Genomic DNA, 72,089 nt, shown 5'->3' on the forward strand with positions numbered 1-72,089 from the left:
AGTGTACACACACAGTGTATACACACAGTGTACACACACAGTGTACACACACACACAGTGTACACACACAGTGTACACGCAGTATACACACACACACTGTGTGTACACACACACACAGTGTACACACAGTGTACACACACAGTGTACACACACACACACAGTGTACACACACTGTGCACACACACACACAGTGTACACACACTGTGCACACACAGTGCACACACACTGTGCACACACACACACAGTATACACACACACACAGTGTACACACACACACAGTGTACACACAGTGTACAAACACAGTGTACACACACACTGTACACACACAGTGTACACACACTGTGCACACACACTGTGCACACACACACAGTGTACACACACAGTGTACACACACAGTGCACACACACAGTGTATACACACAGTGTGTACACACACAGTGTGTACACACAGTGTACACACACAGTGTACACACACACAGTGTACACACACACAGTGTACACACACAGTGTACACACACAGTGTATACACACAGTGTATACACACACAGTATACACACACAGTGTACACACACAGTGTACACACACAGTGTACACACACACACAGTGTACACACACAGTGTACACACAGTATACACACACACACTGTGTGTACACACACACACAGTGTGTGTGTACACATACTGTGTACACACACACAGTGTACACACACAGTGTACACACAGTGTACACACACACACACAGTGTACACACACTGTGCACACACACACAGTGTACACACACTGTGCACACACAGTGCACACACACTGTGCACACACACACAGTATACACACACACAGTGTACACACACACACAGTGTACACACAGTGTACAAACACACACAGTGTACACACAGTGTACAAACACAGTGTACACACACACTGTACACACACAGTGTACACACACTGTGCACACACACAGTGTACACACACAGTGTACACACACACAGTGTACACACACAGTGTATACACACAGTGTATACACACACAGTGTACACACAAACTGTACACACACAGTGTACACACACACTGTACACACACAGTGTACACACACAGTGTACACACACACACTGTACACACACGCACTGTACACACACACAGTGTACACACACACACATTGTGTACACACACACATTGTGTACACACACACAAACAGTGTACACACTGTTTGTGTGTGTGTACACAATAATGTACACGTTGTTGCTGAGCTCACACACCCAAGGGGTCTCTGTTCAAGGGAGGGAGCAATGGAAAATGAATCTAAATCAACTTAAACTCCAACCACGTTCTGTGACGTCACCACTCAGCATTACCTCATCGGCGTGAAACGCCAGGGGGAGGTGTACCTCGCTATTGACGTAATGTCACCAAGGCGTTCACCCCACCCCATCCAACGTGCCCTTGAGCGTGACGTCACTCTTGCCTGGGTCACTTTCGTTATCTGTTTAAGTACAATCCTTATTTGGGCACAGCTACTCACGGTGACTGGCGGCTCATTAACATAATGTTTTCGTGAAAGCCGTTGCGAGTTTATTGCGACGAGATCGGCACCCACGCCCAATCCCTCCACTTATGGGCCAGGCTCATTAACATTAATTATTTAAGTCCCAGAGCCGCTGATTGTGGGAGGGGCGTGTCTTGTTCCCCGCAAGTGACGTCATGTCACCGCCTCCTGCCGCGTGACGTCACGAGGTAACCGGAATCTGCCGCTCCGCGCGTAAACTGAAATCCGAGGTGAGAAATTCTCATCGCGGTTGTGGTGGTTGTTGTGTTTGTGGTGGTGGTTGTTGTGGTGGTTGTGATGGTGGTGGTGTTTGTTGTTGTTTACCGAGGTAGAGCCTCGCTTTCTCTCTCGTAGGGATGTCAATTGAGTAGCAGCGAGCTTGGAAGCGATGTCCAGGTTGGAACGTTACAGCGCGGGGCCTAGCCACGTGGCGTCTTGCCTCCTGCCCTCACCTGATCGCGTTTGTTCAATTCTCTCGCTTAGTTGAGCAATCTTTGTAAGAAAGTAATCAACCAGGCTATGCGTTACTTGTGTGTTGACCGACTCTCTGTGTTGCATTACATTTCCTAATTGTACTCAGTTTTATTAAGTGTGCTTTCTCTCTCTCTGTGTGTGTGCTCGTTTTATTATTATTTACTGCAGTTACCAAAGCTCCAATCTCTCATTGACACAAGGCCGTAATTATAATATATTATAATTATAATTAATTATAATATATTATAATAATTATAATATATATTGGAGGGGACATCCCCCCCAATAATCAAATATGCTCAAAATGCCCCCCCCTCCCCAATATATTGCTATAGCAATATACAATATATAATATTGCTATAAAAATGTTTTCTAAATATTAATTGCGATGCTTTGTTAATAAATACAACGATTTGCTAAACCTTGGCCACAAAATCTGGACTTGTCTTCATATAACAATGCATAGATTTCTGTTTATATGATTGCGCTGTACTTTATGAATCCCTAATCTCTGCCATTACATACTATGAAACAAGAAAAGTAAAAAAAACTGAGCAATGTAATACAATACACTCTTTGACATTGTATCAAATAATGCAAAATCCATCCCATGTGTTAGTGAAATTTGTTAATATTTTATGCAGGAAATGGCAGGAAATGAGTTTTCAAATGTACATTTTTTTCTGGGGGGGATTCCCAGACCCCCTGGAAGATTTGGTCCCCCCCAATGTTGACTCCATGACTACGGCCTTGCATTGACTTGCTAATTTCTCTACCCCCGCTCTCTCTCTATTTAAGGCCTCATCACAGAGGCGTTGTATCTCTGTGTGCCTATGTGTGTATCTCTCTCTGTGTGTCTCTGTGTTATCTCCCTCTGTCTATGTGTCTCCGTGTCTGTGTTTTGTCTCTCTCTCAAATTGAGCAATCTTTGGAAGAACGTTATCAACCAGCTGGGGTGTTGTTGACTGTTACTTTAGAAACGTAATGCAATACAACACAGAGAGTCGGCTAAGTTTTACTAGGTTCTCTCTTTTTCACTTGTACCTGATGATGATTGCTTGTGTTGCAATCAAAACGTCGCATGCTATTTGCACACAGCGATGGTGTACGGTGCTTATTGTGGAATATTTTGCTGTTTTCCCCTGGATTTTCTGTTTGCACAGTCACATTGTCACTTTAAGATGTTTTTCTTGTTCATGTTTTTGTTTGTTGCGGTTGCACCCGATTCAAGAGCCGAATGGCTCACAGGGCTATACCAAATAAATGAAACTGAAATTATTATTTCACTTCTTTATTTGTTCTACGTGACTTTACCGAAAGAACCAAAGAGTATCTTGCTTAAGTTTTAATTTCTCTTCACCTGCCTCGCTACTCTGTAACTTTGTTTTGTTTTAAATATTCACAGTTTTTTTTATTTTTTTACCAGGCCACGCCCGCATTGAGCTGCTGTACCGCTCTTGTTTTCAGAAGCGACCTGCCCACAACAACAACAACAAGGTGGGACTTGTCAACAGCGTGGTGGTGTTCACTCTAGACGCGTGGCGGTGTTCACTCTAGACGCGTGGCGGTGTTCACTCTAGACGCGTGGCGGTGTTCACTCTAGACGCGTGGCGGTGTTCACTCTAGACGCGTGGCGGTGTTCACTCTAGACGCGTGGCGGTGTTCACTCTAGACGCGTGGCGGTGTTCACTCTAGACGCGTGGCGGTGTTCACTCTAGACGCGTGGCGGTGTTCACTCTAGACACGTGGCGGTGTTCACTCTAGACGCGTGGCGGTGTTCAATCTAGACGCGTGGTGGTGTTCACTCTAGACGCGTGGCGGTGTTCACTCTAGACGTGTGGCGGTGTTCACTCTGGATGCATGGCGGTGTTCACTTTGGGCGCGTGGCCGTGTTCACTCTCTACATGTGGAGAGGAAACCCGGGGATCGGGAAGGAAATCCATGCGACCACGGGGAGAGTGAGAGAGACAGGCAGCCTCGGCTGTGTTGATTTATCCTCAATGAATTACTTGGTGGAGTGAGGAAGCATTAATACTGAGCAGGTGAAGGTGGCCAGGCGTGGGTCTGGACACACCACCACCTGTGAATCATGCCAGTGTGTGACAGTGGTGGAGCCAGTGGGGGTGGGGTGGCACGTTCCTCCCCAACGATCCGATCGAAATCCCTAATTTCGATCGGATCCTTGGGGTTTATTAGTAACTAGCTTCACTACCCGGCTTCGCCCGGGACTTGGATTCTTGTCTTGGATACATTTCATATTCCTTTATATTTCAACTGAAAAACCCGGAAATGTTGATGCTCGCACGAAGGAAAAAAGCCGAAACAAATCAAGTAACCCTAATCGGATGTTTTCACTAATGGAAATTTAACCTTAATCCACTTCTACGTAAGGTCGATTTTGGCCACTCGGGAAGGGAATGACGTGGCGAGCTGAAAATAGTCGCGTTCACTTAGAAATTCCAGACAGCATGAGCTGTGAAAATTTCATGACGCCAGAGCACAGCGTTGGAAAGGTTTTGCTGCGTCACACAAACAGGTGTAATGTTCTGCTTTATATTTAAGATAGCCGTTGTACCCGTTCTTCGCACGGATATGTATTGAAACTCCGAGAAGCCAATGGCTTCATCAGCCAGGAGCGAAGCGCCACCTAAAATCTCCCTGCACGCTGTTAACACCTCCTAGAAGTACAGCGCACGAAGAGCCATATGGTAGGGGTAAACATTACAGAGCGCTTAACTCAGGTGTGTTGCGGGTTGACTCCACAAACTTCATGGTCATTCCCCCACCCTCCTCCCCCTCCCCAATACAATATGGAACTTACCGACATGCCAAGTCTCAAGTGTGTAGCATGTTGGGAAGTTTGCTAAACATTTCGACCAGACACACATATCCACACATTTCCCTTTCATATATATAGATAAATCAGCATTTTGCGACCCCCACTGCCACCGTGTGGCATATTATTACATGCCAGGGACTCTATGAGAGGACAGCAGTCCGAGTCCATAATTGGCAATAATTAACGGCAAAGCAGTTACAAGCGACTCACAGAATTGTGCGCAGTTGCGTATACAGTACACGACTTCCCTGATGGCAAACACCTTCAGCGAGCGTGATGCCTTTCACACGCATTGATTAAAAAGCAAGGGACAAGTCAAATTTTGATTTAAAGCTTTCGTGACTGCAGTAATTCATATTCTTAGTGCTTTCGGTAAAGTCACGTTGAAGGGAAACAATAAAATACTAATATATATAAAACAATAAAAATTCTCACGACGTTTCGACCATAACACAACCGTTTGTGTTATGGTCGAAACGTCGTGATAATTTTTATTGTTTTATATATATTTTATTATTTTATTGTTTCCCTTCAACGTGACTTTACCGAAAGAGCTAAGAATATAAGGGACAAGTCCTTAGTAACAACTCCTTACGAACAACTCCCTACTTACTAACAACTCCCTACTAACAACTCTTTACGTACTAACAACTCCCTACTTACTAACAACTCCTTACTTACTAACAACTCCTTACTTACTAACAACTCTTTACTTACTAACAACTCCTTACTGACAACTCTCTACTTACTAACAACTCCTCTCATTTTTCATTGCTGGAGGGGTTGCCCCCCCTACCTGAAAATCCTGGCTCCACCTCTGAGTGTGTGACAGTGTCAAGTTTGTATTTGCAGTAAAGTCTATTAACTCTATTAGAGTATGGCGGTTATCGCAAAACAGTAGTTTATTTAGTTTTTCTCCGGAACTCTTTGTAAGAATGGAGTCAGGAAGTTATCACATCAAACGTGCAGCTGAAGTCGGAACTGTTCATCCCAGCATTCAAGGACATCTGTGCCTGGCTTCACACCTCTAAGTTGCAATTGAACATTAATTTATGCATTTCTGCATAACACAAATAGTATTATTTTCAACACCCTTTGCTATGTCAGCTGAATTTAGCTTTCATAAATGTTCCTTTTGAAGCCAGAAAGCCGAAATTGTGTGCTCGGAGTTTTGGGTTAACATTCATTTTGAAGATACGAGGGCTTCCAGGCACGATTGTGACATTTGCCCACTCATTGTGTGCCATAACAGCCCGTGTGATGAATTTGGGACGCTTTTTCACTACAACATGAATATATGAATAAGTATAGACATGTAAGTCACGTGTGACTGTGTGTATGCATTCCTCTGTGCATCGATACTGACGTGTAGATGGTGTGGATATTTTTTTTTCTCTCTGCAGCTGTCGCTTCCTCTGCAGAATTTGTCTCATGGAGCAAAGGCACTCGGCGCGGCTCGGTGCAAAAAGGCAGAAATGCGTCCGGCGTGAAAACAACCCGGATCGTACTGGAGATTTGACACGGCACCAGATAACTCGCACAGGAGATGAACCCTTCAAGTGCAGTGTGTGTGGGAAGGCGTTTACACAGTCATCAAGTCTTGTAGCACACCAGAGAACACACACGGGAGAGAAACCCTTCAAGTGTAGTGTGTGTGGGAAGGCGTTTACACAGTCATCAAGTCTTGTAGCACACCAGAGAACACACACGGGAGAGAAACCCTTCAAGTGTAGTGTGTGTGGGAAGGCGTTTGCACAGTCATCTACTCTTAAAAAACACCAGAGAACACACACGGGAGAAAAACCCTTCAAGTGCAGTGTTTGTGGGAAGGCGTTTGCGCAGTCATCTGCTCTTGTAACACACCAGAGAACTCACACGGGAGAGAAACCCTTCAAGTGCAGTGTGTGTGGGAAGGCGTTTACAGATTCATCTGCTCTTGTAGCACACAAGAGAACACACACGGGAGAGAAACCCTTCAAGTGCAGTGTGTGTGGGAAGGCGTTTGCACAGTCATGTACTCTTGTAGAACACCAGAGAACACACACGGGAGAAAAACCCTTCAAGTGCAGTGTGTGTGGGAAGGCATTTGCACATTCATCAAATCTTCATGTACACCAGAGATCTCAAAAGCATCAGAAGATCCACAAGGAGTGGAGTCTGAAATCAGCTTGTGAAAGTCAAAGTGCCACAATGAGCCCATCCCTCATGAAACAAGAACTGGAAGAAAATCCCAGCTTGGACACTTTTAAAGGTATCGAGGTGAAACATGAAGAGGTGAAGGTGAAATATGAAGAAGTGTTGGTGAAGAGCGAAGAAGTGAAGGTGAAATGTGAAGAAGTGATGGTGAAGAGCGAAGAAGTGAAGGTAAAATGTGAAGATGAAGATTCAACTCCAAAATCGGACCTTCACATCGATGGAGGCAACGTGAAGCAGGAGGAGAATTCTGACTGTGAGGCAGAGCGAGGCCACTCCCAGCAGTTTGTGGAAGTGGAGGTGTGGGTGGACTTCCTCCGAGACAATACAAAGTCAAATGGAGACCCGGTAGATGTGTAAGCCAGAGACGATGTCGCTTCAATAGATGTACCTTTGTCACAGGCCTTTAATGACAAGAATGTGAAGTTGAACACTCAATTCCTAGGATCAACCAGCAGGGTAACAGTGGCCAGTCTTTGTGGACCTGTGGGTTGGGTAGATCTCTAACCAGGAGCGAATGCCAATAAGCTCCCAAGCGTTGACTATGTTATCATAATTGCATTTTTATTGTGCTTGCTTTATCGCCTCTGGCAATTCGGAGTTTTGCGTCGTATCTCGTCTCAAACACTCGAAGAGCATCCCCAAGTAGCAGCTGCCCCTGTGTGGCACAAGGTGGTGGCCCTGCACCGGCCTGCATGTGGACAAGAGCCTGTAAGTAGGGGGCGATTGTTGATGTGGCATCTCAGTTGTGGAGTTTGTAGGTAATGTTTAGAATTTGGTACATTTTGACCCAGATGCCAGCAGGCAATGGTCTACTCGTTTTGAATGACACAATAGAATGTTGTATATACATTGTTAAGCATACGGTGTGTATGTTTTAAAATAGCTTCTTGTTAGTACGATGTAACCTGATGCAGTATATTTCAGTGCAGTATTTCAATTTTGTTAATATTCCTGTCAATAATTTAGAATGAATACTTGTCTGATTGTGTGCGTACATGTAACATTTTGCCTATGAGGGTCAAACATTGAATAAGTGATGCTTGGACAAAGTGTGTGTTTTGGAAGTAACCTGTACAGATAACTCGGGTGAGACTCATTGTTCTTGTGATACAGGTCAAAGGGTGTTTTTGTGTTTTCAGGAAGCATCTCTCTCTGGATCAACTCATTGTCTTTGAAATAGGCAGCACACTCGGATCATTCATCAGTTACAAGGCATACCACTCAAAAGTTACACATAGAGGAGATACATTCTCTACAACACGAATTATAATTTTGTATTACGTGTTGACGTAGGTTTTGTCGAATTAGCACGAGAAATGGTCCTTGCTGATTAACGTCTGGATGTTCACAACCGAGGGTTGGAGCAAGCCTGACCGCCTGCGGCGCCCCTCACAACCGTTTACGGCCTGGGGCCAGGAAAGTCACGAAAAGAATTGCACACGAACGACGCCTCCACGCAAGCTCCCGATGCTCCGTTTTGAAGTTTGAAAATGAAACAACTTTGTACTTTATTATTTTTTTGAATTAGATAATTGTATTTCTTCATTAAAAGCTTATTCATTGAAAACGATATTTCGTGTGAATTTTCTCTCGTCGTTAAGTAGATGGCCTTGCCGGGGGTTCGGTTCGATGCGGACTTTCACCTGGTTGGGATCGCGGGATCGAGATGACGCGACACAGAGCTGGCCGTGCGACGAGACCGCCGTCCGCAGATCGAACGTCTGTCCCTGCGCCTCCGTCATTAATGCAGGGGGCGCATTGGTTTGCAACGCCTCCTGCATGAAAACTCTCTGCATGTGGAGTGGGATCCAGAGGGAAATCAACGCGACCACGGGGAGAGAGAGAGAGAGAGACACGCAAACTCCAAATATACAGCAAGCGTCAGGGTCGGGTTCGTACCCACGACTTCCTGTATGCCAGGAGAGGTAGTTAACATCTCACCACATGGAGAGAGAGACACGCAGCCTCAGCGATGTTGATTGATCTTCAATTAATTACTTGGTGGAGTAAGGAAGCATTAATACTGAGTGAATGAAGGTGGCCAGGCATGCGTCTGGACACACCACCAACTGTTTACCATGCCAGTGTGTGACAGTGTGAAGTTTGCATTTGCAGTAAAGTCTATTAACTGTATTGAGCACGGAGGTTGTATCACAACAGTTTATTTTAGTTTTCCTCTGGAACTCTTTGTAAGAATGGAGTCAGGAAGTTATCACAACACACGTGCAGCTGAAGTCGGAACTGTTCATCCCAGCATTCAAGGACATCTGTGCCTGGCTTCACACCTCTAAGTTGTGATTGAACATTCATTTATGCATTTCTGCATAACACAAATAGTATTATTTTCAACACCCTTTGCTATGTCACCTGAATTTAGCTTTCATAAATATTCCTTTTGAAGCCGGACAGCCGAAATTGTGTGCTTGGAGTTTTGGGTTAACATTCATTTTGAAGATACGAGGGCTTCCAGGCACGTTTATGACATTTGCCCTCTCATTGTGTGCCGTAACAGCCCGTGTGATGAAATTGGGACGCTTTTTCACTATATCATGAATATACGAATACGTATAGACGTGTAAGTCACGTGTGACTGTGTGTATGCATTCCTCTGTGCATCGATACTGACGTGTAGATGGTGTGGATATTCTTTTGTTTCTGTCTGCAGCTGACGCTTCCTCTGTTGCTTCCTCTGCAGAATTGGTCTGATGGAGCAAAGGCACTCGGCGCAGCTCGGTGCAAAAAGGCATCAATGTGACCGGTGTGCATACAGCACGGATCGTACTGAACATTTGACACGGCACCAGAGAACTCACACAGGAGAGAAACCCTTCAAGTGCAGTGTGTGTGGGAAGACATTTGCACGTTCATCTGCTCTTGTATCACACCAGAGAACACACACAGGAGAGATACCCTTCAAGTGCAGTGTGTGGGAAGGCTTTTGCACAGTTATCTACTCTTGTAAGACACCAGAGAACACACACAGGAGATAAACCCTTCAAGTGCAGTGTGTGTGGGAAGGCATTTGCATATTCATCAAATTTTCATGTACACCAGAGAACAGACAAGCATCAGAACATCCACAAGGAGTGGAGTCTGAAATCATCTTGTGAAAGTCAAAGTGCCGCAATGAGCCCATCCTTCATGAAACAAGAACTGGAAGAAAATCCCAGCCTGGACACTTTTAAAGGTATCGAGGTAAAATATGAAGAGGTGAAGGTGAAATGTGAAGAAGTGATGGTGAAGAGCGAAGAAGTGAAGGTAAAATGTGAAGATGAAGATTCAACTCCAAAATCGGACCTTCACATCGATGGAGCCAACGTGAAGCAGGAGGAGAATTCTGACTGTGAGGCAGAGCGAGGCAACTCCCAGCAGTTTGTGGAAGTGGAGGTGTGGGTGGACTTCCTCCGAGACAATACAAAGTCAAATGGAGACCCGGTAGATGTGTAAGCTGGAGACGATGTCGCTGCAATATATGCACCTTTGTCACAGGTCTTTAATGACAAGAATGTGAAGTTGAACACTCAATTCCTAGGATCAACCAGCAGGGTAACAGTGGCCAGTCTTTGTGGACCTGTGGGTTGGGTAGATCTCTAACCAGGAGCGAATGCCAATAAGCTCCCAAGCGTTGACTATGTTATCATAATTGCATTTATATGGTGCTTGCTTTATCGCCTCGGCAATTCGGAGTTTTGTGTCATATCTCGTCTCAAGCACTCGAAGAGCATCCCCAAGTAGCAGCTGCCCCTGTGTGGCACAAGGTGGTGGTCCTGCACCGGCCTGCATGTGGACAAGAGCCTGTCAGTAGGGGGTGATGGTTGATGTGGCATCTCAGTTGTGGAGTTTGTAGGTAATGTTTAGAATTTGATCAATTTTGACCGAGACGCCAGCAGGCAATGGTCTACTCGTTTTGCATGACACAATAGAATGTTGTTCATACACTGTTAAGCAGACAGTGCGTATTTTACACGCTTTTTATTTAACTCACTCCGTCTGTTGTCATATACAAAAAAAATATTGTAACTCAATTTTTAGAATGAACACTTGTCTGAGTGTGTGCATACATGCAACATTTTGTCTATAAGGGTCAAACATTGATTAAGTGATGTTTGGACAAAGTGTGTGTTTTGGAATAAACCTGTACAGATAACTCAGGTGAGACTCATTGTTCTTGTGATACAGGTCAAAGGGTATTTTTGTGTTTTCAGGAAGCATCTCCCTCTGGCGCAACTCATTGTTTTTTAAATAGGGAGCACACTCGGATCATTCATCAGTTACAAGGCATACCACTCAAAAGTTACGTGTAGAGGAGATACATTCTCGACAATACGAATTATAATTTTGTATTACGTGTTGACGTAGATTTTGTCTAACTAGGACAAGAAATGGTCCTTGCTGATTAACGTCTGGATGTCCGTAACGGTTGAAGCAAGCTCGGCTGCTGTTGAGATGCTGTGCACCAATAAGGGTCCACATGTGGCTTGCACTGAATCAATGATGCACTCCCAGAAGGCTGTGCTAGTTATAGGTTGTGTAAAACATTCCTTTGTTCCGTGGAGAGATCAATAAATGAAAGATGTCGTGTCTGTTGATCTGCTTCATAGCAAGGAGGTAATTTTAAGAGCACATTTGGAATGCATTTTTGGTACAGATTTGTATTCGGTTACAAGGCAGAGCACATCCAGTAGATACATTCTCCACAACAACACTCATTAGAATTAGATAATTGTATTTCTTCATTGAAAGCTTATTAATTGAAATGGACATTTCGTGTGAATTTCCTCTCGTCGTTAAGTAGATGGCCTTGCCGGGGGTTCGGTTCGATGCGGACTTTCACCTGGTTGGGATCGCGGGATCGAGATGAGGCGACACAGAGCTGGCCGTGTGAGAAGACCGCCGTCTGCAGATCGATTCCAGCACGATCGAACGTCTGTCCCTGCGCCTCCGTCATTCATGCAGGGGGAGCGTAGGTGTGCAGCGTTCGTCACGAAGTTGTGCGTAAGCGCCATAACAAGGCGCTGTAAGCTGACCTGCCACCACGTTCACGGGTCAACAGGGGGCAGCCGAGAGAGCGAGGTGCGTAGGGGTCGACCAAAGGTTAAACCCCCGCCCCCCCCCCCCCGTGACCGGAGACTAACACCCCTGACCCCCCACCCGTCCCTAAGGCCCCTTAAGACCTTCCAGAAGGTTCAGGGAGGGGGGGGGTGTCAGGAGGGGATGGGTGACCCCGACCTGGGGATAAAAGGCCGGCCCTTTGGACGGGCCGGGCAGTGTTCACCAACTCAAGCCTGAAGACATCCGAAGACCTGAAGACTGGACCAGCACCCGGGGACCCTCAACCGAGGCTCTTGTTAGAGCCGGGTTGTAGCGGACAAGAGGTGAGCTCCCGTACCCTGGCTGGGACGGGTCAGGACCCAACACTTATATAAAAGAGTATAGCCAGTGGGTTTTGAAAATACCTTCGTCTTAAAGAAATTAATTTCGCGTGATCCCACCGCATTAAAACAATGCTCAGCTGAGCGGGGCGAGCCACGGTGGGGGGGGTCACCTTCTTTGTCACGTGCCGTAGCTCACGTGACTTCTGCCGCGATAATGTCTGGATGTTTTCGCCTGAGGACGACCGCTCGTGTTACGATCAAAACGTCGCGATTTTTTATTATTATTTAATTTTTCCTACCTTCGTGACTTTACTGGCAGAACCAAAGAGTATGAAAGACGTCTTGTCTGCTGATCTTGTTCATATCTGTGTACATCGATATCCCACATTGCTTACACGTACACACCACACACAATGAAATAAATAGAAACTAGAACGACTTCTGGAGATGGGCAAAGATTCAGTTCAGTTCAGTTTATTTTGGTATAGTCCTGTGAGCCATTCGTCTCTTGAATCGGGTGCAACCACAACAAAAACACGAACAAGAAAAACATCTTAAAGTGACTATGTTACTGTGCAAACACAAAATCCATGGGAAAAAAACAGCAAAAATATTCCTGAAAAAAGCACCGTACACCAACGCTGTGTGCAAAAAATCCCAGTGGGATGCAACTCAAACAACAACAACAACATACTCTTTGGTTCTATTCGGTAAAGTCACGTAGGTAAAAATAAAACAACAAAAATCACGACGTTTCGGCCACAACACAAGCGGCCTTTATCAGGTGAAGGGACCAGACTGTCTCGAAGACTGCGCTGGAGTGAAACAGCGCCAAGCTCAGACCACGGCCTTTAAGCTGTGTGAGAGGGATTAAGGTGCCTTGACAAAAGATTTTTTTTTAATTCCAATTCCTTTGTCAAGGCACCTTAATCCCTCTCACACAGCTTAAAGGCCGTGGTCTGAGCTTGGCTCTGTTTCACTCCAGCGCAGTCTTCGAGACAGTCTGGTCCCTTCACCTGATGAAGGCCGCTTGTGTTGTGGCCGAAACGTCGTGATTTTTGTTGTTTTATTTTTTACCGACGTGACTTTACCGAATAGAACCAAAGAGTATGGATCCTTGCAGTCACGAAAGATTCAAATCTAGAATTGATAGCCTCTACGGGGAGGGTTTTCACCTATCTGTTAGAGCTTTTAACAGACAACGGGACAAGACGTCACAGCTCATCGAGACGCTCACCTTCCTCAAAAGATGTCGCGACCACAAGGTAATACCCATCGCCTTCACACTCACTTCTGCTGCTGTGTCCTCACCGAATTCTAAACAGATTCTGTTTAAGTCCAGCCTCTCTTTAATCTCAGAGAGGATAAGACTACTACGTTTTGAACTCGATACTTTAGACAGGACTCTCCTACAAGCTCATTTAACGTTAACACAAAAAATGTCACCTTCTGATTGGAACCACGTAGACAACACGACTGCTTTTTTTGCCGATTCACTTTCAATCAGATGCAAAGCTAAATTCAACCACCTGTCAAAGAAAAAACCCGGTTCCACATATCACCAAACTAAACGCTGACAAAATTGTTATCAATCAGAGTAGCACCCCGATTTCAGACAATCTGAAAACAGTATTGGCTAAAGGACTACATTTCGCTGTCACCCCAAAACATATACCGATAGATGATATCATTTCTCAGGTCCATGTAGCCCGCAAAGGTATAGCACACATCCAAGCAGACGTCGCAAGAGCTGAAATAGCTACTATTCTTAAGAATGCTAAGAAACCCGTGAGCAACATCAGCAAAGATGAACGCTCAGAACTCGCGAAATTAAAAGAGAGACATGATATAGTCATCCTCTCAGCCGACAAGGGCAATGCCACTGTAATTATGGATAAAAACTCATACAACAATCAAATTCAGGACCTACTCAATGATGGTAGTTACTCAAAAATTAAAAATGACCCTACTAATAGCCTAACTATGCAAACCAACAAGATCATCACAAGTTCGACCTCCCTAATCGAACCAACTAAACGTTTTTCCCTAAAACCTTCTGCTGCAAGACCCCCTAGATTATATGGTCTTCCAAAGATTCATAAAGAAGGCACTCCACTACGATCCATCGTATCCACGATCAACTCCCCTACCTCTAAGCTAGCACGTTTTCTGTCGGATACCTTGCTACCTTTCACTGGCAAGACCTCCTCAGCAGTACTTAACTTAGCCCAATTGGTTTCTATGGTTAAAGATGTTGTACTGTCCCCTGACGATATCCTTGTCAGCTTCGATGTGGTCTCCTTGTTCAAAATTTGGTACAACATGGACTAAACCCCGAGGTACCTACGCTGGTCAGACACTCCCTCACCAACACGTACTTTAGCTGGAATGGTTCCTTCTACAAGCAAAATGAGGGTACTCCCATGGGTTCCCCCTTGTCACCAGTGATAGCCAATGTTTTCATGGAGAAATTTGAATCGAACACCATCCAGATTTCCACCCTCAGTCCTTTCCTGTGGAAGAGATATGTGGATGACACTTTCGTCATTTGGCCACATGGCCTCCCAGCTCTGAACCTTTTCCTACACCACATCAATTCCAGACATCCCGCCATCAAATTCACCATGGAAGTGGAGAAAGATGGCAAGCTACCATTCTGAGATGTTCTGTTTGAGAGACCTGATGGCTCATTGGGGCATTCTGTCTACAGGAAACCCACCCACACAGATTCCTACTTGAAACCTGATTCCCACCACCACCCAGCCCAAAATAATTATCTCATCAAAACTTTATACCATAGGGCTTATTGCATTTCGGACCAACACCACCTGACCAGTGAATTGAAACATGTACACCTGGCCCTCAAAAAGGAATGGATACTCTGACCGTACCATCCGCCAAGCTGTTTCTCCCTCCATACAGAAACAACCACTTGATACTCTGGTCAAAACCATCACACTACCATATATAGCAGGCGTTACTAAAAAAGATTTCAAAAATTCTAAACAAACACAAGATCCAGGTCCGGTTCAATACAGTACACAAAATTCGTGATCTGATCCCATCCGTGAAGGATGTCATTCCTGACTTACAGTACCCCGGGGTTTACAAATTGAGTTGTACCTGCGGTGATTGCTATATCGGGGAGACGAAACGACATGTCTCTGACCGAATTCGTGAGCACAAATCAGATTTGAAACACGGCAAAACGAATTCTTCTGCCGTAGCTGATCATTGTTACAATGCTGTGGGTGATCACGATATAATTTTCACCGATACCAAGGTTCTTTGCAAACCCACGTTTTTTTTTTAATCAGAGATTTGTTCACGAGGCAATTCAGATCTACAAACACAGACACAATTTCAACCGAGAAGATGGTTTAAAATTAAGCAACCATTGGAAAGATGTTCTAAATCGAACCAAACATTAAACTAATTTCAATGGTACAGTATATTTTTTCAAGTAGTGGTACCCCAAACTTTCGCAGCACATGCGGACGCATGTGCACCCGCATGTTCACCCTCTCTACACCTTTCATCATGCTAAGTCCGCCAATTAAATGCGAATTTTTTTTGTTTATGCTAATTCCTTTGTCAAGGAACCTTGTTTCCTCGCACACAGCTTAAAGGTCGCGATCTGAGCGTGGCTGTGTTTCACTCCAGCGCTGTCCTCGAGACAGTCTGGTCCATTCACCTGATGAAGGCCGCTTGTGTTGTGGCCGAAACGTCGTGATTTTTTGTTATTATATTTTTACCTACGTGACTTTACCGAATAGAACCAAAAAGTATGGATCCTTGCAGTCACGAAAGCTTCAAATCTAGAACAACAACAACCACAAAAACTTAGATTAAGGCCATCAGTCTAACTGCGTACGACAACAAAACAAACATGTCCAAACCAAAAAACGTTTTCCAAATCACCAAAAAATAAAGCCATAATTGCAACGTAACAGTGATCACAAGGACTGTGACCGAATTTTTACAATAAACTACATAAATAACATGTAACACCAAATCCTAGGGCCATAGCTGGCTGCATGAGTTACTCCACAACAACAGAAGCATCGGTGGGAGTATCAAATTTTTTCAATGCACCTTTAAGATCAGCACGCTAAATCAAAAAACAGATAAACATTTTATTTTACGCCAATGAATAGCAGTGGCAGCTTGGGGTGTACAACTCCTCTAGAGCAGTTTTAAGAGAAGATCTCATTGGTAGCAATTCAAGTTGCAGTTTATTGGCAATAGCATTCAAGACTCTGGGGGCATCAATAGCAAAGGCCCTTCCACCAGTTTTTGTACGACAATAGGGAATGTGAAGCTGGTAAATGAGCGAAGACCTGAGGTCAAATTTGTTCTTTGAAACAGAGAGGAGACCCAGCAGGTAGTCTGCGGATTTTTTTGTAAGTACATCGTGAATAAATAAGATCTGGTGCACAAGCCGTCGATTGAGGAATCTCTTTCAATGGAGCGAGTTAAGTGTGTTCGATTCAACATCTCTCTGTCCGTCTGTGTCTCTGTGTGCCTCTGTGTGTCTCTCTCTGCCTGTCTCTCTGTCTCTGTCTATCTTTCTCTGTCTCTGTGTTCCTCTTGTCTGTGTCTGTCCGCCTGTCTTGTCTGTCTGTCTATCAGCGTCTGTCCAACCGAAGTCAACGACTGTCAGGAGCAGCAGGCGCCCGTTCAGCTCCCACGGCTACACGCCACTCAAACTTGCTCCCAACACACAAAGACAAAGATCCCCCGTATAGCCTGCACAGAATGTTGGGGCAAGTGCTGTTAGTGAGCACCTAATACAAAGATCCCCCGTGTAGCCTGCACAGAATGTAGCGGCAAGTGCTGTTAGCGAGCACCTATCACAAAGACAAAGATCCCCCGTATAGCCTGGACAGACTGTTGGGGCAAGTGCTGTTAGTGAGCACCTATCACAAAGACAAAGATCCCCCGTATAGCCTGGACAGAATGTTGTTGCAAGTGCAGTTAGTGAGCACCTAACACAAAGATACCCCGTATAGCCTGCACAGAATGTAGCGGCAAATGATGTTTGCGAGCACCTATTAAGGGTGGGACGGCACACGAGGGGGTGGGTGGCCAGCACCACGCCCGGCCGCCTTTGTCTCCCTAGTGGCGATGTTTACACACCGCACCGGGGTACTCGTTTGAGGCTGAGTCGACGTAGGGGAGGCTCAGGACCGGTTCAGAAAATCGTCACTGGCGGTGTTGGCCACGAGCGGGAATGGAACTCGGCTGGTCGGGAGCGGAGCGCTCACTACGTCACTGCAGCTCCCCTTCTGTCAACAAACTTGAACTCTAACCCCGCTCTCGGACGTCACTGCTCAGCGTGACCTCATCGGCGTCAAACGCGAGGGGGCGGTGGGCCTCGCTAGTGACGTCATGTCACCAAGGTATTCGCCTCACCCTCGACCACCGCGCTCTTGAGCGTGACGTCGCCTCCCGGTGTGGGCCGGTCCAATTAGAATAATTTATTCAAGTTGAGGAGCCCCTTGATGTGGGAGGGGTGTGACTTGTACTCCGGAAGTGACGTCACGGCACCTCCTGACGCGTGACGTCACGAGTTAACCGGAAGCTTCCGCTCCGCGCGTGAACTGAAATCCGAGGTGAGAAATTCTCATCGCGGTTGTGGTGGGTGTGGTGGTTATGGTGCTTGTTGTGGTGGTGGTTGTGGTTGTTGTTTCCCGAGGTAGAGCCTCGCTCTCTCTCTCGTAGGGATGTCAATTGAGTAGCAGCAAGCTTGGAAACGATGTCCAGGTTGGAACTTTACAGCGCAGGGCCTAGCCACGCGGGGCCTTGCCTCCTGCCCTCGCCTGATTGCATTCGCTTCCATTCTCTTAAGTTAAATTTGTCTTGACCTGGCTCACTACTTTGTCACTTTGCATATTCACACAGTGTTGTATTCTTTGTTTTTTACCAGGCCACTCCCGCGTTGAGCTGCTACACCGCTCTTGTTTTCAGAAGCGACCTGCCCACCACACAAGGTGAGGCTCGTCAACAGCGTGGCGGTGTTCACTCTAGACGCGGGGCGAGCCACGGTGTGGGGGAGGGGGGTCACCTTATCTTAGTCACGTGACGTAGCTCACGTGACTTCTGCTGCGACAATGTCTGGATGTTTTCGCCTGAGGACGACCGCTCGAAACGTCGTGATTTATTATTTTAATTTATTTTTTCTACCTTCCGTGACTTTACCAAAAGAACCAAAGTGTATGGAAGACGTCTTGTCCGCTGATCTTGTTCATATCTGTGTACATCGATATCCCACATTGCTTACACGTACACACCACACACAATGAAATAAATAGAAACTAGAACGACTTCCGGGGATGGGCAAAGATTGAGGAATCTCTTTTCTATGGAGCGAGTTAAGTTTGTTCGATTCAACATCTCTCTGTCCGTCTGTGTCTCTGTTCCCCTCTGTGTCTCTCTCTCGCTGACTGTGTCTCTGTCGTCTCTGTATCTTTCTTTCTGTGTTCCTCTTGTCTGTGTCTGTCCACCTCTCTCTTGTCAGTCTCTGTGTGTGTCTCTGTCAGCGTCTTTCCAACCGTGTTCAACTACTGTCAGTAGCAACATGCGCCCACAACTACACGCGACTCAAACTTGCTCCGAGTCTCTGTGTGTACATTGAACTTATTTCGCACAGTACGTAGCCAAACCTGCACAGTAGGAGCGGCTGGTAGCTGTGGAGCTGTGGGCTGGGTACATCTGTCAGCAGGAGCGAGAGACAATGAAGCTCCCAAGCATTCACTACGTTACCAACATCATATTTGCACTCATAAGTCGCTTGCCTAACTGCCTCGGCAACTCGGTGTCTCGTATCGAATCTCATCTCAAACAATCGAAGGACCCCTCCCTAAGTGGCAGCTGCCCCTGTGTGGCACAAGGTGGCCCTGCACCGGCCTGCACGTGGACATGAGTCTGTCGGTAGGGGGCGATCATTGACGCGCCATCTCCCTTGTGTAGTTTCTGGATAATGTTTGGAATTGCCACAATTTTGACCGTGACACCAACATGCAATGACCTGTGCGTTGTGAATGACACAGCGCTATGTTTTACAGCTGCCGTGAAGCAGACTGCGCATATCGTGGTGATTGTTACTGGGGTAGCCAGGTGTGCCTGTCGCATTTGAACCGTGAACCTCTGCAGTAAATAGCGAATGTGCTACAATATTCTTGGTTCTTTCGGTAAAGTCACGTAAATAGAAAACACAATTTTTTTATTTTTTATTTAAATTGTCATTTTGTTCTATTTAAGTGACTTTACCGAAAGAACCAAGAATATTAATTCCTGCAGTCACGAAAGTTTCAAGTCAAAATAGAATTCGCCTCCACTCGGCTCGCCTCAATCTGCGTGGAGGCGTTGGGGGGGTCAGCCTGAGAGAACTTCCTTCCAGACGGCTCCACGCAGCTTCGTGCGGAGCGACAGGCCAGGGAGCTCCCACACAGCGTGGCGCAGCTGATGAACATTTATATTGTTGGTTCTGTCGGTGAAGTCACGTAGGTAGAAAACAAAAAAAATTTGAAAATAATAAATTGATGAAAAGATGCCATTGGTCGACTGACTGAGATAACTGTGCCCACCACAGTATACACACACAGTGTACACACACAGTGTACACACACTGTGCACACACACACAGTGTACACACACACAGTGTACACACACACACAGTGTACACACACAGTGTACACACACTGTGTACACACACACAGTGTACACACACTGTGCACACACACACAGTGTACACACACACACACAGTATACACACACACACAGTGTACACACACAGTGTACACACACTGTGTACACACACACAGTGTACACACACTGTGCACACACACACAGTGTACACACACTGTGCACACACACACAGTGTACACACACACACAGTATACACACACACACACAGTGTACACACACAGTGTACACACACTGTGTACACACACACAGTGTACACACACTGTGCACACACACACAGTGTACACACACACAGTGTACACACACACAGTGTACACACAGTGTGTGTGTACACACACAGTGTACACACAGTGTACACACACACACAGTGTACACACACAGTGTACACACACTGTGTACAAACACAGTGTACACACACAGTGTACACACGGTGTACACACACACTGTGCACACACACTGTGCACACACACACACAGTGCACACACACAGTGTACACACACAGTGTACAAACACAGTGTACACACACAGTGTACACACGGTGTACACACACACTGTGCACACACACTGTGCACACACACAGTGTACACACACACTGTGTACACACACTGTGTACACACACACTGTGCACACACACAGTGTACACACACTGTACACATACACAGTGTACACACACACACAGTGTACACACAGTGTGTACACACACACATTGTGTACACACACACACAGTGTACACACACACAGTGTACACACACACAGTGTACACACTGTGTGTGTGTACACAATAATGTCCACGTTGTTGCTGAGCTCACACACCCAAGGGGTCTCTGTTCAAGGGAGGGAGCAATGGAAAATGAATCTAAATCAACTTAAACTCCAACCACGTTCTGTGACGTCACCACTCAGCATTACCTCATCGGCGTGAAACGCCAGGGGGAGGTGTACCTCGCTAGTGACGTAATGTCACCAAGGTGTTCACCCCACCCCGTCCACCGCGCCCTTGAGCGTGACGTCACTCATGCCTGGGTCGCTTTCGTTATCTGTTCAAGTACAATCCTGTTCAAGTACAATCCTCATTAACATAATGTATTCGTGAAAGCTGTCGCGAGTTTATTGCGACGAGTTTGGCACCCACGCCCCATCCCTCCACTTATGGGCCAGGCTCATTAACATAAATTATTTAATTTACAGAACCGCTCATTGTGGGTGGGGAGTGTCTTGTTCCCCGCAAGTGACGTCATGTCACCGCCTCCTGCCGCGTGACGTCACGAGGTAACTGGAATCTGCCGCTCCGCGCGTAAACTGAAATCCGAGGTGAGAAATTCTCATCGCGGTTGTGGTGGTTGTTGTGTTTGTGGTGGTTGTTGTGGTGGTTGTTGTGTTTGTGGTGGTGTTTGTTGTTGTTTACCGAGGTAGAGCCTCGCTCTCTCTCGTAGGGATGTCAATTGAGTAGCAGCGAGCTTGGAAGCGATGTCCAGGTTGGAACTTTACAGCGCTGGGCCTAAGCACGTGGCGTCTTGCCTCCTACTCTCGCCTGATCGCGTTTGCTTCAATTCTCTTGCTTATTTGAGCAATCTTCGTAAGAAAGTAATCAACCAGGCTATGCGTTACTTGTGTGTTGACCGACTCTCTGTGTTGCATTGCATTAGATTTCGTAATTGTACTCAGTTTCGATTTAAAGCTTTCGTGACTGCAATGATTCATCATCTTTGGTTCTTTCGGTAAAGTCACGTAGAATGAGAATAAAATAATAAATTGATAAAATAAAATAACACAATAATATTCTCACGACGTTTCGGCCACAACACAAGCGGCCTTCATCAGGTGAAGGGACGAGACTGTCTGGTAGGACAGCGCTGGAGTGAAAGAGCCACGTTCAGATCACGACCTTTAAGCTGTGTGAGAGGAAACAAAGCGCCTTGACAAAGGAATTAGCATATAATTTAGCATTGAAATGGCTGAGTGATTAGCTTGTGACTGCGGATGTGTATGCTTTAACTTTAACATAGCTATTTCTGTGACCAGTCACAAGCTAATCACTCAGCCATTTCAATGCTAAATTCTATGCTAATTCCTTTGTCAAGGTGCTTTGTTTCCTCTCACACAGCTTAAAGGTCGTGATCTGAACGTGGTTCTTTCACTCCAGCGCTGTCCTACCAGACAGTCTTGTCCCTTCACCTGATGAAGGCCGCTTGTGTTGTGGCCGAAACGTCGTGAAAATATTATTGTGTTATTTTATTTTTTCAATTTATTATTTTCTCATTCTACGTGACTTTACCGAAAGAACCAAAGAAGATGTACTCAGTTTGTTTGATTAAGTATGCTTTCTCTCTCTCTGTGTGTGTGTGTCCTCGTGTTATTATTATTTACTGCAGTTACCTGTTGTATATGAGCCTTTTTCAAAATTGATATTAACAATAATATTTGCCGTTATATATATCATATTTTTTTTAACAAACGAAACAAAATAATTAATAAACCCCATAAGCCAGGCACACAAAAAACCAGGTGTCGGTCATAAACAGGCCATTAATAAATAAAGAAATAATAAAACTCTCGAGGCGAGGGTGTTAGCAGCTATCTGCGAAGATCTCCAGATGAACAAGAGTTTGATGTGCCCTAAGGGAGGTCACGCAGAGGGAAGCCCTCCGCAAGCCAGAAATGAGGACGCCCACGGGTTAAACTATTTTTTTTAAAACAACAGTTCAAATTTAAAATGCAATAACAAGAATAAGCTAAAGTTAGCGGTCCTCGCGCTCACTCCAATCAAGACCAGGCCACCAGATACATCAGTGAATTATTATCCAATAATTAATTCGCTATCAAATGATTTTCACCTTTAATACTTTTACTGTTAAAACAAAGCTTGGAAACAAAATACCGAGTCACATCAAAGGTTATCGAGAAGGAATGAGGCGAACGGGCAAACTTACGAAAGAGTTTAAACAATATCCCAAGCAACCCCGACCACCTTTGTCTCTCTCACAGCGCGGAGAAGCAGGAATTAAACCTTATCACAAGGGGCCATCTGGAAAAGCCAGCCGGGTTTGATGAGGAGACACACCCCACCCCACACACGGCAACCAGACAAACAAGTTTTAAAGAAATTGCAAAATAACATTAATAATAATGTGTTAACCTTAAACGATATTCCATTATAGAACCTTACAGAACCAAGGGATATGGATTCCAACAATCTGGAAACGGACCTCTTAAACTCAGGATGAAAATTATTTTTCTTTTTAATAATTCCATCATGACATTTCGAACCTCGGTAAACCGAGAGGTGTCGGGAGGACGTAGTTACAAACACGAGTCGTGGCGAACATGGGACCAAATGGTATTTGAGAAATATAAGTCGAAAGTATAAAGAGATAGGTGCTCCCGACCACCTTTGTCTCTCCCGAAGAGCGCGAGAGAGGAATTTCACGCCAGGGCAAACAGATCGTTATCGCAGGAGCCATCTGTACACACACACACACGAACTCACACACACAGACCCCGCCCCCCCTTTTTTACTGCGCAGAGAGAATTGTCTTTGAATATAACGGTCAGCCGCATTTTTCAAGAGTCAAGTGAAGTTAAAGCGAGTCAAGACGTCCACAGGACGAGCAGTCGCATGGAGCGGCTGGCTCCGAGCCTCGCTGAGTAGCGAGGATCTCTGAGTCGCGATGTATCAACAAAATTGAGTCATACAGCAGTGGAGGAAACCTGCTGTCAGCGAACCAGCACGGGCGCGTTCGCGCACTTCAACAGAGAGAGCACGTGCGACTCAACTCACTCAACTGAAGAAAAAGCTTGGCCAGCCACCAACAAAGTATCAGCGAATCAGCGCTGAGAGCGCTCGAGCATCTCCACAAAGCAAGCACGCGCAACGTGGCTCAACCAGCAGCGGAAAAGCTTGGGCAGCCGCCAACAACTTCAGCAAACCAGTGACCAAGCGCGTGCGACTTGAGTCATACAGCAGTGGAGGAAACCTGCTGTCAGAGAGCCGCCAACAACCTCAACAAAGAGAGCGTGTGCGACTCGGCTCACTCAGCAGAAGAAAAACTTGACCTGTCGCTCGCGAGCGCAGCGTCAGATACTACAGCAGCGGAAAGAGCGCGCGCCGGCGCAGCTCATCCAGCAGTGGAGGAAACTGCTGTCAGCGAACCAGCACGGGCGCGTTCGCGCATCTTCAAGGAGAAAGAGCGCGGCCAGCAACGCCAAGCAAGAGCGTGCAGCAGCTCAGCCAGCAGTGGAGAGAAACTGCTGTCAGCGAACCAGCACGGGCGCGTTCGCGCATCTTCAAGGAGAGGGAGCGCGCGCCACCAGCGTGCCATCAGCACCAGCACCAGCGCGTGCCAACAGCGCGCCACCAGCGTGCCACCAGCACCAGCGTGTGCCAACAGCGTGCCACCAGCGTGCCACCAGCACCAGCGCGTGCCAACAGCGTGCCACCAGCGTGCTACAGCGCGCAACTTCGCGTCACCAGGGCTGAGAGGGCAGCGGCCCCGCACTCAACACCCATCGGCGCGATGACGGCGAGCGTCGTGCTGACTCATCCAGCCAGCGGTGGACAGAAACTGGCAGTCGTTCGTATGCCCCCCACACTCTCCCCCCTCCTCACTCCCCCACCGCTACACAACGAACAAACATTTTTTTTGACAAGGAAATCAACCTAGGCGTTTGCTCAACGCAAGAAATCAACAACCCTCCCATTAAACATACAAGACTCATGATAACTGCGTCAACTATTAGCTGATAACGAAAAACATCGCCACCCATTGAGTTACGTTGATGAGGCAATCAGAATTATTTCAGTCGAACGCTTTAATTGCATAATCGTTGATGAATCAATGAACGAACATCGCCGTGGTACTGTGCTGACGATTTCAAGCATAATAATTTCGCATATCAGAATGTGTTAAGGATTGGATACGAATCAAAGACCGAGTGCCGTGTTGTGTAATCATTCAAGAATACGAGTTTGCATATTATAAGGTTAAGGTTTTGATAGAATAGTTCGCATGTTTTTAATCTCTCTCTCAACAACCGATCGATTGCGTTACGCGTCGGGAATTAACCACAGGTGCCGCTATCGAGGTGAAACAACGTAATCGTGATGGTATCATGTTCACGCTGTGTTGAAATTCCAAAATCCCGAGATTGAGTTTTCATATTATCCAAAAATTAAAGTTAGCTAGAAATAAAATTGATTAAAGCAGAAGGTTTGTGTGTGATTCTTCCTGAAATTCTGCATAATATTGTTCTGCGTATGAGATCTGAATCCTGGGGACCTATCATAAGCACACTATCACCACACATAATCCATAACACGCATAATTCGTAATGTTCAATCGAGAGTAATCGTATCCTTATCGATAATACGGAATTAAAGAGCAGAGTCGAATCGACTCTCTCTCATTCACGATCACAACGCCTGCGTCACTGCATACGACTAATTGCGTCATTCCAATTCATAACACAATCCTAGTCACCGAGGCTCGACCTGATAATCCATAACGACCTGCATTATCCTAACCACGCCCACTCGCATAAATTAATACAATTATCTCTCGAATCAGCATAATTTATGCGCGTAATTACACTAATTAACATAATTTCGGATAAATTATGCAAATCTCAAATTTCATTTAATTTTCATTATTTTCATCAATTTTCATAACACCTATATATACAACATACCAAAGCTCCAAATCTCTCATTGACACAAGGCCATAATTATAATATATTATAATAATTATATATATTGGGGGACACAACCCTCCCAATGATCAAATATGCTCAAAATGTCCCCCCCCCCCAATATATTGCTATAGCAATATACAATATATAATATTGCTATAAAAATGTTTTCTAAATAATAATTGCTATGCTATGTTAATAAAAACAACAATTTGCTAAACCTTGGCCACAAAATCTGGACTTGTCTTCATATAACAATGCATAGATTTCTGTTTATATGATTGCGTTGTACTTTATGAATCCCTAATCTCTGCCATTACATACTATGAAAGAAGAAAAGGTGTAAAAAGTAAAAACAGAGCAATGTAATACAATACACTCTTGGACATTATTGTATCAAATAAAATAAATTCCATCCCATGTGTTGGTGAATTTTAAAAATATTTTATACAGGAAAATGGCAGGAAATTAATTTTCAAATTTTTATTTTTTTCTGGGGGGGGACCCCAGACCCCCTGGAAGATTTGGTCCCCCCCAATGTTGACTCCATGACTACGGCCTTGCATTGACTTGCTAATTTCTCTACCCTCCCCCTCTCTCTATTTAAGGCCTCGACACAGAGGCGTTGTTTCTCTGTGTGCCTATGTGTGTGTCTCTCTCTGTGTGTCTCTCTCTGTGTTATCTCTCTCTGTCTATGTGTCTCCGTGTCTGTGTTTTGTCTCTCTCTCAAATTGAGCAATCTTTGGAAGAACGTTATCAACCAGGTGGGGTGTTGACTGTTAGCCGACTCTCTGTGTTGTATTGCATTACGTTTCTAAGTTTACTAGGTTTGTTTTCTCTTTCACTTGTACCTGATGATGATTGCTTGTGTTGCAATCGAAACGTCGTATGCTATTTGCACACAGCGATGGTGTACGGTGATTTTTGTGGAATATTTTGCTGTTTTCCCCTGGATTTTCTGTTTGCACAGTCACAGTCACTTTAAGATGTTTTTCTTGTTCATGTTTTTGTTTGTTGCGGTTGCACCCGATTCAAGAGCCGAATGGCTCACAGGGCTATACCAAATAAATGAAACTGAAACTATTATTTCACTTCTTTATTTTTTCTACGTGACTTTACCGAAAGAACCGAAGAGTATCTTGCTTAAGTTTTAATTTCTCTTCACCTGCCTCGCTACTCTGTAACTTTGTTTTGTTTTAAATATTCACAGTCTTATTTTTATTTTTTTACCAGGCCACACCCGCGTTGAGCAGCTGTACAGCTCTTGTTTTCAGAAGCGACCTGCCCACAACAACAACAACAAGGTGGGACTTGTCAACAGCGTGGTGGTGTTCACTCTAGACGCGTGGCGGTGTTCACTCTAGACGTGTGGCGGTGTTCACTCTAGACGTGTGGTGGTATTCACTCTAGATGCATGGTGGTGTTCACACTCTACATGTGGAGGGGAAACCCGGGTATTGGGAAGGAAATCCACACAACCATGGGGAGAGAGAGAAAGATACGCAGCTTCGACTGTGTTGATTGATCCTCAATGAATTACTTGGTGGAGTGAGGAACCATTAATACTGAGCAGGTGAAGGTGGCCAGGCATGGGTCTGGACACACCACCACCTGTGAACCATGCCAGTGTGTGACAGTGGTGGAGCCAGTGGGGGTGGGGTGGCACGTGCCCCCCCAACAATCCGATTGAAATCCCTAATTTTGATAGGATCATTGGGGTTTATTAGTAACTAGCTTCACTCCCGGCTTCGCCCAGGACTCGGATTCTTGTCTTGGATAAATTTCAAATTTCATATTCCCTTATCTTTCACTGAAAAACCCTGAAAAAATCGATGCTTGCAAGAAAGAAAAAAGCAGAAACAAATCAGGTTTCCTAAATCGGATGTTTTCACTCAAGGAAATTCAACCTTAACCCACTTCTACGTGAGGTCGATTTTGGCCACTCAGGAAGGGAATGACGTAGCGAGCTGAAAATAGTCGCGTTCACTTAGAAATTCCAAACAGCAGAAGCTGTGAAAATTTCATGACGCCAGAGCTCAGCGTTGGATAGGTTTTGCTGCTTCACACAAACAAGCTGATGTAATTTCTGCTTCATATTTAAGATAGCAGTTCTACCCGTTCTTCGCACGGATTTGTATTGAGACTCCGAGAAACCAATGGCTTCATCGGCCAGGAGCGAAGCGCCACCTAAAATCTCCCGGCACGCTGTTAACAGCTCTAGAAGTACGGCGCACGAAGAGCCATATGGTAGGGGTAAGCATTGCAGAGCGCTTAACTCAGGTGTGTTGCGGGTTGACGTCACACACTCCATGGTCATTTCCCCCACCCCTCCCCCAAAATGCCAAAGTTTATTTTTATACTTTTTACATTGTGTACAGTATGGAACCTCGCCACATGCCAAATTTCAAGTGTGTAGCCTGTTGGGAAGTTTGCTAAACATTTCGAACAGGCACACGTATCCACACATTTCACTTTTATATATATAGATAAATCAGCATTTTGCGACCCCCACTGCCACCGTGTGACATATTATTACGTGCCAGGGACTCCATAATTGGCAATAATTAATAGCAAAGCAGTTACAAACGACTCACAGAATTGTGCGCAGTTGCGTATACAGTACACGACTTCCCTGATGACAAACACCTTCAGCGAGCGCGATGCCGATCACCCGCGTTGAATCAAAATCAAGGGACAAGTCCTTACTTACTAACAACTCCTTACTAACAACTCCTTACTTACTAACAACTCCCAACATTTTTCATTGCTGAAGGGGTTGCCCCATCTACCTGAAAATCCTGGCTCCACCTCTGAGTGTGTGACAGGGTCAAGTTTGTATTTGCATTAAAGTCTTTGTAAGAATGGAGTCAGGAAGTTATCACAGCACACGTGCAGCTGAAGTCGGAACTGTTCATCCCAGCATTCAAGGACATCTGTGCCTGGCTTCACACCTCTAAGTTGCGATTGAACATTAATTTATGCATTTCTGCAAAACACAAATAGTATTATTTTCAACACCCTTTGCTATGTCAGCTGAATTTAGCTTTCATAAATGTTCCTTTTGAAGCCAGAAAGCCGAAATTGTGTGCTCGGAGTTTTGGGTTAACATTCATTTTGAAGATACGAGGGCTTCCAGGCACGATTGTGACATTTGCCCACTCATTGTGTGCCATAACAGCCCGTGTGATGAATTTGGGATGCTTTTTCACTACAACATGAATATATGAATAAGTATAGACATGTAAGTCACATGTGACTGTGTGTATGCATTCCTCTGTGCATCGATACTGACGTGTAGATGGTGTGGATATATATTTTTTTCTCTCTGCAGCTGTCGCTTCCTCTGCAGAATTTGTCTAATGGAGCAAAGGCACTCGGCGCGGCTCTGTGCAAAAAGGCAGAAATGCGACCGGCGTGAAAACAATCCGGATCGTACTGGAGATTTGACACGGCACCAGAGAACTCGCACAGGAGATAAACCCTTCAAGTGCAGTGTGTGTGGGAAGGCGTTTACACAGTCATCAAATCTTGTAGCACACCGGAGAACACACACGGGAGATAAACCCTTCAAGTGCAGTGTGTGTGGGAAGGCGTTTACACAGTCATCAAATCTTGTAGCACACCGGAGAACACACACAGGAGATAAACCCTTCAAATGCAGTGTGTGTGGGGAGGCGTTTGCACATTCATCTAATCTTGTAGCACACCGGAGAACACACACAGGAGAGAAACCCTTCAAGTGCAGTGTGTGTGGGAAGGCGTTTGCACAGTCATCTACTCTTAAAAAACACCAGAGAACACACACGGGAGAAAAACCCTTCAAGTGCAGTGTGTGTGGGAAGGCGTTTGCACATTCATCAAATCTTCATGTACACCAGAGATCTCAAAAGCATCAGAAGATCCACAAGGAGTGGAGTCTGAAATCAGCTTGTGAAAGTCAAAGTGCCGCAATGAGCCCATCCCTCATGAAACAAGAACTGGAAGAAAATCCCAGCCTGGACACTTTTAAAGGGATCGAGGTGAAACATGAAGTAGTGAAGGTGGAATGTGAAGAAGTGATGGTGAAGAGCAAAGAAGTGAAGGTAAAATGTGAAGATGAAGATTCAACTCCAAAATCGGACCTTCACATCGATGGAGGCAACATGAAGCAGGAGGAGAATTCTGACTGTGAGGCAGAGCGAGGCAACTCCCAGCAGTTTGTGGAAGTGGAAGTGTGGGTGGACTTCCTCCGAGACAATGCAAAGTCAAATGGAGACCCTGTAGATGTGTAAGCTGGAAACGATGTCGCTCCAATAGATGCACCTTTGTCACAGCCCTTTAATGACAAGAATGTGAAGTTGAACACTCAATTCCTAGGTGCAACCTGCAGCGTAACAGTGGCCAGTCTTTGTGGACCTGTGGGTTGGGTAGATCTCTAACCAGGAGCGATAGCCAATAAGCTCCCAAGCATTCACTAGAGTCTATTAATTCCATTTATATGGTGCTTGCTTAATCGCCTCTGGCAATTCGGAGTTTTGTATCGTATCTCGTCTCAAACACTCGAAGAGCACCCCCAAGTAGCAGCTGCCCCTGTGTGGCACAAGGTGGTGGCCCTGCACCGGCCTGCATGTGGACAAGAGCCTGTCAGTAGGGGGCGATGTTTGATGTGGCATCTCGGTTGTGGAGTTTGTAGGTAATGTTTAGAATTTGATACATCTTGACCCAAACGCCAGCATACAATGGCCTAATCGTTTTGATTGACACAATAGTATCTTGTACATACACTGTTAAGCAGACGGTGTGTTTTTTTAAAAATATCTTAATGTTAATACGATGTAACCTGATACAGCATATTTCAGTGCAGTTATAACATTTAGTTAAAATGACTCAATAATTTAGAATGAATACTTGTCTGATTGCGTGCATACATGTTACATTTTGTCTATAAGGGTCAAACATTGAATAAGTGATGTTAGGACAAAGTGTATGTTTTGGAAGTAACCTGTACAGATAACTCAGGTGAGACTCATTGTTCTTGTGATACAGGGCAAAGGGTATTTTTGTGTTTTCAGGAAGCATCTCTCTCCGGATCAACTCATTGTCTTTGAAATAGGGAGCACACTCGGATCATTCATCAGTTACAAGGCATACCACTCAAAAGTTCCACGTAGAGCAGATACATTCTCGACAACACGAATTATAATTTTGTATTACATGTTGACGTAGATTTTTTTCTAACTAGGACAAGAAATGGTCCTTGCTGATTAACGTCTGGATGTCCGTAACGGTTGAAGCAAGCTCGGCTGCTGTTGAGACGCTGTGCACCAATAAGGGTCCACATGTGGCTTGCACTGAATCAATATTGCACTCCCAGAAGGCTGTGCTAGTTATAGTTTGTGTAAAACATTCCTTTGTTTCGTGGAGAGATCGATAAATGAAAGATGTCGTGTCTGCCGATCTGCTTCATAGCAAGGAGATAATTTTAAGAGACTACATTTGAAATTCATTTTTAGTACAGATTTGTAATCGGTTACAAGGCAGAGCACATCTAGTAGATACATTATCCACAACAACACTCATTAGAATTAGATAATTGTATTTCTTCATTAAAAGCTTATTCATTGAAAACGACATTTCGTGTGAATTTCCTCTCGTCGTTAAGTAGATGGCCTTGCCGGGGGTTCGGTTCGATGCGGACTTTCACCTGGTTGGGATCGCGGGATCGAGATGAGGCGACACAGAGCTGGACGTGCGACAAGACCGCCGTCTGCAGATCGAACGTCTGTCCCTGCGCCTCCGTCGTTCATGCAGGGGGTGTGTAGGTTTGCAGCGCCCCCTGCATGAAAACGACGGAACGTGCAGCGTTAGTCACGAAGTTGTGTGTAAGCGCCATAACAAGGCGCTGTAAGCTGACCTGCCACCACGTTCACGGGTCAACAGGGAGCAGCCGAGAGAGAGAGCGAGGTGCGTAGGGGTCGACCAAAGGTTAAACCCCTGCTCCCCCCCGCACCCCCCGTGACCGGAGACTAACACCCCTGACCCCCCACCCGTCCCTAAGGCCCCTTAAGATAAGACCTTCCAGAAGGTTCTGAGAGGGGGGGGGGGGGGTCAGGAGGGGATGGATGACCTTGACCTGGGGTTAAAAGCCCACCCCTTTGGACGGGCTGGGCAGTGTTCACCAACTCAAGCCTGAAGACATCCGAAGACCTGAAGACTGGACCAGCACCTGGGGACCCTCAACCGAGGCTCTTGTTAGAGCCGGGTTGTAGCGGACCAGAGGTGAGCTCCCGTACCCTGGCTGGAACGGGTCGTCCAGTCTTCCCTTAACGCCGGGCTAAGGGACCCGTGGGTAGCAGAGCCCGGAGTGTACAGGCTGCGATAGAAGGGAGGCTTCGATTTAAAGCTTTTGTGACTGCAAGGATTCATGTTCTTTCGGTAAAGTCACGTAGAATGAGAATAAAATAATTGATAAAATAAAATAGCACAATAAAAATTCTCACGACATTTCGGCCACAACACAAGCGGCCTTCAAAACGAACAAAATCATCTAATTCAACAGCATTAATTGATCAGACCAAAGAGTTATCGTTGAAACCCTCTGCTGCCAGACCACCAAGATTATATGGCCTTCCAAAGATACACAAAGAAGATACACCCCTTCGTCCCATCGTCTCTACTATCAACTCCCCCACCTATAAACTGGCACATTTTCTTACTGATATACTGCGACCTTTCACTGGAAAAACCACCTCTGCGGTACTAAATTCTACTCACCTGGTATCGACAATCAAAGGCATTTCCCTGTCCCCAGACGACCTGCTTGTCAGTTTTGATGTAGTTTCCTTATTCACCAAGGTTCCTGTACCTGACACCATTGCAATCATTGAAGACTTGGTTCATCAAGGACTAAACACTGAGGTACCCCCCCTGGTGAGACACTGTTTAACCAATACATACTTCACTTGGAATGGAACTTTCTACAAACAAACTGAGGGCACCCCAATGGGCTCCCCCCTTTCTCCAGTTATAGCTAACATTTTCATGGAGAAATTTCAGACTGACGCCATCCAGACTGCCACTCTGCGCCCAACCTTATGGAAGAGGTACGTGGATGACACTTTTGTCATCTGGCCACATGGCCGGCCTGCTCTAGACCAATTCTTCGACCACATCAATTCCATACACCCAGCCATCAGATTTACCATGGAAGTCGAAATAGATGGCAAGATACCTTTTTTGGATGTCCTAATTAAAAAGAGACCTGATGGTTCAATGAGCCACTCTGTCTACAGGAAAGCTACCCATACGGATGCTTATCTGAAACCGGATTCCCACCACCATCCATCACAGAAGAATTCTCTCATCAAGACTCTGTATCATAGAGCCCAATGCATATCCGACCAGGAACACATAAGCAGTGAACTCAAGCACGTACACCAAGCTCTTAGGGCTAATGGTTACTCCGACTATACAATCCGCAAAGCTATCACTCAAACCATGAAGAAGAACCCTCTTGAGGAGCCTTTCAAAACCATCACTTTACCCTACATTGCTGGGATCAGAAAAAAGATCTCCAAAATCTTGAATAAACACAAGATCCAGGTCCGTTTCAACACATTACATAAAATCCGTGATCTGGTTCCGTCTGTAAAAGATGTGATTCCGGACATACAATACCCGGTGTCTACAAACTAAGTTGCCTCTGTGGTAGTAGTTACATTGGAGAAACCAAACGCCATGTCTCGGACCGCATTCGTGAACACAAAGCAGACCTTAAACACGGTAGGACCAACACCTCGGCTGTAGCAGATCATTGTTCTAATTCAGTAGGCTCACATGCCATTGACTTTTCCAAGACAGAGGTTCTTTGTAAGCCATCTGGCTTCCATGAGAGATTCGTTCATGAGGCTATCCACATATACAAGCACAGAGACAATTTCAACCGAGAAGATGGATTCTATCTTAGCAATCATTGGAAAGATTTGATAAACCATTTCAGTTCTTAATTGATTGTTCACGCTTACAGTGGCTTTCAGACAGCATACATTATAAAAAATTTCGTCTCCCCCCTCCTCTTTTCAAAATATAGATGGACTAGTCCTGGGTAAACTGCCAATCGCTGCGCGTGACGCTAACGTTTTTTATAAATAAATAAATGCGCCGTTTAAAAATAAATGTATGCAAACCAACACACCTGAAGATGACCGTTTGAGTTATGGTCGAAACGTCGTGAGAATTTTTTATTGTTTTATATATATTTTATTATTTTGTTGTTTCTCTTCAACGTGACATTACCGAAAAAACTAAGAATATGCAATGACCTGTGCGTTGTGAATGACACAACGCTGTTTTACAGCTGCCGTGAAGCAGACTGCGCATATTGTGGTGAATGTTACTGGGGTAGCCAGATGTGTCTGTCGGATTTGAACCTTGAACCTCTGCCATAAATAGAGAATGTGCTACCATATTCTTGGTTCTTTCAGTAAAGTTACGCAAATAGAAAACAAAAAAGAAAAACATTTTTTGGGAAATAATAAATTGATGAAAGATGCCATTGGTCAACTGACTGAGATGACTGCGTCCCCCCACAGTGTACACACACACAGTGTACACACACACTGTGTACACACACACACAGTGTACACACACACTGTGTACACACACACACAGTGTACACACAGTGTACACACACAGTGTACACACAGTGTACACACACAGTGTGTACACACACAGTGTACACACACACAGTGTACACACACACAGTGTACACACACAGTGTACACACAGTGTACACACACACTGTGTACACACACACACAGTGTACACACAGTGTACACACACAGTGTACACACAGTGTACACACACACAGTGTGTACACACACAGTGTACACACACACAGTGTACACACACACAGTGTACACACACAGTGTACACACAGTGTACACACACACTGTGTACACACACACACAGTGTACACACAGTGTACACACACAGTGTACACACAGTGTACACACACACAGTGTGTACACACACAGTGTACACACACACAGTGTACACACACACAGTGTATACACACAGTGTACACACACAGTGTACACACACAGTACACACACACAGTGTACACACACAGTGTACACACACACAGTGTACACACACAGTGTACACACACACACAGTGTACACACACAGTGTGTACACACACACAGTACACACACAGTGTACACACACAGTGTGTACACACACACAGTGTACACACACAGTGTGTACACACACACAGTACACACACAGTGTACACACACAGTGTGTACACACACAGTGTACACACACACAGTGTGTACACACAGTACACACACAGTGTACACACACAGTACACACACACAGTGTACACACACAGTGTACACACACACAGTGTAAACACACACAGTGTACACACACACACACTGTACACACACACAGTGTACACACACACAGTACACACACAGTGTACACACACAGTACACACACACAGTGTACACACACAGTGTACACACACACAGTGTACACACACAGTGTACACACACACAGTGTACACACACACACAGTGAACACACACAGTATACACACACACAGTGTACACACACACAGTGTACACACACACACAGTGTACACACACAATGTACACACACACAGTGTACACACACACACACAGTGTACACACACACACAGTGTACACACACACAGTGTACACACACACACACAGTGTATACACACAGTGTACACACACACACAGTGTACACACACACACAGTGTACACACAGTGTACACACACACAGTGTACACACAGTGTACACACACAGCGTACCCACACACAGTGTACATACACACACAGTGTACACACACACACAGTGTACACACACACACTGTGTGTGTACACAATAATGCCCACGTTGTTGTTGCTGAGCTCACACACCCAAGGGGTCTCTGATCAAGGGAGGGAGCAATGGAAAATGAATCCTGCTCTGTGACGTCACCGTCACCACTCAGCATTACCTCATCGGCGTGAAACGCCAGGGGGAGGTGTACCTCGCTAGTGACGTCATGTCACCAAGGTGTTCACCCCACCCCGTCCACCGTGCCCTTGAGCATGACGTCCCCTCTGCCTGAGTCACTTCCGTTGTCTGTTCAAGTACAATCCTTATTTGGGCAAAGCTACTCCAACGTAATTTATTTAAATTAAGACCCGCTCGTTGCGAGAGGGGAGTGTCTTGTTCCCCGCAAGTGACGTCATGTCACCTCCTGCTGCCACGTGACGTCACGAAGTAACAGGAATCTGCCGCTCCGCGCGTGAACTGAAATCCGAGGTGAGAAATTCTCATCGCGGTTGTGGTGGTTGTGGTGGTTGTTGTGGTTGTTGTGTTTGTGGTGGTGGTTGTTGTGGTGGTGGTTGTGGTGGTTGTTGTTGTGGTGGTGGTTGTTGTGGTTGTTGTTGTTGTGGTGGTTGTTGTTGTGGTGGTTGTGGTTGTTGTTGTGGTGGTTGTGGTGGTGGTTGTTGTGGTTGTGGTGGTGGTTGTTTGAGTAGCAGCAAGCTTGGAAGCGATGTCCAGGTTGGAACTTTACAGCGCTGGGCCTAGCCACGTGGGATCTTGCCTCCTGCCCTCGCCTGATCGCGTTTGCTTCAATTCTCTCGCTTAGTTGAGCAATCTTTGTAAGAAAGTAATCAACCAGGCTATGCGTTACTTGTGTGTTGACCGACTCTCTGTGTTGCATTACATTTCCTAATTGTACTCAGTTTTATTAAGTGTACTTTCTCTCTGTGTGTGTGCTCGTTTTATTATTATTTACTGCAGTCACCAAAGTTCAAAATCTCTCATTGACACAAGGCCGTAATTATATATTATAATAATATATATTAGGGGACACAACCCTCCCAATTATCAAATATGCTCAAAATGTCCCCCCCCCCAATATATTTTTATAGCAATATATAATATATAATATTGCTATAAAAATGTTTTCTAAATAATAATTGCTATGCTATGTTAATAAAAACAACAATTTGCTAAACCTTGGCCACAAAATCTGGACTTGTCTTCATATAACAATGCATAGATTTCTGTTTATATGATTGCGTTGTACTTTATGAATCCCTAATCTCTGCCATTACATACTATGAAACAAGAAAAGTTAAAAAAGTAAAAACAGAGCAATGTAATACAATACAATATTAGACATGATTGTATCAAATAATACAAAATCCATCCCATGTGTTAGTGAAATTTGTTAATATTTTACGCAGGAAATGGCATGAAATAAGTTTTCAAATTTACATTTTTTTCTGGGGGGGGTTCCCAGACCCCCTGGAAGATTTGGTCCCCCCCAATGTTGACTCCATGGCTACGGCCTTGCATTGACTTGCTAATTTCTCTACCCCCCTCTCTCTATTTAAGGCCTCGACACAGAGGCGTTGTATTTCTGTGTGCCTATGTGTGTGTCTCTCTCTGTGTGTCTCTGTGTTATCTCTCTCTGTCTACGTGTCTCCGTGTCTGTGTTTTGCCTCTCTCTCAAATTGAGCAATCTTTAGAAGAACGTTATCAACCAGGTGGGGTGTTGACTGTTAGCCGACTCTCTGTGTTGTATTGCATTACGTTTCTAAGTTTACTAGGTTTGTTTTCTCTATCACTTGTACCTGATGATGATTGCTTGTGTTGCAATCGAAACGTTGTATGCTATTTGCATACAGCGATGGTGTACGGTGCTTTTTGTGGAATATTTTGCTGTTTTTCCCTGGATTTTCTGTTTGCAGAGTCACATTGTCACTTCAAGATGTTTTCTTGTTCATGTTTAAGTTTTTTGATTGTTGCAGTTGCACCCGATTCAAGAGCCGAATGGCTCACAGGGCTATACCAAATAAATGAAACTGAAACTATTATTTCACTTCTTTAATTTTTTCTACGTGACTTTACCGAAAGAACCAAAGAGTATATTGCTTAAGTTTTAATTTCTCTTCACCTGCCTTGCTACTCTGTAACTTTGTTTTGTTTTAAATATTCACAGTTTTTTTTATTTTTTTACCAGGCTACGCCCGCGTTGAGCTGCTGTACCGCTCTTGTTTTCAGAAGCGACCTGCCCACAACAACAATAACAACAAGGTGGGGCTTGTCAACAGCGTGGCGGTGTTCACTCTAGACGTGTGGCGGTGTTCACTCTGGACGCGTGGCGGTGTTCACTCTAGACGAGTGGCGGTGTTCACTCTAGATGCGTGGCGGTGTTCACTCTAGACACGTGGCGGTGTTCACTCTAGACGCGTGGCGGTGTTCAATCTAGACGCGTGGCAGTGTTCACTCTAGACGCGTGGCGGTGTTCACTCTGGATGCATGGCAGTGTTCACTTTGGGCGCGTGGCCGTGTTCACTCTCTACATGTGGAGAGGAAACCCCGGGGATCGGGAAGGAAATCCATGCGACCACGGGGAGAGTGAGAGAGACAGGCAGCCTCGGCTGTGTTGATTTATCCTCAATGAATTACTTGGTGGAGTGAGGAAGCATTAATACTGAGCAGGTGAAGGTGGCCAGGCGTGGGTCTGGACACACCACGACCTGTGAATCATGCCAGTGTGTGACAGTGGTGGAGCCAGTGGGGGTGGGGTGGCACGTTCCTCCCCAACGATCCGATCGAAATCCCTAATTTCGATCGGATCCTTGGGGTTTATTAGTAACTAGCTTCACTACCCGGCTTCGCCCGGGACTTGGATTCTTGTCTTGGATACATTTCATATGCCCTTATATTTCACTGAAAAACCCGGAAATGTTGATGCTCGCACGAAGGAAAAAAGCCGAAACAAATCAAGTAACCTAAATCGGATGTTTTCACTCAAGGAAATTTAACCTTAATCCACTTCTACACAAGGTCGATTTTGGCCACTCGGGAAGGGAATGACGTGGCGAGCTGAAAATAGTCGCGTTCACTTAGAAATTCCAGACAGCATGAGCTGTGAAAATTTCATGACGCCAGAGCACAGCGTTGGAGAGGTTTTGCTGCGTCACACAAACAGGTGTAATGTTCTGCTTTATATTTAAGATAGCCGTTGTACCCGTTCTTCGCACGGATATGTATTGAAACTCCGAGAAGCCAATGGCTTCATCGGCCAGGAGCGAAGCGCCACCTAAAATCTCCCGGCACGCTGTTAACACCTCCTAGAAGTACAGCGCACGAAGAGCCATATGGTAGGGGTAAACATTACAGAGCGCTTAACTCAGGTGTGTTGCGGGTTGACTCCACAAACTTCATGGTCATTCCCCCACCCAGAATTTAAAAGTCTATTTTTATTATTTTTACGTTGTGTACAATATGGAACTTACCGACATGCCAAGTCTCAAGTGTGTAGCATGTTGGGAAGTTTGCTAAACATTTCGAACAGACACACATATCCACATATTTCCCTTTCATATATATAGATAAATCAGCATTTTGCGACCCCCACTGCCACCGTGTGGCATTATTACGTGCCAGGGACTCTATGAGAGGACAACAGTCCGAGTCCATAATTGGCAATAATTAACGGCAAAGCAGTTACAAGCGACTCACAGAATTGTGCGCAGTTGCGTATACAGTGCACGACTTCCCTGATGGCAAACACCTTCAGCGAGCGTGATGCCTTTCACACGCATTGATTAAAAAGCAAGGGACAAGTCAAATTTTGATTTAAAGCTTTCGTGACTGCAGTCATTCATATTCTTAGTGCTTTCGGTAAAGTCACGTTGAAGGGAAACAATAAAATACTAATATATATAAAACAATAAAAATTCTCACGACGTTTCGACCATAACACAACCGTTTGTGTTATGGTCGAAACGTCGTGAGAATTTTTATTGTTTTATATATATATTTTATTATTTTATTGTTTCCCTTCAACGTGACTTTACCGAAAGAGCTAAGAATATAAGGGACAAGTCCTTAGTAACAACTCCTTACGAACAACTCCCTACTTACTAACAACTCCCTACTAACAACTCTTTACGTACTAACAACTCCCTACTTACTAACAACTCCTTACTAACAACTCCTTACTTACTAACAACTCTTTACTTACTAACAACTCCTTACTAACAACTCTCTACTTACTAACAACTCCTCTCATTTTTCATTGCTGGAGGGGTTGCCCCCCCTACCTGAAAATCCTGGCTCCACCTCTGAGTGCGTGACAGTGTCAAGTTTGTATTTGCAGTAAAGTCTATTAACTCTATTAGAGTATGGCGGTTATCGCAAAACAGTAGTTTATTTATTTTTTCTCCGGAACTCTTTGTAAGAATGGAGTCAGGAAGTTATCACATCAAACGTGCAGCTGAAGTCGGAACTGTTCATCCCAGCATTCAAGGACATCTGTGCCTGGCTTCACACCTCTAAGTTGCAATTGAACATTAATTTATGCATTTCTGCATAACACAAATAGTATTATTTTCAACACCCTTTGCTATGTCAGCTGAATTTAGCTTTCATAAATGTTCCTTTTGAAGCCAGAAAGCCGAAATTGTGTGCTCGGAGTTTTGGGTTAACATTCATTTTGAAGATACGAGGGCTTCCAGGCACGATTGTGACATTTGCCCACTCATTGTGTGCCATAACAGCCCGTGTGATGAATTTGGGACGCTTTTTCACTACAACATGAATATATGAATAAGTATAGACATGTAAGTCACGTGTGACTGTGTGTATGCATTCCTCTGTGCATCGATACTGACGTGTAGATGGTGTGGATATTTTTTTTTCTCTCTGCAGCTGTCGCTTCCTCTGCAGAATTTGTCTCATGGAGCAAAGGCACTCGGCGCGGCTCGGTGCAAAAAGGCAGAAATGCGTCCGGCGTGAAAACAACCCGGATCGTACTGGAGATTTGACACGGCACCAGATAACTCGCACAGGAGATGAACCCTTCAAGTGCAGTGTGTGTGGGAAGGCGTTTACACTGTCATCAAGTCTTGTAGCACACCAGAGAACACACACGGGAGACAAACCCTTCAAGTGTAGTGTGTGTTGGAAGGCGTTTGCACAGTCATCTACTCTTAAAAAACACCAGAGAACACACACGGGAGAAAAACCCTTCAAGTGCAGTGTTTGTGGGAAGGGGTTTGCGCAGTCATCTGTTCTTGTAACACACCAGAGAACTCACACGGGAGAGAAACCCTTTAAGTGCAGTGTGTGCGGGAAGGCGTTTGCACAGTCATCTGTTCTTGTAACACACAAGAGAACTCACACGGGAGAGAAACCCTTCAAGTGCAGTGTGTGTGGGAAGGCGTTTACAGATTCATCTGCTCTTGTAGCACACAAGAGAACACACACGGGAGAGAAACCCTTCAAGTGCAGTGTGTGTGGGAAGGCGTTTGCACAGTCATGTACTCTTGTAGAACACCAGAGAACACACACGGGAGAAAAACCCTTCAAGTGCAGTGTGTGTGGGAAGGCATTTGCACATTCATCAAATCTTCATGTACACCAGAGATCTCAAAAGCATCAGAAGATCCACAAGGAGTGGAGTCTGAAATCAGCTTGTGAAAGTCAAAGTGCCGCAATGAGCCCATCCCTCATGAAACAAGAACCGGAAGAAAATCCCAGCCTGGACACTTTTAAAGGTATCGAGGTAAAATATGAAGAGGTGAAGGTGAAATGTGAAGAAGTGATGATGAAGAGCGAAGTAGTGAAGGTGAAATGTGAAGAAGTGATGGTGAAGAGCGAAGAAGTGAAGGTCAAATGTGAAGAAGTGATGGTGAAGAGCGAAGAAGTGAAGGTCAAATGTGAAGATGAAGATTCAACTCCAAAATCGGACCTTCACATTGATGGAGGCAACGTGAAGCAGGAGGATAATTCTGACTGAGGCAGAGCGAGGCAACTCCCAGCAGTTCGTGGAAGTGGAAGTGTGGGTGGACTTCCTCCGAGACAATACAAAGTCAAATGGAGACCCGGTAGATGTGTAAGCTTGAGACGATGTCGCTGCAATAGATGCACCTTTGTCACAGGCCTTTAATGACAAGAATGTGAAGTTGAACACTCAATTCCTAGGATCAACCAGCAGGGTAACAGTGGCCAGTCTTTGTGGACCTGTGGGTTGGGTAGATCTCTAACCAGGAGCGAATGCCAATAAGCTCCCAAGCGTTGACTATGTTATCATAATTGCATTTATATGGTGCTTGCTTTATCGCCTCTGGCAATTCGGAGTTTTGCGTCGTATCTCGTCTCAAACACTCGAAGAGCATCCCCAAGTAGTAGCTGCCCCTGTGTGGCACAAGGTGGTGGCCCTGCACCGGCCTGCATGTGGACAAGAGCCTGTCAGTAGGGGGCGATGGTTGATGTGGCATCTCAGTTGTGGAGTTTGTAGGTAATGTTTAGAATTTGGTACATTTTGACCCAGATGCCAGCAGGCAATGGTCTACTCGTTTTGAATGACACAATAGAATGTTGTATATACATTGTTAAGCATACGGTGTGTATGTTTTAAAATAGCTTCTTGTTAGTACGATGTAACCTGATGCAGTATATTTCAGTGCAGTATTTCAATTTTGTTAATATTCCTGTCAATAATTTAGAATGAATACTTGTCTGATTGTGTGCGCACATATAACATTTTGCCTATGAGGGTCAAACATTGAATAAGTGATGCTTGGACAAAGTGTGTGTTTTGGAAGTAACCTGTACAGATAACTCGGGTGAGACTCATTGTTCTTGTGATACAGGTCAAAGGGTGTTTTTGTGTTTTCAGGAAGCATCTCCCTCTGGAGCAACTCATTGTTTTTTTAAATAGGCAGCACACTCGGATCATTTATCAGTTACAAGGCATACCACTCAAAAGTTACACATAGAGGAGATACATTCTCTACAACACGAATTATAATTTTGTATTACGTGTTGACGTAGGTTTTGTCGAATTAGCACGAGAAATGGTCCTTGCTGATTAACGTCTGGATGTTCACAACCGAGGGTTGGAGCAAGCCTGACCGCCTGCGGCGCCCCTCACAACCATTTACGGCCTGGGGCCAGGAAAGTCACGAAAAGAATTGCACACGAACGGCGCCTCCCCGCAAGCTCCCGATGCTCCGTTTTGAAGTTTGAAAATGAAACAACTTTGTACTGTATTATGTTTTTGAATTAGATAATTGTATTTCTTCATTAAAAGCTAATTCATTGAAAACGATATTTCGTGTGAATTTTCTCTCGTCGTTAAGTAGGTGGCCTTGCCGGGGGTTCGGTTCGATGCGGACTTTCACCTGGTTGGGATCGCGGGATCGAGATGACGCGACACAGAGCTGGCCGTGCGACGAGACCGCCGTCCGCAGATCGAACGTCTGTCCCTGCGCCTCCGTCATTAATGCAGGGGGCGCATTGGTTTGCAACGCCTCCTGCATGAAAACTCTCTGCATGTGGAGTGGGATCCAGAGGGAAGTCAACGCGACCACGGGGAGAGAGAGAGAGAGACACGCAAACTCCAAATATACAGCAAGCGTCAGGGTCGGGTTCGTACCCACGACTTCCTGTAAGCCAGGAGAGGTAGTTAACATCTCACCACATGGAGAGAGAGACACGCAGCCTCAGCGATGTTGATTGATCTTCAATTAATTACTTGGTGGAGTAAGGAAGCATTAATACTGAGTGGATGAAGGTGGCCAGGCATGCGTCTGGACACACCACCAACTGTTTACCATGCCAGTGTGTGACAGTGTGAAGTTTGCATTTTCAGTAAAGTCTATTAACTGTATTGAGCACGGAGGTTGTATCAAAACAGTTTATTTTAGTTTTCCTCTGGAACTCTTTGTAAGAATGGAGTCAGGAAGTTATCACAGCACACGTGCAGCTGAAGTCGGAACTGTTCATCCCAGCATTCAAGGACATCTGTGCCTGGCTTCACACCTCTAAGTTGTGATTGAACATTCATTTATGCACTTCTGCATAACACGTAGTATTATTTTCCACACCCTTTGCTATGTCACCTGAATTTAGCTTTTATACATATTCCTTTTGAAGCCAGACAGCCGAAATTGTGTTCTCGGAGTTTTGGGTTAACATTCATTTTGAAGATACGAGGGCTTCCAGGCACGTTTATGACCATGAGCCCTCTCGTGTGCCATAACAGCCCGTGTGATGAATTTGGGACACTTTTTCACTATATCATGAATATATAGACGTGTAAGTCATGTGTTACTGTGTGTATGCATTCCTCTGTGCATCGATACTGACGTGTAGATTGTGTGGATATTTTGTTTCTGTCTGCAGCTGACGCTTCCTCTGTTGCTTCCTCTGCAGAATTGGTCTGATGGAGCAAAGGCACTCGGCGCAGCTCGGTGCAAAAAGGCATCAATGCGACCGTTGTGCATACAGCACGGATCGTACTGGACATTTGACACGGCACAAGAGACTCACACAGGAGAGAAACCCTTCAAGTGCAGTGTGTGTGGGAAGGCGTTTGCACAATCATGTACTCTTAAAAAACACCAGAGAACACACATGGGAGAGAAACCCTTCTTGTGCTGTGTGTGTGGGAAGGTGTTTACACATTCATCTACTCTTGTAACACACCAGAGAACACACATGGGAGAGAAACCCTTCTTGTGCAGTGTGTGTGGGAAGGCGTTTGCACGTTCATCTACTCTTGTAGAACACCAGAGAACACACACGGGAGAGAAACCCTTCAAGTGCAGTGTGTGTGGGAAGGCGTTTACACATTCATTTACTCTTGTAACACACCAGAGAACACACATGGGAGAGAAACCCTTCTTGTGCAGTGTGTGTGGGAAGGCGTTTGCACGTTCATCTACTCTTAAAAAACACCAGAGAACACACACGGGAGAGAAACCCTTCAAGTGCAGTGTGTGTGGGAAGGCGTTTGAACAGTCATCTACTCTTAAAAAACACCAGAGAACACACACGGGAGAAAAACCCTTCAAGTGCAGTGTGTGTGGAAAGGCATTTGCACATTAATCAAATCTTCATGTACACCAGAGATCTCAAAAGCAGCAGAAGATCCACAAGGAGTGGAGTCTAAAATCATCTTGTGAAAGTCAAAGTGCCGCAATGAGCCCATCCCTCATGAAACAAGAACCGGAAGAAAATCCCAGCCTGGACACTTTTAAAGGGATCGAGATGAAACATGAAGAGGTGAAGGTGAAATGTGAAAAAGTAACGATGAAGAGCGAATTAGTGAAGGTGAAATGTGAAGAAGTGATGGTGAAGAGCGAAGAAGTGAAGGTAAAATGTGAAGATGAAAATTCTACTCCAAAATCGGACCTTCACATCGATGGAGGCAACGTGAAGCAGGAGGAGAATTCTGACTGTGAGGCAGAGCGAGGCAACTCCCAGCAGTTTGTGGAAGTGGAAGTGTGGGTGGACTTCCTGCGAGACAATACAAAATCAAATGGAGACCCGGTAGATGTGTAAGCTTGAGACGATGTCACTGCAATAGATGCACCTTTGTCACAGGCCTTTAATGACAAGAATGTGAAGTTGAACACTCAATTCCTAGGTGCAACCTGCAGCGTAACAGTGGCCAGTCTTTGTGGACCTGTGGGTTGGGTAGATCTCTAACCAGGAGCGATAGCCAATAAGCTCCCAAGCATTCACTAGAGTCTATTAATTCCATTTATATGGTGCTTGCTTAATCGCCTCTGGCAATTCGGAGTTTTGCGTCGTATCTCGTCTCAAACACTCGAAGAGCATCCCCAAGTAGCAGCTGCCCCTGTGTGGCACAAGGTGGTGGCCCTGCACCGGCCTGCATGTGGACAAGAGCCTGTCAGTAGGGGGCGATGGTTGATGTGGCATCTCAGTTGTGGAGTTTGTAGGTAATGTTTAGAATTTGGTACATTTTGACCCAGACGCCAGCAGGCAATGGTCTACTCGTTTTGAATGACACAATAGAATGTTGTATATACATTGTTAAGCATACGGTGTGTATGTTTTAAAATAGCTTCTTGTTAGTACGATGTAACCTGATGCAGTATATTTCAGTGCAGTATTTCAATTTTGTTAATATTCCTGTCAATAATTTAGAATGAATACTTGTCTGATTGTGTGCGTACATGTAACATTTTGCCTATGAGGATCAAACATTGAATAAGTGATGCTTGGACAAAGTGTGTGTTTTGGAAGTAACCTGTACAGATAACTCAGGTGAGACTCATTGTTCTGGTGATGCAGGTCAGAGGGTATTTTTCTGTTTTCAGGAAGCATCTCCCTCTGGAGCAACTCATTGTTTTATTAAATAGGCAGCACACTCGGATCATTTATCAGTTACAAGGCATACCACTCAAAAGTTACACATAGAGGAGATACATTCTCTACAACACGAATTATAATTTTGTATTACGTGTTGACGTAGGTTTTGTCGAATTAGCACGAGAAATGGTCCTTGCTGATTAACGTCTGGATGTTCACAACCGAGGGTTGGAGCAAGCCTGACCGCCTGCGGCGCCCCTCACAACCATTTACGGCCTGGGGCCAGGAAAGTCACGAAAAGAATTGCACACGAACGACGCCTCCACGCAAGCTCCCGATGCTCCGTTTTTGAAGTTTGAAAATGAAACAACTTTGTACTGTATTATTTTTTTGAATTAGATAATTGTATTTCTTCATTAAAAGCTAATTCATTGAAAACGATATTTCGTGTGAATTTCCTCTCGTCGTTAAGTAGGTGGCCTTGCCGGGGGTTCGGTTCGATGCGGACTTTCACCTGGTTGGGATCGCGGGATCGAGATGACGCGACACAGAGCTGGCCGTGCGACGAGACCGCCGTCCGCAGATCGAACGTCTGTCCCTGCGCCTCCGTCATTAATGCAGGGGGCGCATTGGTTTGCAACGCCTCCTGCATGAAAACTCTCTGCATGTGGAGTGGGATCCAGAGGGAAATCAACGCGACCACAGGGAGAGAGAGAGAGACACGCAAACTCCAAATATACAGCAAGCGTCAGGGTCGGGATCGTACCCACGACTTCCTGTATGCCAGGAGAGGTAGTTAACATCTCACCACATGGAGAGAGAGATACGCAGCCTCAGCGATGTTGATTGATCTTCAATTAATTACTTGGTGGAGTAAGGAAGCATTAATACTGAGTGGATGAAGGTGGCCAGGCATGCGTCTGGACACACCACCAACTGTTTACCATGCCAGTGTGTGACAGTGTGAAGTTTGCATTTGCAGTAAAGTCTATTAACTGTGTTGAGCACGGAGGTTGTATCAAAACAGTTTATTTTAGTTTTCCTCTGGAACTCTTTGTAAGAATGGAGTCAGGAAGTTATCACAGCAAACGTGCAGCTGAAGTCGGAACTGTTCATCCCAGCATTCAAGGACATCTGTGCCTGTCTTCACACCTCTAAGTTGTGATTGAACATTAATTTATGCATTTCTGCATAACACAAATAGTATTATTTTCCACACCCTTTGCTATGTCACCTGAATTTAGCTTTTATAAATATTCCTTTTGAAGCCAGACAGCCGAAATTGTGTGCTCGGAGTTTTGGGTTAACATTCATTTTGAAGATACGAGGGCTTCCAGGCACGTTTATGACCATTAGCCCTCTCATTGTATGCCATAACAGCCCGTGTGATGAATTTGGGACACTTTTTCACTATATCATGAATATATAGACGTGTAAGTCATGTGTTACTGTGTGTATGCATTCCTCTGTGCATCGATACTGACGTGTAGATTGTGTGGATATTTTTTTTCTGTCTGCAGCTGACGCTTCCTCTGCAGAATTGGTCTGATGGAGCAAAGGCACTCGGCGCAGCTCGGTGCAAAAAGGCATCAATGCGACCGTTGTGCATACAGCACGGATCGTACTGAACATTTGACACAGCACCAGAGAACTCACACGGGAGAGAAACCCTTCAAGTGCAGTGTGTGTGGGAAGGCGTTTGCCCAATCATCTACTCTTAAAAAACACCAGAGAACTCACACGGGAGATAAACCCTTCAAGTGCAGTGTGTGTGGGCAGGCGTTTACACAGTCATCTAATCTTGTAGCACACCGGAGAACACACACGGGAGATAAACCCTTCAAGTGCAGTGTGTGTGGGAAGGCGTTTGCACATTCATCTAATCTTGTAGCACACCAGAGAACACACACGGGAGAGAAACCCTTCAAGTGCAGCGTGTGTGGGAAGGCGTTTGCACAATCATTTGCTCTTAAAAAACACCAGAGAACACACACGGGAGAGAAACCCTTCTTGTGCAGTGTGTGTGGGAAGACATTTGCACAGTCATATACTCTTGTAACACACCAGAGAATACACACGGGAGAGAAACCCTTCAAGTGCAGTATGTGTGGGAAGGCGTTTGCACATTCATCTGCTCTTGTAAGACACCAGAGAACACACACGGTAGAGAAACAATTCTAGATTTAAAGCTTTCGTGACTGCTAGGATCCATACTCTTTGGTTCTATTGGGTAAAGTCACGTAGGTGAAAATAAAATAACAAAAAATCACGACGTTTCGGCCACAACACAAGCGGCCTTCATCAGGTGAAGGGACGAGACTGTCTGGAGGACAGCGCTGGAGTGGAAGAAGCCACACTTAGATCACGACCTTTAAGCTGTGTGAGAAGAAAAAGACCAGGCGCCTTGACAAAGGAATTAGCATATAATTTAGCATTGAAATGGCTCATTGAAATAGCTAAGTTAAAGTATACACATCCGCAGAGGTACCCCTTGACAAAGGAATTAGCGCTGGAGTGGAAGAAGCCACGCTTAGATCACGACCTTTAAGCTGTGTGAGAAGAAAAAGACCAAGCGCATTGACAAAGGAATTAGCATCGAATTTAGCATTAACTTTAACACAGATATTTCTGTGACAAGTTACAAGCTAATCACTCAGCTATTTCAATGCTAAATTCGATGCTAATTCCTTTGTCAAAGGGTACCTCTGCGGATGTGTATACTTTAACTTAGCTATTTCAATGAGCCATTTCAACGCTAAATTATATGCTAATTCCTTTGTCAAGGCGCTTGGTCTTTTCCTTCACACACAGCTTAAAGGTCGTGATCTAAGCGTGGCTTCTTCCACTCCAGTGCTGTCCTCCAGACAGTCTCGTCCCTTCACCTGATGAAGGCCGCTTGTGTTGTGGCCGAAACGTCGTGATTTTTGTTATTTTATTTTCACCTACGTGACTTTACCCAATAGAACCAAAGAGTAAGATAGAGAAACATTTCAGGTGCACTCCGTGCAGGATGGTGTTTGCACTTTCATCAAATCTTCATGTACACCAGAGAACACACACAGCAGATAAACCCTTCAAGTGCAGTGTGTGTGGGAAGGCATTTACATTTTCATCTGCTCTGATAACACACCAGAGAACACACACGGGAGAGAAACCCTTCAAGTGCAGTGTGTGTGGGAAGGCGTTTGCAAAGTCACCAAATCTTCATGTACACCAGAGAGCTCACAAACATCGGAAGATCCACAAGGAGTGGAGTCTGAAATCATCTTGTGAAAGTCAAAGTGCCGCAATGAGCCCATCATGAAACAAGAACCGGAAGAAAATCCCAGCCTGGACACTTTTAAAGGTATCGAGGTAAAATATGTGGAGGTGAAGGTGAAATGTGAAGAAGTGATGGTGAAGAGCGAAGAAGTGAAGGTGAAATGTGAAGAAGTGATGGTGAAGAGCGAAGAAGTGAAGGTCAAATGTGAAGATGAAAATTCTACTCCAAAATCGGACCTTCACATTGATGGAGGCAACGTGAAGCAGGAGGAGAATTCTCACTGTGAGGCAGAGCGAGGCAACTCCCAGCAGTTCGTGGAAGTGGAGGTGTGGGTGGACTTCCTCCGAGACAATACAAAGTCAAATGGAGACCCGGTAGATGTGTAAGCCAGAGACGATGTCGCTCCAATAGATGTACCTTTGTCACAGGCCTTTAATGACAAGAATGTGAAGTTGAACACTCAATTCCTAGAATCAACCTGCAGCGTAACAGTGGCCAGTCTTTGTGGACCTGTGGGTTGGGTAGATCTCTAACCAGGAGCGAATGCCAATAAGCTCCCAAGCGTTGACTATGTTATCATAATTGCATTTATATGGTGCTTGCTTTATCGCCTCTGGCAATTCGGAGTTTTGCGTCGTATCTCGTCTCAAACACTCGAAGAGCATCCCCAAGTAGCAGCTGCCCCTGTGTGGCACAAGGTGGTGGCCCTGCACCGGCCTGCATGTGGACAAGAGCCTGTCAGTAGGGGGTGATTGTTGATGTGGCATCTCAGTTGTGGAGTTTGTAGGTAATGTTTAGAATTTGGTACATTTTGACCCAGATGCCAGCAGGCAATGGTCTACTCGTTTTGAATGACACAATAGAATGTTGTATATACATTGTTAAGCATACGGTGTGTATGTTTTAAAATAGCTTCTTGTTAGTACGATGTAACCTGATGCAGTATATTTCAGTGCAGTATTTCAATTTTGTTAATATTCCTGTCAATAATTTAGAATGAATACTTGTCTGATTGTGTGCGTACATGTAACATTTTGCCTATGAGGGTCAAACATTGAATAAGTGATGCTTGGACAAAGTGTGTGTTTTGGAAGTAACCTGTACAGATAACTCGGGTGAGACTCATTGTTCTTGTGATACAGGTCAAAGGGTGTTTTTGTGTTTTCAGGAAGCATCTCCCTCTGGAGCAACTCATTGTTTTTTTTAAATAGGCAGCACACTCGGATCATTTATCAGTTACAAGGCATACCACTCAAAAGTTACACATAGAGGAGATACATTCTCTACAACACGAATTATAATTTTGTATTACGTGTTGACGTAGGTTTTGTCGAATTAGCACGAGAAATGGTCCTTGCTGATTAACGTCTGGATGTTCACAACCGAGGGTTGGAGCAAGCCTGACCGCCTGCGGCGCCCCTCACAACCGTTTACGGCCTTGGGCCAGGAAAGTCACAAAAAGAATTGCACACGAACGACGCCTCCACGCAAGCTCCCGATGCTCCGTTTTGAAGTTTGAAAATGAAACAACTTTGTACTGTATTATTTTTTTGAATTAGATAATTGTATTTCTTCATTAAAAGCTAATTCATTGAAAACGATATTTCGTGTGAATTTCCTCTCGTCGTTAAGTAGGTGGCCTTGCCGGGGGTTCGGTTCGATGCGGACTTTCACCTGGTTGGGATCGCGGGATCGAGATGACGCGACACAGAGCTGGCCGTGCGACGAGACCGCCGTCTGCAGATCGAACGTCTGTCCCTGCGCCTCCGTCATTAATGCAGGGGGCGCATTGGTTTGCAACGCCTCCTGCATGAAAACTCTCTGCATGTGGAGTGGGATCCAGAGGGAAATCAACGCGACCACGGGGAGAGAGAGAGAGAGACACGCAAACTCCAAATATACAGCAAGCGTCAGGGTCGGGTTCGTACCCACGACTTCCTGTAAGCCAGGAGAGGTAGTTAACATCTCACCACATGGAGAGAGAGACACGCAGCCTCAGCGATGTTGATTGATCTTTAATTACTTGGTTGAGTAAGGAAGCATTAATACTGAGTGGATGAAGGTGGCCAGGCATGCGTCTGGACACACCACCAACTGTTTACCATGCCAGTGTGTGACAGTGTGAAGTTTCCATTTTCAGTAAAGTCTATTAACTGTATTGAGCACGGAGGTTGTATCAAAACAGTTTATTTTAGTTTTCCTCTGGAACTCTTTGTAAGAATGGAGTCAGGAAGTTATCACAGCACACGTGCAGCTGAAGTCGGAACTGTTCATCCCAGCATTCAAGGACATCTGTGCCTGGCTTCACACCTCTAAGTTGTGATTGAACATTCATTTATGCACTTCTGCATAACACATAGTATTATTTTCCACACCCTTTGCTATGTCACCTGAATTTAGCTTTTATACATATTCCTTTTGAAGCCAGACAGCCGAAATTGTGTTCTCGGAGTTTTGGGTTAACATTCATTTTGAAGATACGAGGGCTTCCAGGCACGTTTATGACCATGAGCCCTCTCGTGTGCCATAACAGCCCGTGTGATGAATTTGGGACACTTTTTCACTATATCATGAATATATAGACGTGTAAGTCATGTGTTACTGTGTGTATGCATTCCTCTGTGCATCGATACTGACGTGTAGATTGTGTGGATATTTTGTTTCTGTCTGCAGCTGACGCTTCCTCTGTTGCTTCCTCTGCAGAATTGGTCTGATGGAGCAAAGGCACTCGGCGCAGCTCGGTGCAAAAAGGCATCAATGCGACCGTTGTGCATACAGCACTGATCGTACTGGACATTTGACACGGCACAAGAGACTCACACAGGAGAGAAACCCTTCAAGTTCAGTGTGTGTGGGAAGGCGTTTGCACAATCATGTACTCTTAAAAAACACCAGAGAACACACATGGGAGAGAAACCCTTCTTGTGCTGTGTGTGTGGGAAGGTGTTTACACATTCATCTACTCTTGTAACACACCAGAGAACACACATGGGAGAGAAACCCTTCTTGTGCAGTGTGTGTGGGAAGGCGTTTGCACGTTCATCTACTCTTGTAGAACACCAGAGAACACACACGGGAGAGAAACCCTTCAAGTGCAGTGTGTGTGGGAAGGCGTTTACACATTCATTTACTCTTGTAACACACCAGAGAACACACATGGGAGAGAAACCCTTCTTGTGCAGTGTGTGTGGGAAGGCGTTTGCACGTTCATCTACTCTTAAAAAAACACCAGAGAACACACACGGGAGAGAAACCCTTCAAGTGCAGTGTGTGTGGGAAGGTGTTTGAACAGTCATCTACTCTTAAAAAACACCAGAGAACACACACGGGAGAAAAACCCTTCAAGTGCAGTGTGTGTGGAAAGGCATTTGCACATTCATCAAATCTTCATGTACACCAGAGATCTCAAAAGCAGCAGAAGATCCACAAGGAGTGGAGTCTAAAATCATCTTGTGAAAGTCAAAGTGCCGCAATGAGCCCATCCCTCATGAAACAAGAACCGGAAGAAAATCCCAGCCTGGACACTTTTAAAGGGATCGAGGTGAAACATGAAGAGGTGAAGGTGAAATGTGAAAAAGTAACGATGAAGAGCGAATTAGTGAAGGTGAAATGTGAAGAAGTGATGGTGAAGAGCGAAGAAGTGAAGGTAAAATATGAAGATGAAAATTCAACTCCAAAATCGGACCTTCACATCGATGGAGGCAACGTGAAGCAGGAGGAGAATTCTGACTGTGAGGCAGAGCGAGGCAACTCCCAGCAGTTTGTGGAAGTGGAAGTGTGGGTGGACTTCCTGCGAGACAATACAAAATCAAATGGAGACCGGGTAGATGTGTAAGCTTGAGACGATGTCACTGCAATAGATGCACCTTTGTCACAGGCCTTTAATGACAAGAATGTGAAGTTGAACACTCAATTCCTATGTGCAACCTGCAGCGTAACAGTGGCCAGTCTTTGTGGACCTGTGGGTTGTGTAGATCTCTAACCAGGAGCGAATGCCAATAAGCTCCCAAGCGTTGACTATGTTATCATAATTGCATTTATATGGTGCTTGCTTTATCGCCTCTGGCAATTCGGAGTTTTGCGTCGTATCTCGTCTCAAACACTCGAAGAGCATCCCCAAGTAGCAGCTGCCCCTGTGTGGCACAAGGTGGTGGCCCTGCACCGGCGTGCATGTGGACAAGAGCCTGTCAGTAGGGGGTGATGGTTGATGTGGCATCTCAGTTGTGGAGTTTGTAGGTAATGTTTAGAATTTGCTCAATTTTGACCCAGATGCCAGCATGCAATGGCCTACTCGTTTTGAATGACACAATAATATGTTGTACATACACTGTTAAGCAGACGGTGTGTATTTTTTCAAATATCGTCTTGTTAATACGATGTAATCTGATGCAGTATATTTCAGTGCAGTAATATAATTTAGTTAAATTGATCGTCAATAATTTATAATGAATACTTGTCTGATTGTGTGCGTACATGAAACATTTTGTCTATAAGGGTCAAACATTGAATAAGTGATGTTAGGACAAAGTGTGTTTTGGAAGTAACCTGTACAGATAACTCGGGTGAGACTCATTGTTCTTTTGATACAGGTCAAAGGGTATTTTTGTGTTTTCAGGAAGCATTTCCCTCTGGAGCAACTCATTGTCTTGGAAATAGGGAGCACACTCGGATCATTAATCAGTTACAAGGCATACCACTCAAAAGTTACACGTAGAGGAGTTACATTCTCTACAACACGAATTCTAAGTCAGTATTATGTGTTGACGTAGATTTTGTCTAACTAGCTCTAGAAATGCTCCTAGCTGATTAACGTCTGGATGTTCGAAACTATCGGTTGAAGCAGCCCGGCTGCTTTTGAGACGCTGTGCACCAATAAGAGTCCACAGGTGGCTTGCACTGGATCAATGATGCACTCCCAGAAGGCTGTGCTAGTTATAGTTTGTGTAAAACATTCCTTTGTTTCGTGGAGAGATCGATAAATGAAAGATGTCGTGTCTGCTGATCTGCTTCACAGCAAGGAAGTAATTTAAGAGACTACATTTGAAATGCATTTTTGGTACAGATTTGTCTTCGGTTACAAGGCAGAGCACATCTAGTAGATACATTCTCCACAACAACACTCGTGAGAATTTTGCATGACGTCTTATATGTTGGTGAACTAGAACAAGAAATGGTCCTTGCTGATTAACGTCTGGATGTTCACAACCAAGGCTTGAAGCAAGCCTGACCACCTGCGGCGCCCTACACGACCATTTACGGCCTTGGGCCAGGAAAGTCACGAAAATAATTGCACACGAAAGACTCCTCCACGCAAGCACCCGATGCTCCGTTTTGAAGTTTAAAAATGAAACAACTTTGAATTGTATTATGTTTTGAATTGGATAATTGTATTTCTTCATTAAAAGCTTATTCATTTAAAACGATATTTCGTGTGAATTTTCTCTCATCGTTAAGTAGATGGCCTTGCCGGGGGATTCGGTTCGATGCCGACTTTCACCAGGTTGGGATCGCGGGATCGAGATGAGGCGACACAGAGCTGGCCGTGCGAGAAGGCCGCCGTCTGCAGATCGATTCCAACGCGATGGAATGACTGTCCCTGCGCCTCCGTGCGTAGGTTTGCAGCGCCCCCTGCATTAAAACGACGGAACGTGCAGCGTTAGTCACAAAGTTGTGCGTAAGCGCCATAACAAGGCGCTGTAAGCTGACCTGCCACCACGTTCACGGGTCAACAGGGGGCAGCCGAGAGAGAGAGCGAGGTGCGTAGGGGTCGACCAAAGGTTAAACCCCCGGTCCCCCCCCCGTGACCAGAGACTTACACCCCTGACCCCCCACCCATCCCTAAGGCCCCTTAAGATAAGACCTTCCAGAAGGTTCTAGGAGAGGGGGGTGGGGGTCACGAGTGGAGGGGTGACCCCGACCTGGGGTTAAAAGCCCGGCCCTCTGGACGGGCCGGGCAGTGTTCACCAACTCAAGCCTGAAGACATCCGAAGACCTGAAGACTGGACCAGCACCCGGGGACCCTCAACCAAGACGCTAGCCAGAGCCGGGTTATAGCGAACCAGAGGTGAGCTCCCGTACCCTGGCTGGGACGGGTCGTCCAGTCTTCCCCTAACGCCGGGCTAAGGGACCCGTGGGTAGCAGAGCCCGGAGTGTGCAGGCTGCGATAGAAGGGAGGCTGTCACTCCCGGAGGCTATCGGGTGGAAGGGGCCATACCCCTTCGTGTTACAGTAGTGTGTAGAGCCGAGTTCGAAAGAGTCGTTATAATAAACGCGTTGCCTCAACCCCATGTCTCCGTATGATTAGTTAAGGACACAACACTTGTATAAAAGAGAATAGCCAGTGGGTTTTCAAAGTACCTTCGTATTACAGAAATCAATTTCGCGTGAACCCACCGCATTAAAACGATGCTCAGCTGAGCGGGGCGAGCCAGGGGGGGGGGGGGGGGTCACCTTATCTTTGTCACGTGCCGTAGCTCACGTGACTTCTGACGCGACAATGTCTGGATGTATTCGCCTGAGGACGACCGCTCGTGTTGCGATCGAAACGTCGCGATTTATTTTTTTATTATTTTATTTTTTCTACCTGCGTGACTTTACCGAAAGAACCAAAGAGTACGAAAGACGTCTTGTTTGCTGATCTTGTTCATACATCGATATCCCTCATTGCTTATGTAGAGGTGTTAACTACGCGCTGTTGCGTAACCTGCGTTGCCACCAGGGCGGTGCAGCATTACCCCTGGGTACAACGGTTGGGGTCAGTCGAGGTGAAACGGATCGTGGCCAGGGTTTGGTGCGAACCAATCAGACGGTTCCACGTGGGAATGTATGATTGGTTCTACCTGGCCACGAAGGGGTATAAGACGGGTGACCCAACGGACCTCGTGGAGTTCTCTCCCTGCACGAAGACAGAAGACTGGGCTGAAGCCTAGCTAGGACCCTGGACCAGCCTTTCAGCCCTTCTAAGGGCTAAGGTTTGGCATACCCAGTGGTCAGGACCCACCGGGCCAGCGGTGGGTCAGATAGCCTCCCCTAGGTCCTAGCCGGAGGACTAGGATAGCGGTAGACGTGTGAGTCCCGCCAGGTCCGGAGGCTGTACCTCCCTAGGGTATCGGGTGAGGGGACCGAATATCCCTCTGTGTGTGTTAAGCGTTGTATAAGGAAATAATACAATAAACAGAGTGTGCCTCCATAAGAAGTCTGCTCGTCCTTACAACACTACAACTGGAGTCAGAAGTGGTTGGAAATGGAAACCAGAAGTTCAGCCCATGCGCGGAGCCAGAACGAAGAAAACGCTGTCTCACCTGCATGCACCCCCAGCTCCGCTGAAAACGCTGCCGCGTTGACGGCCGCCCAGCCACCGGTTGAGCAGCCGGTTGCTCCCCCTGCCATGGGGGACGGACTCAGGGCAGCACACGGCCGTCTCGCTCAACTCCTACACGCCGCGGCCTCCATTCTCGAAGAGATCAACTTGGAGGTTGCGGGCAGGCCGAGTCAACCGCCGGCAGACGTTCCCGCCACCGGCCAGGGCAGACATTTTGATTTTCCCGCCGGGGAACCACGTGATTCCGCCGGAAGCGGAAGCCAGGGGCATCCTGGGAACGCGGGGGGCCCATCACAACCCGCAACGTCATCAGCACGCGACGCTGCGAATTCCAGTTTCTCAGCAGACGCCGCGTCATCACTGTACCGACACGGTACAGTAGACTCTATCGGCCGGGAAATCGCCGATCTCCGGCTCGAGACGGTACAAGCTGAGGGGGAGACGACGTCCGCCCTCCAACAATGCCTGCCCATCTTCCGAGAATTCACATCTGAAGGAGGCGACTGGGCGGCGTTCCAGCGTCGCTTCCTGAGCCACCAGGAGATGGTGGGCTGGTCGGACGCACAGGCGCTCCGAGCACTACCGGCCACTTTGGATGACGACGCTCTCGCCTCGCTCCTCACCATCCCCAGGCAACAAAGGGCGACTCTTCAATCGGCCCTTCGACGGATGTCCGACGTGTACGGGCCTCCATCTGACGTCCGCAGCCGATTTTACGACAGGCGACGCCGCCCTAAAGAGTCTCCGTTGGCATTCCGGACCGCTCTACTGGCGATGGCAAGAGCGGGTTACCCTCGCATGGACGACGAGGCCATCGATGCCATCGTTCTCCAGAAGATGCTGGAGCTGGCGCGCGAGCTGCGCATCGTCATCCAAGCGGTGGACGACGACGGTATGTGCTCGCTACGAGCCGCTCGGTGCATCCACGCACATCTGCTGCTCCACACGGAATCGACCATCGCCGCCTCGGCTTCGACGTCGGAGCCTGCCAGCAGGGATGCCGAGTTCTCCCCCGACCGGGCCTTCATGGCGACCAGGTCAACAGGCCGGCGATCGTCCGACCACGCTGGTCGCCGCAACGACCAGCAGCGGGGACGGCCTGCTCCACGCGGCGACGTGACGTGCTTCAACTGTGGCCGACGAGGCCACATCTCCTCTGACTGCCGTGCGCCTCGACGACGCCCCTCCGCATCCCGGGGCCAGGACTACAGGACGTCCACGGCATCGCGGCAAAACCAGGCAAGTCGCGACGCCTCTCACGCTCGGCCCTCATTCACACCATACACACTGCAACGCACCATAAGTAGGGCTCGCGATTCGGCGTGTGATGGGGGGTATTCTGGCGTTTGTTCGCGGCCACTCGGACCTGGGCAGTGGTCTGAGTTGGCCCATAGGGTAGTCGCGGCGACGGCAGGTTCGTCCGTGGTTGTAGGATCAATCGAGGGTGTGGAATTTCGCGTGTTGGTCGATACTGGTGCGTCGGCTACGATCATTTCGGATCTGATTTACAATATACTGCCCGTACGATGCCGCCCCTTGGAACGGGTTTCTATCCCGTGTTTCGCCGCTAATGGCAGTTCACTTGGCATTATTGGGCAAATTCGGGCGCAAATTTCGATTGGAGACATTAAATTGGCAGGGCCTATTTTGGTCTCTTCTTCCCTCGCCGTGCCGTGTTTGTTAGGCAGTGATTTTCTCGCGAAAATGCCTATTAAGATCCTTGTAGATCAAGGCTGCATCGAACTCCCGTCGGGTCGACGGATGGCGTTCTTGCCCACACCCTCACATCCGCGCATGGCTAGTGCCTCGGTGCAGGCATTTGTTGCGAGCACAGTCCGCATTCCACCAGGGACACAAATGCTCGTGCCCTTGCAACTTAAAAAACCGCTAGCCCCGGAGGCCTCGGCACATGGCATTTTGCTGGGGCCTTCAAACGCAGCTGCTAAGGGGTTAGATTTGGTGGCTGCACAGACCCTCGTAGCAGCCGACAGGGAGCCGTTCTTGCAGGTTTTCAATGTCGGATTGTCCACAACCGTCATTCCGCAAGGAACTGTGCTCGCTCACGCGACCCCAGTGCCGTTGGGGACCGGAGTCGCGGGACACGTGCGTGACACGCCGCAGGTCCCACCTCCTTCCGAATCGGATGAGAGATGGTTGGACGCGCTCTGCACAGACACGGGTGATCTGTCTCATTCGCAGCGAATTAAATTGCGCGCTCTTCTGCGAGAATTTTCCGATGTCTTTAGTAAATCTAAATTTGATATTGGCTGCACCAAGCTGCTGCGTCACCACATTGATACTGGTGACGCTGCCCCGATTCGACAAAACCCGTTTCGGCTTAGCCCGGCGGAGAAACAGCATGTTAAATCGGCTGTGGATGACATGCTGAAGGCCGATATAATTTCTCCCTCCACTAGTCCCTGGGGTGCTCCAATAGTGCTGGTCAAAAAGCACGATGGCAGTCTCCGTTTTTGCGTTGATTTTCGGTGCCTAAATAAAATCTCGGTAGCGGACGCCTACCCTCTCCCTCGTATGGATGAGTCATTGGATGCCCTGGCAGGGGCGAACTATTTCTCCACCTTGGACCTTCTGTCGGGGTTTTGGCAACTCCCCCTCGACGAATCGTCAAAACCTAAGACTGCTTTTCGGACACCACAGGGCCTTTTCGAGTTTAATAGATTGCCCATGGGTCTCCACTCGGCCCCAGCGACGTTCCAGAGGCTCATGGAGCTGGTCCTCGCTGGGCTCCAGTGGGACTCATGTCTCATTTATCTTGACGACGTCATCGTCTTTAGCCGCACGTTCGGCGAACACATCGAACGGTTGCGTGCTGTCTTCTTGAAAATGCGGGCCGCTAACTTGAAATTCAAGCCGCAGAAGTGTCACCTTCTGCGTGAGTCTGTGCGCTATCTGGGCCACATAGTTAGCCGCTCGGGCATTTCTACCGACCCTGAAAAAACCAAATGTGTTCAACATTGGCCGACCCCTACATCTGCGGGCGATGTTCGTAGTTTTATTGGTTTTGCGTCGTACTACCGCCGGTTTGTTGCTGGGTTCGCGACAATTGCCAAGCCGCTCCACGCCCTTACGTCAAAAGGGGTGGCGTTTCATTGGGGGGACGCAGAACAGGCTGCGTTCGACTCCTTGCGGAACGCGCTCGTGACGGCACCGTCCCTTGCGTACCCCGATTTTTCCGTGCCATTCGTGTTGGACACCGACGCTAGCAATACGGGGATTGGGGGTGTTCTGTCACAAAAAGTTGATGGCATTGAAAGGGTTGTTGCCTATGGTAGCAGAGTCTTGTCTCTTGCTGAACAAAGATACTGTGTGACCAGACGTGAGCTGCTGGCCATTGTTTTTTTTATTCAGCAATACAGGCCGTACCTGTATGGTCAGCATTTTACCGTGCGATCTGATCATTCGGCTTTACAGTACGCTCTGCGGGTTGACCAACCGTCCGGGCAGCTTTCTCGGTGGCTCGAAGTCCTTCAGGACTACGATTTCAATGTCACTTACCGTAGGGGTGCACAACACACGAATGCCGATGCGTTGTCTCGCCTTCCGCCGGCTCAAAAATGTGCGTGTTTTTTGGGCTCGGGCCGTTGTAAGCCGGGTTGTTGCGGTTGCAATTTTTCTGGCCGGGCATGCTGCGCGACGTCACTGACATTTTGCTGGGATGCACCCATTGTGCGCAACGTAAACCGCCGGCTAAACCGGCATGTCCACCCCTGCAACCCATTTCGGTCTCTCGTATAAATGAGTTGGTGGCTCTCGATATTTTGGGCCCTTTTCCTACTACGCCACGGGGTAATAAGTACCTTCTGGTTGGGGTAGAGTATTTTACACGGTGGCCTATGGCCTGGGCCCTCCCCAACCAGTCGGCGGCGGCCGTTGTGGACGCCTTTGTTCAAGGCTATGTCCTGGACAAGGGCGCACCAGAACGGTTGCTGACCGATCAGGGAAGAAATTTTTCAGGAGCCTTGCTGACTGATGTGTGCCGCCTGTTGGGCACTAAGAAAGTGCGCACTTCGCCCTACCATCCCCAGACCGACGGCATGGTGGAGCGCCTTCATAGAACTCTCACCGCTATGTTATGCCATCAGGTCGATGAATCCCACCTCGATTGGGACTTGCAGGTTCCGGGGGTCCTCGCCGCATACCGTATGGCACCTCACGCGGCGACGGGATTTTCCCCGTTCTTTCTAATGTACGGCAGGGATGCCTTTCCTCCCGCCGACGTTCGGCTGGAAATCGAACAGTCATCGCAAAAGTCAAAGCTCGTTGACCACTTGCGATTCAACCTCCGTAAGTTGGCCGAGGCACGGGAGGCCGCCATTGAATATTCGGCTTCCCGCCAAAGGGCGAATTTGCGACTGCGGGACCCTTGGTCGTACACGCATCGGTGGGCACCGGGAGACAGGGCATGGCTCCACTGCCCCCAGGTGCCGGTGTCCACGTCGGCCAAACTCCTCAGACCATGGCGAGGCCCGGTTGAGGTAGTGGAAGTCCTGCGTCCCCAATGTGTTAAAATTAGCTGGGGACGGCGTCGCTGGTGCGTTCACCCCTCTCGGTTAAAACCCTTCGTCACGCCACGCGTCCCTCCACAACACACACGACATGGGGGCCGAGTGTGCGACGCGTCCGACGAGCCGGATGTTGCCCCGTTGGTGCCTAACCCACAGCGCAGGCGTGTCATTCCTCCTGCAGATGGCGCGGGAGTGACGGCTCCATGCAGGCCACGTTCGGCCTCAATGGACCGTGGAGCAGCAGGTGTCCCCGTGGAGATGCATAAAGGCCCACCGGATGCTCTGGCTCATCCTCCTCCTTCCCTTGTGCCGCCGACAAAGCCTGCCATCCCCTACGATGGTCCCGCGAAACGCACGCGCGCGAAATCTCGCCGGTTGTTATGTTTTTTTTGGCATGTCTAGTGCCTTGTACATACGTTATGTTGTTAAGGGGGGTATTTATAGGGGTTTATTTGTTCTTGTTGTTCGTGAGGCACACTCACAATTCTTCTACCATTGGTAATTTCGGAGTTTCCCATTGTTGCAGCCGGGACGGCTGGAGCTTCCGAAGGAGGGGGTGATGTAGAGGTGTTAACTACGCGCCGTTGCGTAACCCGCGTTGCCACCAGGGCGGTGCAGCATTACCCCTGGGTACAACGGTTGGGGTCAGTCGAGGTGAAACGGATCGTGGCCAGGGTTTGGTGCGAACCAATCAGACGGTTCCACGTGGGAATGTATGATTGGTTCTACCTGGCCACGAAGGGGTATAAGACGGGTGACCCAACGGACCTCGAGGAGTTCTCTCCCTGCACGAAGACAGAAGACTGGGCTGAAGCCTAGCTAGGACCCTGGACCAGCCTTTCAGCCCTTCTAAGGGCTAAGGCTCGGCATACCCAGTGGTCAGGACCCACCGGGCCAGCGGTGGGTCAGAGAGCCTCCCCTAGGTCCTAGCCGGAGGACTAGGATAGCGGTAGACGTGTGAGTCCCGCCAAGTCCGGAGGTTGTACCTCCTTAGGTATCAAGGAGGTTAGCGGTAGACGTGTGAGTCCCGCCAGGTCCGGAGGCTGTACCTCCCTAGGGTATCGGGTGAGGGGACCGAATATCCCTCTGTGTGTGTTAAGCGTTGTATAAGGAAATAATACAATAAACAGAGTGTGCCTCCATAAGAAGTCTGCTCGTCCTTACAACACTACACACGTACACACCACACACAATTAAATAAATAAAAACTAGAACGACTTCCGGGATGGGCAAAGATTCAGTTCAGTTCAGTTTATTTTTGTATAGCCCTGTGAGCCATTCGGCTCTTGAATCGGGTGCAACCACAACAAAAACAAAAACACGAACAAGAAAAACATCTTAAAGTGACTATGTGACTGTGCAAACAGAAAATCCATGGAAAAAAAAGAGCAAAAATGTTCCTGAAAAACTCACCGTACACCAACGCTGTGTGCAAAAAATCCCAGTGGGATGCAAGTCAAACAACAACAACAACATACTCTTTGATTCTATTCGGTAAAGTCACGTAGGTAAAAAAATAAAACAACAAAAATCACGACGTTTCGGCCACAACACAAGCGGCCTTCATCAGGTGAAGGGACCAGACTGTCTCGAAGACTGCGCTGGAGTGAAACAGAGCCAAGCTCAGACCACGGCCTTTAAGCTGTGTGAGAGGGATTAAGGTGCCTTGACAAAGGATGTTTTTCATGCCAATTCCTTTGTCAAGGCACCTTAATCCCTCTCACACAGCTTAAAGGCCGTGGTCTGAGCTTGGCTCTGTTTCACTCCAGCGCAGTCTTCGAGACAGTCTGGTCCCTTCACCTGATGAAGGCCGCTTGTGTTGTGGCCGAAACGTCGTGATTTTTGTTGTTTTATTTTTTACCTACGTGACTTTACCGAATACAACCAAAGAGTATGGATCCTTGCAGTCACGAAAGCTTCAAATCTAGAATTGATAGCCTCTACAGGGAGGGTTTTCACCTATCTGTTAGAGCTTTTAACAGACACGGGACAAGAAGTCACAGCTCATCGAGACGCTCACCTTCCTCAAAAGATGTCGCGACCACAAGGTAATACCCATCGCCTTCACACTCACTTCTGCTGCTGTGTCCTCACCGAATTCTAAACAGATTCTGTTTAAGGCCAGCCTCTCTTTAATCTCAGAGAGGCTAAGACTACTCCATTTTGAACTCGATACTTTAGACGGGACTCTCCTAAAAGCTCATTTAACGTTAACACAAAAAATGTTACCTTCTGATTGGAACCACGTAGACAACACGACTGCTTCTTCTGCCGATTCACTTTCAATCAAATGCAAAGCTAACCTAATTGCTAAATTCAACCACCTATCAAAGAAAAAACCCGGTTCCACATATCACCAAACTAGACGCTGACAAAATTGTTATCAATCAGAGTAGCACCCCGATTTCGGATAATCTGAAAACAGTATTGGCTAAAGGACTAAATTTCGCTGTCACCCCAAAACATATACCGATAGATGATATCATTTCTCAGGTCGATGTAGCCCTCAAAGGTATAGGACACATCCAAGCAGACGTCGCGAGAGCGGAAATATCTACTATTCTAGATTTAAAGCTTTCGTGACTGCAAGGATCCATACTCTTTGGTTCTATTGGGTAAAGTTACGTAGGTAAAAAATAAAGAAACGTCGTGATTTTTGTTATTTTATTTTTTACCTACGTGACTTTACCCAATAGAACCAAAGAGTATAGCTACTATTCTTAAGAATGCTAAGAAAACCGTGAGCAACATCAGCAAAGTTGAACGCTCTGAACTCGCGAAATTAAAAGAGAGACATGATATAGTCATCCTCTCAGCCGACAAGGGCAATTCCACTGTAATTATGGATAAAAACTCATACAACAATAAAATTCAGGACCTACTCAATGATGGTAGTTACTCAAAAATTAAAAATGACCCTACTAATAGCCTACCTATTAAAATCAACAAGATCATCACAAGTTCGACCTCCCTAATCGAACCAACTAAACGTCCCTCCCTAAAACCTTCTGCTGCAAGACCCCCTAGATTCTATGGTCTTCCAAAGATTCATAAAGAAGGCACTCCACTACGACCCATCGTATCCACGATCAACTCCCCTACCTATAAGCTAGCATGTTTTCTGTCGGATACCTTGCTACCTTTCACTGGCAAGACCTCCTCAGCAGTACTTAACTTAGCCCAATTGGTTTCTATGGTCAAAGACGTTGTACTGTCCCCTGACGATATCCTTATCAGCTTCGATGTGGTCTCTTTGTTCACCAAGGTCCCGGTACCTGATACCATTGATATAATTGAAAATTTGGTACAACATGGACTAAACCCCGAGGTACCTACGCTGGTCAGACACTGCCTCACCAACACCTACTTTACCAGGAATGATTCCTTCTACAAGCACAATGAGGGTACTCCCATGGGTTCCCCCTTGTCACCAGTGATAGCCAATGTTTTCATGGAGAAATTTGAATCAGACGCCATCCAGACTTCCACCCTCAGACCTTCCCTGTGGAAGAGATATGTGGATGGCACTTTCGTTATTTGGCCACATGGCCTCCCAGCTCTGAACCTTTTCCTACACCACATCAATTCCAGACATCCCGCCATCAAATTCACCATGGAAGTGGAGAAAGATGGCAAGCTACCATGCTTAGATGTTCTGTTTGAGAGGAGACCTGATGGCTCATTGGGCATTCTGTCTACACAAAACCCACCCATACAGATTCCTACTTGAAACTTGATTCCCACCACCACCCAGCCCAAAATAATTATCTCATCAAAACTTTATACCATAGGGCTCATTGCATTTCGGACCAACACCACCTGACCAGTTAATTAAAACATGTACACCTGGCCCTCAAAAAGGAATGGATACTCTGCCCGTACCATCCGCCAAGCTGTTTCTCCCTCCATACAGAAACAACCACATGATACTCTGGTCAAAACCATCACACTACCATATATAGCAGGCGTTACTAAAAAGATTTCCAAAATTCTAAACAAACACAAGATCCAGGTCCGGTTCAATACAGTACACAAAATTCGTGATCTGATCCCATCCGTGAAGGATGTCATTCCTGACTTACAGTACCCCGGGGTTTACAAATTGAGTTGTATCTGCGGTGATTGCTATATCGGGGAGACGAAACGACATGTCTCTGTCCGAATTCGCGACCACAAATCAGATTTGAAACACGGCAAAACGAATTCTTCTGCCGTAGCTGATCATTGTTACAACGCTGTGGGTGATCACGATATAATTTTCTCCGATACCAAGGTTCTTTGCAAACCCACGTTTTTTTAAATCAGAGATTTGTTCACGAGGCAATTCAGATCTACAAACACAGACACAATTTCAACCGAGAAGATGGTTTCAAATTAGGCAACCATTGGAAAGATGTTCTAAATCGAACCAAACATTAAACTAATTTCAATGGTACAGTATATTTTTTCAAGTAGTGGTACCCCAATCTTTCGCAGCACATGCGGGTGCATGTGCACCCGCATGTTCACCCTCTCTACACCTTTCATTATGCTAAGTCCGCCAATTAAATGCTATTTTTTTGTTTATGCTAATTCCTTTGTCAAGGAACCTTGTTTCCTCGCACACAGCTTAAAGGTCGCGGTCTGAGCGTGGCTGTGTTTCACTCCAGCGCTGTCCTCGAGACAGTCTGGTCCCTTCACCTGATGAAGGCCGCTTGTGTTGTGGCCGAAACGTCGTGATTTTTTGTTATTTTATTTTTACCTACGTGACTTTACCGAATAGAACCAAAGAGTATGGATCCTTGCAGTCACGAAAGCTTCAAATCTAGAACAACAACAACCACAAAAACTTAGATTAAGGCCATCAGTCTAACTCCGTACTACAACAAAACAAACATGTCCAAACCAAAAACGTTTTCCAAATCACCAAAAAATAAAGACATAATTGCAACGTAACAGTGATCACAAGGACTGTGACCGAATTTTTACAATAAACTGCATAAATAACATGTAACACCAAACCCTAGGGCCATAGCTGGCTGCATGAGTTACTCCACAACAATAGAAGCATCGGTCGGAGTATCAAATTTTTCAATGCACCTTTAAGATCAGCACGCTAAATCAAAATACAGATAAACATTTTATTTTACGCCAATGAATAGCAGTGGCAGCTTGGGGTGTACAACTCCTCTAGAGCAGTTTTGAGAGACGATCTCATTGGTAGCGATTCAAGTTGCAGTTTATTGGCAATAGCATTCCAGACTCTGGGGGCATCAATAGCAAAGGCCCTTCCACCAGTTTTTGTACGGCAATAGGGAATGTGAAGCTGGTAAATGAGCGAAGACCTGAGGTCAAATTTGTTCTTTGAAACAGAGAGGGGATCCAGCAGGTAGTCTGCGGATTTATTTGTAAGTACATCGTGAATAAATAAGATCTGGTGCACAAGCCATCGATTGAGGAATCTTTTTCAATGGAGCGAGTTAAGTGTGTTCGATTCAACATCTCTCTGTCCGTCTGTGTCTCTGTGCGCCTCTGTGTCTCTCTCTGCCTGTCTCTCTGTCTATCTTTCTCTGTCTCTGTGTTCCTCTTGTCTGTGTCTGTCCGCCTGTCTTGTCTGTCTGTCTGCGTCTGTCTATCAAAGATCCCCCGTATAGCCTGCACAGAATGTTGGGGCAAGTGCAGTTAGCGAGCACCTATTAAGGGTGGGACGGCACACGAGGGGGTGGGTGGCAAGCACCACGCCCGGCCGCCTTTGTCTTCCTAGTGGCAATGTTTACACACCGCACCGGGTTCTCATTTGAGGCTGAGTCGACGTAGGGGAGGCTCAGGACCGGTTCAGAAAATCGTCACTGGCGGTGTTGGCCACGAGCGGGAATGGAACTCGGCTGGTCGGGAGTGGAGCGCAGCGCTCAGCACGACACTGCCGCTCCCCTTCTGTCAACTCTGACCCTGCTCTCTGACGTCACCGCTCAGCGTGACCTCATCGGCGTCAAGCGCAAGGGGTCGGTGGCCCTCGCTAGTGACGTCATGTCACCAAGATATTCGCCTCACCCCCGACCACCGCGCTCTTGAGCGTGACGTCGCCTCTGCTCGGCCGCTGCCAATATCTGTTCCAGTGCCAATCCTTATTTTGGCAAAGCTACGAACGGTGACTGGCGGCTCATTAACATAATGTATTCGTGAAAGCCGTCGCGAGTTTTTTGCGACAGGTTCGACACCCACGCCCCATCCATCCAGGATTGTGCCGGGTTAATTAGCATAATTTATTTCAGATACAGAGCCCCTCGATGTGGGAGGGGAGTGTCTTGTACTCCGGAAGTGACGTCACGTCACCTCCTGACGCGTGACGTCACGAGGTAACAGGAAGTTGCCGCTCCGCGCGTGAACTGAAATCCGAGGTGAGAAATTCTCATCGCGGTTGTGGTTGTTGTGGTGGTTGTTGTGGTGGTTGTTGTGGTGGTTGTGGTGGTGGTTGTGGTTGTGGTGGTTGTTGTGGTGGTGGATGTGGTGGTTGTTGTGGTTGTTGTTTCCCGAGGTAGAGCCTCGCTCTCTCTCTCGTAGGGATGTCAATTGAGTATCAGCAATCATGGAAGCGATGTCCAGGTTGGAACTTTACAGCGCAGGGCCTAGCCACGCGGGGCCTTGCCTCCTGCCCTCGCCTGATTGCATTCGCTTCCATTCTCTTAAGTTAAATTTGTCTTGACCTGGCTCACTACTTTGTCACTTTGTTTCACTTTGCATATTCACACAGTGTTGTATTCTTTGTTTTTTACCAGGCCACTCCCGCGTTGAGCTGCTACACCGCTCTTGTTTTCAGAAGCGACCTGCCCACCACACAAGGTGAGGCTCGTCAACAGCGTGGCGGTGTTCACTCTAGACGCGTGGCGGTGTCCACTCTAGACGCGTGGCGGTGGTCACTCTAGACGTGTGGTGGTGTTCACTCTAGACGCGTGGCGGTGTTCACTCTAGACGCGTGGCGGTGTTCACTCTAGACGCGTGGCGGTGTTCACTCTAGACGCGTGGCGGTGTTCACTCTAGACGCGTGGCGGTGTTCACTCTAGACGCGTGGAGGTGTTCACTCTAGACGCGTGGCGGTGTTCACTCTAGACGCGTGGCGGTGTTCACTCTAGACGTGTGGTGGTGTTCACTCTAGACGCGTGGTGGTATTCACTCTAGACGTGTGGTGGTGTTCACTCTAGACGTGTGGTGGTGTTCACTCTAGACACGTGGTGGTATTCACTCTAGACGCGTGGCGGTGTTCACTCTAGACGTGTGGTGGTGTTCACTCTAGACGCGTGGTGGTGTTCACTCTAGATGTGTGGAGGTGTTCACTCTAGACGTGTGGTGGTGTTCACTCTAGACGTGTGGTGGTGTTCACTCTAGACGTGTGGTGGTGTTCACTCTAGACGTGTGGTGGTGTTCACTCTAGATGTGTGGTGGTGTTCAGTCTAGACGTGTGGTGGTGTTCACTCTAGACGTGTGGTGGTGTTCACTCTAGACGTGTGGTGGTGTTCACTCTAGACGTGTGGAGGTGTTCACTCTAGACGTGTGGTGGTGTTCACTCTAGATGTGTGGCGGTGTTCACTCTAGACGTGTGGTGGTGTTCAATCTAGACGCGTGGTGGTGTTCACTCTAGATGTGTGGAGGTGTTCACTCTAGACGTGTGGTGGTGTTCACTCTAGACGTGTGGTGGTGTTCACTCTAGATGTGTGGCGGTGTTCACTCTAGACGTGTGGCGGCGTTCACTCTAGACGTGTGGTGGTGTTCACTCTAGATGTGTGGTGGTGTTCACTCTAGATGCGTGGTGGTGTTCACTCTAGATGCGTGGTGGTGTTCACTCTAGACGCGTGGCAGTGTTCACTCTAGACGCGTGGCGGTGTTCACTCTAGACGCGTGGCGGTGTTCACTCTAGACGCGTGGCGGTGTTCACTCTAGACGCGTGGAGGTGTTCACTCTAGACGCGTGGCGGTGTTCACTCTAGACGCGTGGCGGTGTTCACTCTAGACGTGTGGTGGTGTTCACTCTAGACGCGTGGTGGTATTCACTCTAGACGTGTGGTGGTGTTCACTCTAGATGTGTGGTGGTGTTCACTCTAGACAAGTGGTGGTATTCACTCTAGACGCGTGGCGGTGTTCACTCTAGACGTGTGGTGGTGTTCACTCTAGACGCGTGGTGGTGTTCACTCTAGATGTGTGGAGGTGTTCACTCTAGACGTGTGGTGGTGTTCACTCTAGACGTGTGGTGGTGTTCACTCTAGACGTGTGGTGGTGTTCACTCTAGACGTGTGGTGGTGTTCACTCTAGACGTGTGGTGGTGTTCAGTCTAGACGTGTGGTGGTGTTCACTCTAGACGTGTGGTGGTGTTCACTCTAGACGTGTGGTGGTGTTCACTCTAGACGTGTGGAGGTGTTCACTCTAGACGTGTGGTGGTGTTCACTCTAGATGTGTGGCGGTGTTCACTCTAGACGTGTGGTGGTGTTCACTCTAGACGCGTGGTGGTGTTCACTCTAGATGTGTGGAGGTGTTCACTCTAGACGTGTGGTGGTGTTCACTCTAGACGTGTGGTGGTGTTCACTCTAGATGTGTGGCGGTGTTCACTCTAGACGTGTGGCGGCGTTCACTCTAGACGTGTGGTGGTGTTCACTCTAGATGTGTGGTGGTGTTCACTCTAGATGCGTGGTGGTGTTCACTCTAGATGCGTGGTGGTGTTCACACTCTACATGTGGAGGGGAAACCCAGGTATCGGGAAGGAAATCCACGCGATCAGGGGGAAAGAGAGAGACACGCAGCCTCGGCTGTGTTGATTGATCCTCAATGAATTACTTGGTGGAGTGAGGAAGCATTAATACTGAGCAGGTGAAGGTGGCCAGGCGTGGGTCTGGACACACCACCACCTGTGAACCATGCCAGTGTGTGACAGTGGTGGAGCCAGTGGGGGTGGGGTGGCACGTGCCCCTTCAACGATCCGATCGAAATCCCTAATTTTGATAGGATCATTGGGGTTTATTTGTAACTAGCTTCACTACCCGCCTTCGCCCGGGACTTGGATTCTTGTCTTGGATAAATTTCAAATTTCATATTCCCTTATCTTTCACTGAAAAACCCTGAAAAAATTGATGCTTGCAAGAAAGAAAAAAGCAGAAACAAATCAAGTTACCTAAATCGGATGTTTTCACTCAAGGATATTCAACCTTAACCCACTTCTACGTGAGGTCGATTTTGGCCACTCGGGAAGGGAATGACGTGGCGAGCTGAAAATAGTCGCGTTCACTTAGAAATTCCAAACAGCATGAGCTGTGAAAATTTCATGACGCCAGAGCTCAGCGTTGGAGAGGTTTTTGCTGCTTCACGCAAACAAGCTGATGTAATTTCTGCTTCATATTTAAGATAGCAGTTCTACCCGTTCTTCGCACGGATTTGTATTGAAACTCCGAGAAACCAATGGCTTTATCGGCCAGGAGCGAAGCGCCACCTAAAATCTCCCGGCACGCTGTTAACAGCTCTAGAAGTACGGCGCGCGAAGAGGCATATGGAAGGGGTAAGCATTGCAGAGCGCTTAACTCAGGTGTGTTGCGGGTTGACGTCACACACTCTATGGTCATTTCGCCCACACCCCCCCCCCCCAAATGCCAAAGTTTATTTTTATAATTTTAACATTGTGTACAGTATGGAACCTAGCCACATTCCAAGTCTCAAGTGTGTAGCCTCTTGGGAAGTATGCTAAACATTTCGAACCGACACACGTATCCACACATTTCCCTTTTATATATATAGATAAATCAGCATTTTGCGACCCCCACTGCCACCGTGTGGCATATTATTACGTGCCAGGGACTCCATAATTGGCATTAATTAACGGCAAAGCAGTTACAAACGACTCACAGAATTGTGCGCAGTTGCGTATACAGTACACGACTTCCCTGATGACAAACACCTTCAGCGAGCGCGATGCCTTTCACACGCGTTGATTAAAAAGCAAGGGACAAGTCCTTACTTACTAACAACTCCTTACTTACTAACAACTCCTTACTTACTAACAACTCCTAACATTTTTCATTGCTGAAGGGGTTGCCCCATCTACCTGAAAATCCTGGCTCCACCTCTGAGTGTGTGACATGGTCAAGTTTGTATTTGCGTTAAAGTCTTTGTAAGAATGGAGTTAGGAAGTTATCACAGTACACGTGCAGCTGAAGTCAGAACTGTTCATCCCAGCATTCAAGGACATCTGTGCCTGGCTTCACACCTCTAAGTTGCGATTGAACGTTAATTTATGCATTTCTGCATAACACAAATAGTATTATTTTCAACACTCTTTGCTATGTCAGCTGAATTTAGCTTTCATAAATATTCCTTTTGAAGCCAGAAAGCCGAAATTGTGTGCTCGGATTTTTGGGTTAACATTCATTTTGAAGATGCGAGGGCTTCCAGGCACGATTGTGACATTTGCCCACTCATTGTGTGCCATAACAGCCCATGTGATGAATTTGGGACGCTTTTTCACTATATCATGAATATATGAATAAGTATAGACATGTAAGTCACGTGTGACTGTATATATGCATTCCTCTGTGCATCGATACTGACGTGTAGATGGTTTGGATATTATTTTTTTCTGTCTGCAGCTGTCGCTTCCTCTGCAGAATTTGTCTCATGGAGCAAAGGCACTCGGCGCGGCTCGGTGCAAAAAGGCAAAAATGCGACCGGCATGAAAACAACCCGGATCGTACTGGAGATTTGACACGGCACCAGAGAACTCGCACAGGAGATAAACCCTTCAAGTGCAGTGTCTGTGGGCAGGCGTTTACACAGTCATCTAATCTTGTTGCACACCGGAGAACACACACGGGAGATAAACCCTTCAAGTGCAGTGTGTGTGGGAAGGCGTTTGCACATTCATCTAATCTTGTAGCACACCAGAGAACACACACGGGAGAGAAACCCTTCAAGTGCAGTGTGTGTGGGAAGGCGTTTGCACAGTCATGTACTCTTGTAGAACACCAGAGAACACACACGGGAGAAAAACCCTTCAAGTGCAGTGTGTA

General features: G+C 46.6%; 4 protein-coding genes across 15 annotated transcripts in view; all 4 read left to right on the top strand.

Moving 5' to 3' along the window:
• Positions 1 to 1,196: 1,196 nt before the first annotated feature.
• LOC142908255 (uncharacterized) lies at positions 1,197 to 8,617 on the top strand. Of its 3 annotated transcripts, XR_012931663.1 has the most exons (4): positions 1,197 to 1,768; positions 3,439 to 3,509; positions 6,255 to 7,755; positions 8,187 to 8,617. XR_012931663.1 is itself a non-coding variant. In XM_076058716.1 (3 exons), exon 3 carries the CDS (start codon positions 6,283 to 6,285, stop codon positions 7,402 to 7,404), a length of 1,122 nt encoding a protein of 373 aa, XP_075914831.1. In that variant the 5' UTR covers positions 1,197 to 1,768; positions 3,439 to 3,509; positions 6,255 to 6,282; the 3' UTR covers positions 7,405 to 8,617. The 3 variants fall into 3 exon arrangements, 2 of the variants coding, with proteins under 2 accessions (XP_075914831.1, XP_075914832.1); XM_076058716.1 differs by having other exon boundaries at positions 6,255 to 8,617; XM_076058717.1 differs by lacking the exon at positions 1,197 to 1,768 and adding an exon at positions 1,810 to 1,934 and having other exon boundaries at positions 6,255 to 8,617.
• Positions 8,618 to 17,470: 8,853 nt separating this feature from the next.
• On the top strand, positions 17,471 to 42,940 carry LOC116938415 (uncharacterized). Of its 9 annotated transcripts, none has more exons than XM_076058728.1 (5): positions 17,471 to 18,037; positions 18,352 to 18,415; positions 21,318 to 21,440; positions 27,048 to 27,118; positions 29,146 to 31,421. In XM_076058728.1, the coding sequence occupies exon 5, from the start codon at positions 29,174 to 29,176 to the stop codon at positions 30,083 to 30,085; it is 912 nt and encodes a 303-aa protein (XP_075914843.1). In that variant the 5' UTR covers positions 17,471 to 18,037; positions 18,352 to 18,415; positions 21,318 to 21,440; positions 27,048 to 27,118; positions 29,146 to 29,173; the 3' UTR covers positions 30,086 to 31,421. The 9 variants fall into 9 exon arrangements, with proteins under 9 accessions (XP_075914843.1, XP_075914844.1, XP_075914845.1 ...); XM_076058729.1 differs by having other exon boundaries at positions 21,318 to 21,398; XM_076058722.1 differs by lacking the exon at positions 29,146 to 31,421 and adding an exon at positions 40,546 to 42,940 and having other exon boundaries at positions 17,933 to 18,037.
• A 4,561-nt stretch (positions 42,941 to 47,501) lies between these two features.
• LOC142908263 (uncharacterized) lies at positions 47,502 to 50,820 on the top strand. Its single transcript, XM_076058741.1, has one exon. It carries the CDS (start codon positions 47,509 to 47,511, stop codon positions 48,139 to 48,141), a length of 633 nt encoding a protein of 210 aa, XP_075914856.1. The 5' UTR covers positions 47,502 to 47,508; the 3' UTR covers positions 48,142 to 50,820.
• Positions 50,821 to 67,328: 16,508 nt separating this feature from the next.
• LOC142908259 (uncharacterized) overlaps positions 67,329 to 72,089 on the top strand; it is a 6,575-nt gene continuing 1,814 nt past the window's right edge. Inside the window, exons 1-3 of one of the 2 annotated variants that reach the window (XM_076058735.1) lie at positions 67,329 to 67,446; positions 67,825 to 67,888; positions 71,670 to 72,089. The exon at positions 71,670 to 72,089 is cut by the window's right edge and continues 1,814 nt beyond it. In XM_076058735.1, coding sequence (XP_075914850.1) covers positions 71,698 to 72,089 — 392 coding nt within the window. In that variant the 5' untranslated portion in view covers positions 67,329 to 67,446; positions 67,825 to 67,888; positions 71,670 to 71,697. Of the gene's footprint in view, positions 67,447 to 67,471; positions 67,652 to 67,824; positions 67,889 to 71,669 lie in introns of those variants that run through there. The other variant, XM_076058734.1, reaches the window with a different exon arrangement.

This window comes from Petromyzon marinus (genome assembly GCF_048934315.1).
Source record: "Petromyzon marinus isolate PM22_M1 ecotype Great Lakes invasive population chromosome 78 unlocalized genomic scaffold, UKy_Petmar_22M1.pri1.0 chr78_unloc.1, whole genome shotgun sequence".
NCBI lineage: Eukaryota > Metazoa > Chordata > Hyperoartia > Petromyzontiformes > Petromyzontidae > Petromyzon > Petromyzon marinus.

Bases quoted from the DNA above. Each gene is read 5' to 3' on its own strand.
- LOC142908255 (XM_076058716.1), top strand. From the start codon at position 6,283: ATGGAGCAAAGGCACTCGGCGCGGCTCGGTGCAAAAAGGCAGAAATGC.
- LOC116938415 (XM_076058722.1), top strand. From the start codon at position 40,574: ATGGAGCAAAGGCACTCGGCGCGGCTCGGTGCAAAAAGGCAGAAATGC.
- LOC142908263 (XM_076058741.1), top strand. From the start codon at position 47,509: ATGGAGCAAAGGCACTCGGCGCAGCTCGGTGCAAAAAGGCATCAATGC.